The 72,089-nt window shown below is 37.2% G+C and overlaps 4 protein-coding genes across 4 annotated transcripts in view; 3 read left to right on the forward strand and 1 right to left on the reverse strand.

The window, feature by feature from the left end:
- LOC583141 (cyclic nucleotide-gated cation channel alpha-3) overlaps positions 1 to 2,410 on the forward strand; it is a 21,941-nt gene extending 19,531 nt beyond the window's left edge. Inside the window, exons 9-11 of the mRNA XM_011685909.2 lie at positions 750 to 886; positions 1,350 to 1,557; positions 2,261 to 2,410. Of these exons, the coding sequence (XP_011684211.2) occupies positions 750 to 886; positions 1,350 to 1,557; positions 2,261 to 2,404 (489 nt within the window). The 3' untranslated portion in view covers positions 2,405 to 2,410. The remainder of the gene's footprint in view (positions 1 to 749; positions 887 to 1,349; positions 1,558 to 2,260) is intronic.
- A 9,843-nt stretch (positions 2,411 to 12,253) lies between these two features.
- LOC115926412 (tyrosine-protein kinase receptor Tie-2-like) lies at positions 12,254 to 15,087 on the forward strand. Its single transcript, XM_030991100.1, has 5 exons — positions 12,254 to 12,263; positions 12,781 to 13,089; positions 13,591 to 13,866; positions 14,116 to 14,250; positions 15,059 to 15,087. Exons 1-5 carry the CDS (start codon positions 12,254 to 12,256, stop codon positions 15,085 to 15,087), a joined length of 759 nt encoding a protein of 252 aa, XP_030846960.1.
- Positions 15,088 to 22,120: 7,033 nt separating this feature from the next.
- On the forward strand, positions 22,121 to 40,848 carry LOC574993 (dCTP pyrophosphatase 1). The gene is made up of 5 exons (XM_775402.5): positions 22,121 to 22,293; positions 24,945 to 25,023; positions 32,574 to 32,605; positions 35,196 to 35,230; positions 40,502 to 40,848. The coding sequence occupies exons 1-5, from the start codon at positions 22,199 to 22,201 to the stop codon at positions 40,708 to 40,710; spliced, it is 450 nt and encodes a 149-aa protein (XP_780495.4). The 5' UTR covers positions 22,121 to 22,198; the 3' UTR covers positions 40,711 to 40,848.
- A 3,716-nt stretch (positions 40,849 to 44,564) lies between these two features.
- LOC585395 lies at positions 44,565 to 54,318 on the reverse strand. The gene is made up of 2 exons (XM_003728585.3): positions 53,470 to 54,318; positions 44,565 to 49,432 (listed from the first exon to the last, which is right to left on the reverse strand). The coding sequence occupies exon 2, from the start codon at positions 49,420 to 49,422 to the stop codon at positions 47,563 to 47,565; it is 1,860 nt and encodes a 619-aa protein (XP_003728633.2). The 5' UTR covers positions 49,423 to 49,432; positions 53,470 to 54,318; the 3' UTR covers positions 44,565 to 47,562.
- Between the last annotated feature and the right edge of the window lie 17,771 nt (positions 54,319 to 72,089).

Consider the following 72,089-nt stretch of genomic DNA (forward strand, 5'->3'; position numbering starts at 1 on the left):
ATTGGCTTTCCTGCACCTAATGTATACACATTCTCCACTCTCCAGAGAGCATGCCAGCCATAAGCCATTCTAACAGACGCCCACAATGCCTAGCCGAGTTCAATGACTTACGCACCCCCTCGAGTACCCATTTATTCTTAACTAAATGAGTACCCGGTTGGGCAAGATTGTTGAGACACCTCAGTGGAGATAATGATATAGAGATAATATATCATTTTCATGCCAGGGATCGAACCCAATGCCTTTACATCTCCCGCCAAGCCATCAAACCTCTCGACCACCACACCTCTAGGCTTTATATATTTACACAAGCAGAGACATGGTTATCCCCAATACAATATTAGAGGTGTCGAAGTCGAGTGGTTTAAGCACTTGACTTGAAATTCAAATTTCGTGGGTTCGATCCCCGACACACTGATATCTTTTAGGACGGCATTAATCTACATTTTGCCACTCCATACCCAGGAGAGAAATGGGGGACTTGATTGGGAATGTCTTTGTGTTAGTAATTGGCATATACCTGAACGGTGAACATATTGTAGGAATACTCTCCAGGGAGTGGAGATGGTGCACATTGTGTGTGAATGAATTCGAGGACCGGAGTAATAATAGATCTGTAAGGTGGTCGGAGATGGTATTTCGTATTGAGCGAGTTGTAAATCTAGATTATTATTATTACAAATAAAACAATCCTCTCCCTCATTATCTTTCATTCCCATTCCCATCTTTCATACCGTAATTGATGACAGACCGTGATCGAGAAAGAAGCAAGGAGAAGGCTCAAGACACAATCGATGAAGAAAGAACAATCAGACGACCACGACAACAAGAATGCCACGGATGTCGAGGAGGACATCGACCGTGTCAGTATCTCCTCAGAAATGAGGTAGGTCAATTTGATGTAGTTGTCATCCACTAGTTGGATAAATTGAGGGTATTCATCCTCCCCCTACTTCTATCTCTTTCTCTTTGTCTCTCTCTCTCTCTCTCTCTCTCTCTATCACACACACGCACATGCGCACACACGCCCACACACACCCATACACACCCCACACACACTATCTCGTTCCATTCTCTACTCTCTTATTCTCTCTCTCCGAGTCTCTTTTTCCATCGCTCTTTCCCCAGTATTATATCTTTTCTTGTTTTTCTTCTTCTGTCTAATGCAGTTATCAGAAACATGTTGATTTCTTTTGAGAGGCACACTTACGATAAACGCCTTTCATTATCCATGTTTTATTATCAAAAATCAAACGTTAACAATAAAATTTGTAAATGGATCACTTCAACAACTCACTGTCAACATTGCATTCTCCACCCCCACCCCTCACCTTGACCAATCCCTGCAGTAGTTTCAACTCTCCCATGGAAAACGGGAAGGACTCCACCAAGCAGGGATCTCAACAAGGTAACCAGACCAAGCGACACCGTGCGAGTATAATCTCGGCCCCCAACGTTCCGGTCAAGAAAAGGAAAGCGTCCATCCACTCGGGACCTCCCGATGTCGCCATGAAGGAGATAATGTCGATGGTTGAGAAAGTCGTGTCGGAGAAAATTGTAAGTTTTTACGATTTAACATTTTTGGGGGATGATATTTTTCATAAACAATTGACAATGCTCCATATTGCACTTAAGCATGTTAAGGACCACTCCATACTGAGAGCAATTGGTTGAAAACAGAAAAGAAACACACGACAGAAACAGTTTGGTAAAAAAAAATATTCTAAGAAAGTTACTGTGTTTAGAGTTCGAGAGCACTGTAACTATGAAAAAGAGGTTTGAATCAACGTATTGGTCATCTATTAAACTGTTAAGTAAAATTATTGATCACTACCCTTCCATATATAGTCAGTTGTACATGCTAACCAGTTATGGAGCTGCATTTTTAAAACATATAAACGCGTTTATTTATTAATTCAATATCAACGTTGATAATTATTATTATTATTGTTATAGTCCAATTAATTACTTTAGCGTCTCTATGCATGTATGTACCTGAGAAAAAGACAGAGTTTGTAATTTACCAAAGCACAGCTCTTTCAAATAAAGTTCATTTTTTTTGAAATAATTTAACTTAAAATACTATGACTAAATCAACCACATGAGATGGAATATAATAATCCAAAGTACATGGGCGGTGTGTGCAAAAGATCACGCTCCGTTACACTTCAATAAGAGGACATTGCAACAGGTAAAATTTCAAAAATATAAAATAAATAAAATGAATCCAATGTTGTGTATTTTTCTAAATTGTCCACAGAACTCTTTTGCCGAGAATGCTCGCCTGTTGAAAGAGACGAACGTGGATATTAGAGAGAGGTTCAGGCTACTCCAAAACGAGAACGAGAGCAAGACTGCAAAGATACAAGCTTTAGAAAAACGTATCAAAGAATTAGAGAACTAAAATGGTGTTTAAAGACCGTCACCACTACTGGGCAAGAAGGGATTAGACCTCACAGCGAGCCGTCGAGGTCACTGTGACAGGTTGCTATCTCATTAACTCAGCTCTCATTTAACATAAGAAAAAGAGGATCATGGGGGACCAACAGGCACCGATTGGGGAAGTTTTCTATATAGAGGGAGCAAGTAGCTACAAGTATGGCAGTGTGCCTTTAAGGTATGAGATTAAAATTACATACAGGTCTTTTACACCCTTTCGTGACAGTTGCCCACATTTGGTGAACATTTGGGTCAACATTTTTTCATTGAGAGTGCTACAAATCAGGCGCGGATCCAAAATTTCTTAGGGGAGGGGACCCAACTTTTTTTTTTTTTTTGCTCCCGAAAATTTTAAAATCGCGCCCCCCCCCTAACCTTGAGCGCCAGGGGGGGGGGGGGGGGCAACCTCCCAAAAATAAAAAAATCACGTGTTTTTACATGATTTTTTTTTCTCAAGGGGGGGGGGGCGGGCCCCCGACCCCCCCCCCCCCCCCCCTGGATCCGCCACTGCTACAAATTTCACAGAGTGTGTCCTTTTTAAAACTTATTTTGATGCCATGAATTTTAAAAAGAGAAGGTTTAAGATCCTAAATCTGGCACCATTTCGAGAGGTTTCGAAAAGATTTTTCGAAACAAGTCTTTAAAAAGTTACCCGACATCATTCGTGTCTATGAATTCTATCAGATACATGACTTTTCGAATAACATTAAAGCAATACAAAATACCAGTGTAGCCGATTTGAAAAATCAAATTTAATCAATTAAGCCATTAAATAATTTCTGTCATACGAAAGGGTCATCGAATAATGACGAGCGTAGCAGGGATGTCATAGGAGATGGAAACTAACGAAGGGGTGTGAGACTCGCACTCTAAGTACAAAAATGTGTTCGTAAAAAATTCCAAACTTGTCAGCAAATAGTTATGAAATCTGAGAATCTCTTAATCTCGGAAGATCTCGAGAACATTTTTTGGGGAAGTTAGGTCGCAGCTTTTTCAGATTCGTTTCAATAAGATATTTATCAACGATTAATGATTGATTACTATTTTGTATTTCTGTACTTAAATACCTCAAATTCATCATCTTATTCTTTGTGTTAAAATCAATCTCAGTCTAATGACATTCCAAGCATTTTGGAGCAAATTATCCTATGCCAGTCGCCAGTGAAACCATTTCAGCCTGGCGGACGTTGCCTTTCTTCCTCGCTCGAATTTATTTATTTTACAAACGGACGATGTCAAGTGTGAAAATGATCGAAGCGGTTTTCAGTTTGAAACTTTTTGATTTGGTACTTCGTTCAAATATAAATGTGTGTATATTTCAAAACCATAACGGGTATGTTATGTGTTAAAAACAATTACCAGTATGTGTTATGACTTTGGTACTTAACGGTACTTAATGGTAAGCGTGCCTTTCGAAAGTAACATTCTATGAACCGTGTATTTGGTCAAACTCATCTTTGGCTATTTCTGACAATAGAGTTTATATTTTCTGCATATGTACAATGTAATCATAGCAAAGTGACAAGAACATATATGTAAGTAATAGTTAACTTAAGACATGGGGTCTTTAGTTATAGTCTTACAACTAAATTGTTTGCGCCATGACATTCTGACTGTACACGTTTTTTTTCTTTTGGAAATATTTGACATCATCTCCTCATAATAAAAAAAACGTGGCATAGGCCTAATGCATATTGCCTAATAAAGATGTAATTGAACTTCTCAGCTCCTATGAAGTTTAAATCTCCGTGGTTTATATCTATTTGTAATATTTTCACCTATGAATGATTATGTATCAGTTGTATGTGTTTTTTAATTATTTTTCACAATCGTGTATTGTACAATCCTTCTATCAGCTGTATAAACAAATATGAGTGCAATATTTCTTTTTTTAAATAAATATATTAATGAATCCTAAATAAACCATTCCAATGTGTTTTTTTAGCAATTTACCTCCAGATAATGTATATTTCCAATTTTTAAGAGGTTAGACATAATGTAAAAGGGAAACTGCTGATAGGTCTGTTGCTTAAAAAGAGATTTATACTTAACAAGCGTGAATTTGAAGTTATTAAAATATGGATTCAGTTTACAAAGAATCACTACATATATTTTGTACACTGGGTTTTATTATGTTTGCAGTAGCTTATTTTAGGATGAATGCCCTTCACCTGTAATTTATAAATGATAATTTCGGAGCTTGTAAGCTACTTAATAATATAATAACAATACGAGATGCACAGGAAGCCCACTCCCCCACGGAATAGCGACGAGAATGAGAGAAAGAGAAAGAGAGGGGAGAAAGAGAGAGAACGTGATGAAAGAAAGAGAGAGAGAGAGAGAGAGAGAGATAGAGAGAATGAAAGAAAAGAAGAGGAGCGGGAATGAGAGAGAGGGGAAGAGAGGGAGAGAAGAGAGAAATAGAGATTGAGAGAGAAAAAGATGGGGAGAGCTAGAGGGGGAGAGATTATGAATGATGAGACAAGGGAGGAAGAGAGAGAGAGAGAGAGAGAGAACTAATGATAAGACAGGGGAAGAAGAAAGAGAGAGATAAAGAAAGAAGAGGAGACGAAGAGAGAGAGAGAGAGAGAGAGATTGATTTAACATGACTATCTTGATCATGGCTTTTGTAATGGTTATCCATATATTCAACACACGCGGTATGCCCTAATCTCTCTAACTCGTAATGGTGATCTAAACCATGGACCTACTTTTTAGTAGGCCATGTCCAAACACATGCAATGTTAGCAAAAGTTTCACACATCATGTAAAAGCATATACAAGCATTATAAATGTGGAAATTATATTGTGAATTTCATAACTTGTTGATAAACACATATCCACAAACTTGTAGCCCATTCTTCTTGTTTAGTTGACCCATAATTTACCCGTGGAATACCTATCCCGGTGCCAAAAATTGACCCAATAATTATTCTGCTCAATTGGTTGTACCAAATAGGCCATTTTCGTAATGTAACTAAATTTAATGCATATACCTCAATACAAAGTATTTCATTCACCTAATAAGATTAATAATATTTCAATAAGTGTTGCTAGGTAGGTCAAGCCATAACGTTTGTCCTACCTGACAACAAATAATTTGTATTGAAGCACTTCACATAGACTTATGCTTTAAATTTGGTTACATTACGAAAATGGCCTATTAGAAGGAAAACTGAAATGCCAAATACCTCCCGAAATGCAAATATTACTCAGGCAGCGAAGCGTCAAAATAAAAGAGAAACAGCACACTCTGCATAATACATTGCGCAAATTAGTAAGTCCACTGCTTTATTACAAGAAAACAAGTTTACACCTACTTTCTATGTGAATAAATGAGCAAGGTTTTGGCAACTTAAAGTGCCCGTTCGAAGAAAACCACAAATGGCAAATATCGTATCCCTAGAAACCGTTAAGCTAACAGATGGCCATTGTACAACTTTTAGGTCAACTACATATCGGGTGATTTATAAAAATACAAGTAAAACCTCCTCCACAGCATCGAGGATATACGAGAGATTCGCCAGAAAATAACGATGTTTTAATGACGTCACATTCTGAACCAATCCTGCCCAAGCGGGCGACATCCCATAAAGAGTGAATATAATTGTAATGCTATTATTTCTCAAATCATAATGAGTTTAGTGTATATAAATGTGATGGCATTTTACATCATTCAAAAAGGAATATGAAACCGATTCTGAATACTAAATTCTTTTGTTTTTATATACACAGGATAGGGGTTAATGAACAATTAAAAAGAAACCACCCTTTCATATTGAAACTTCCCCTCTTTAAACGCCGAACATATCCCGGTGTATACAGCCGAAAATACATTGGCTTCTTTATTTTGTTTACAAGCGACGGACTCCTTTATTTTGTTATCGCTGCATTTTTCATAAAACCAATACCATGCGCGGGGTTTATAGAGTGGGGCAATAGTTTAAACATTTATCCTGACGGTAGTGAAGTAAAAGAAATAGCTGAAGAGAAGATGACAAAACAGGCACTAAAAATGTGTGAGATGTTATGGGACATCGTCTGCTTGTGCATATCATATTCAACATGTGGCGTCACAAATCTCAGTAGCTTTCGGAGAGCTCTTCAGGTGCTATGTCGGAGCTGTATTTAAGCATTTTGTAATTTATAATAATCATTACTTCGAATGCTTCCAAGCATTGAATGTTGATAACCTTGTCTAATCAAAGTTTCACATTTGCAATAATGACAATAAAGTTAGTTTTTTAAATCAATGATCATTCTCTTTAATGGTCAATGCAATTTCTTTGAAATTAATTTCGTTAATTTCGATTTGATTGCCCTGCCATCAGCTTTATCGTGAGAGACTTGGAGAAAGACTAAAACCATGGATTCAGTTCCGGGTGCAAGAGGTACATAGAGTACCGAAGCTGTGACATCATCAATTTTTTTTTAGAATTTCTCAATTTTATTTATTTTCCGAAAGAGCATAAAAAATAATGTCCAAATGTCGAAAGCCAACTGAATATGTTAAGTATTGGCTGAGATATGCCCATCTGAATAAAAAGATTTCCTATAGGAGCTCAGTGTTGTATTGCTCAGTTATGAACCAGAGCAAAATAACACTGAAAATAGAAAATGAAATTCTAAACATAGATTGTTGATGACGTCACACTTCACCACTCTATACTGACGCCATCCGACCAGGTAGGTGTTTTCGGATATTGTTTGTTTGTTTGTTTGTTTGTTTTATTTATTTATTTAACCACGGTTAATCACACTTAATGTCGGGTGCGAGTCCAGTTTTACGGATGGCAGTTGACTGAGAATAAATATTTGTGGAAAATCGGATTGAGGGATGTGGATGTTGCGGAGAATAGTGGAGAAAATGGCAACATTAAAAGTGCTCAAACTGTGTTTATCATCTCTGTCTCTTTTCGTCTGTTTTCCGATGTTGGTACAAGGTAGGTTATTATAGTCAATTCAAATCCAGCTTGGTGTGTAATTGTTTGCGTACTGGGGTGATCCTGACTGAGTCGATTTTTTATGTCATCATGTATATATATATAAACATGATTCCTTTTTAAGGGGCGGTTTTCCTGAGAATTGTCAACAAAGTCAATTTTCCATTTTTTACGGCTATCCTCGTGCCGTTTGTATATACAGGTGACTAAAAAATAGAAACATAAGATTATGATTTTTTTTATACCTCTTATGTTTGCATGTAATTTGGGAATAGGAACAATGTTTTAGATATATAAATGTATTTATATAGTATATATATATATATATATCGCACCCGACTTATACTGGAAATAAGGGTTTTGACACTTTAAACCCTATGTAGTTTACATATTTATTGAACCTTACAAAAACTTCAGGTATAATAGCATAGAATAAGCAAATGTAAAATGAAATTGTGAAAAAATATTACGAATGAAGAACATATAAAACTGAATACGCTTAGCGTATCCTAAATACTGCCATTCGAATACAATGTATTAGCCTATATAGACTAAAGATAGTTAACAATGATGAATCTGCCTAATTGGCTTGAGCTTGCTTGTCCATTTGATGAACTAGACTGCTCAACCAGACTCTCCTGTACATCGAACGGAAGAACAGCTTCCAAGGATATCCTAATTGTGGCGTTGAAGTCTGTCTTTCCAGTCCTTACTCCACACTGAACACCCTGCTAATTCAATTGGGTAAATTAACTCTCATAAGAAAGTGGAACCTGACATTATATCAAACATTAGTTATGAACTGAATAATATGATATTTCAACAGTAGTAATCACATAAATGTCTCATTTGAACGTTAGTATCTGGCTTTATATTATGAACCCAGTAAAAATATGGAAATTGTATACAAAATCATATTTGTTCAATAAATATCATGACAATTTCGATACGCACTTTATATGGAACATCACAAACATTAACAAATATGATAGTCTTTCTTCCCGTACTAACTTACTAAATGTATAGACAAAATATAGAATTACAAGGTTAGACAATGCGTTTTGACTTAAAACTTTCCTTGGTGATGGATTGCTCAGCTAGTTGTCTTCTATAAACCTGTGCCCGCAACACCTCCGAGTTGTGAAAGAATACTCTTCTGAGTTTTAATGTGCAAAATAAGAATTATGTAGTGTTGCACCAATGCAATACCACTGGGCAAATTAGTAGGGTGGACCAACGTATCGACCCTATGTCGAGCCCCTTGAATCTTATGTGTCTTGAATCAGGAAAATGGCTGGTCTTAATTTATTTTCCCCCAAGACTCCCATTTGTGTTCATCCTTCATTACCAGTTCATGTCATGTAGCATATAAATTCATTTAGGACCAACATGCTTTCAGTCATATGATGTCACCTCTCCTGCAAAAATAGTTATTCTAATATAAATTACAGATTATCACCAACCGATGATATGTGCAAGAGTAGTAACCCTTGTAACATCTTGATCAGATATAGAAGCCTAACAGCAGACAGGACCGAAACGTCACCATCCCACCCATCTCCTATAGGGAATGTGTAAAATGCATGAAGGTTCAGATTTTTACGCTTTAAAAACTGGCTCTGTTAATTTTGCTGAAACTATGAACTTTGGCCACGAAGTGTTAGAAGTACTAAAAGCGCCCGATTTATATGTAATACCGTACAAACAAATATTTTTGAAGCAGAATATTTTTGTTTACAATTATTTTAGTTAAGATAAAGAATCTTAGGTCCCGCTCAACGAAGTCACGATTTTGGAAACATCACTCCTCGCTGCTCTATATCGAAATTTCAAAAAATATTTTGCTTAAAATGAAACACTGAGAAAATATTTTGGGTTGCTAAAACTTAGTTCAGTATTATCGCATTTAGATTTGCGTGTGAATATTATCTATCGCTCACATTCTCCAACTCAAGTACGCGGGATACATTATGAGCTGAGAAATCCTCCTTTTCAGAAATCGAAACGTACTATACCATGTATACTAGTCAGGGAATAATTATATTGATGATGATTAATAAGAACGCCGATATGCATAATAACGCCATTCTACCAATATGTACGGTGTACATGTACATTATAGTTGCCTATTATTCATACAAATTGACTCTGGTTTTGTTGAATGAATTGGAACGGTAAATGCAATAAAAAAAACTTCTACTATCATAAAAATTGGTGGACCACTAGCCTCTACAAAATGGTCAGGAAATCAGCAAATATATAAGTCAAAATAACAATGCAACTGTTTTTGTTATCACCTGAAAAAGCTCTGTGGTTTTCAAATATGCAATTGTGGTTCAAGGTTGTGGTCTACGTCAATTTTGTTTAGGGGACGTTACAGGATGTTTACTATTGTCCTTCAAAGAAAAAATTGTGTAATGCTTGAAGGGGCAGAATTTCAGTCCTTTTCAGTTTATGCGCAGTTAATTTCCTTTTCAGAAGTATCTCGATGACGAGAGAAATGCTTGTTACATGTGAGATGTCTGTTTGCTTGCTGCTTCCAGTGTCGGTGATTCGGGGCAGGCGCGTACGCGGGGGGGGGGGGGGGTTGAACCCCCCCCCTTTAACATTTTTTAACGTGTACGTTTTGGATGAACCCCCCCCCCTTTTTTTTGTGGTAATTGGTGACTCAAAAGAGCAGACCTTACCCCCCCCCCAAAAAAAAAAAAAATTCGGCAAAAAATTCAAAATATACTCTTACCCCCCCCCCCCCCCCCCCCCGCTTATTCAGCGGCCGGCTGAGTCGTTGCGATTTTGTCGTCCCCATTCTTATATTTTTGATCAGGGTGTTCATAGAAATGTTTAGACCGCCCCTAGGTGATCGCATTTTATATCAACATCTACCAACCAGACGCATGATAAACTTTACAAATCATAATATCCGCGACTATCACAGACTTGGTTTTGACCGTTGTATTACAATTTGGTAGAGATGTATTTTGAATATCCCAAAAGACTTACTACTGATGTAGGTTGGGCGATCAAAACGGGTAAATAAGGGACCACTTAAACAAAAATTGGTAGACCAGTAGCCCCTACAAACATGTCAGGAAATCAGTAATATATAAGTCAAAATAACAATTCAACTTTTGTTGTTAATACCTGAAAAAGCTCTGTAGTATTCAAATATACCAAATACAAATGTACATGTGGTTTTTAAGGGAAAGATCTTCATGATGTGTAGTCGCTAACCTCCTTAGCACTTTCTATCTGTCTAATAAGATATGCTTTTAATTGGTAGAATCGTATTTATATCGTTCCTTCCCGGACAGTGAGGAAGATGAAAGAGCTTGAAGGCAAACCCCATTGTGACCCTATAAGCTCAAAGTTTGCGTGGCCCACAAAACATTCAGACCTTTTTCTTTTTGATAAGAGCCACTTCCCCTTTCTTATTAAAGCTCCCTTTCACCTCGGTCCGATAAATGCCCCTTTTCTTTTAACAAATACACTTTTTTCTTTTAAACAAGTGCCCCTTTTTCATTCTCATAAGGGTTCCTTTTCATATCTGGTAAGTGCCCCATTTCATGTGCGATAAGTGCCCCTTTTCACCTCTGATAATTCCCTTTTAACAATAATATACGCCCCTTTTCCTTTCTACTAAGGGACCTATCCCCTATCCATAAATGCCCCCTGTTGCCTCTTATAAATGCCCAGATTAACATCTGATGGGTGCCCTTTTTCAGTCGACAAATGCCCATTTTCCATTTTCTTTTCTAAAAAGTGTCTTATCCCTTTCGATAAGTATTCCCTTTTCCTCTCATCATTAAACTCGCCCCTAATTAAAGCGACTGGGAGCAATTTCCCCCGATTTTGCTCGCTCTCATTTATATTTTTATAGATGATATAATTATGTTAGTTATCAAAGGTGTTTTCAGTTTTCCGTTATGAGAATTTGCTTATAACTCTAGCATGATTTTTTCTCACTTTATATGATGATTTTTTTTTGCACTGTGACCTTACAAATCTTACAAATTTTTACCCGCTCGCTTCGCTCGCTTGCAAATGAGTATTCAGACCATCACATCAAACTGCAAAGTAAGATGCTTAAGCATTATGCTGTATGATGAGAAAAAAATGTATTGAAATCATCCCTGATAATGTAACGACAACGTAGGGGTATATTACCAATGTATACAAATTTTAAATTGTATATTTTAGTTTTGAGATTTCCCTTTTTAGGTGCCCTTTTTTGTTGCCCCCCCCCCTCCTCCACTTAGTAAATCGCTCCACCGCCCTTGTACAGGCCTATGTACATATGCGTATATGGCAACTTATTTCGCTGGAGGGCTCAACGATGCTTGCACGAATATCAAATTTCCGTTGATAATTTGCAGTGAAATAGAATAGTTGAAAAGTTGTACAAAATAATCAAACTATATATGATATAAACTGATTGTCACTCTTCTCCCAAGAGTTAAATGGGTACCAGTAGAAAGGAATTTCTTGAAACCTGTGAGCACCGAACTCGGTAGCCAAGCTGGGGTATTCACGAGCTCTTGGAGCACTTAAATTGGCGTGGTGGATATGTGCAAATTTGACAATTTGAAATATTGTTATTCCAGTTTGTTATTGAAACGTTATAGTTTTCTAAAAAGGGGCTTAACCTCAGAGGTCATGCCTCTCAATCGGCTCATCAATAATTATTGATATAGGTCTTGATCATTCTACAGTAATTTGTTATTATTTAAGTGTCATTATGGTGTAGTCATGACATATAACTTACTTTATGGATTGAGGTCCAAAATGCATATGGAAAAAGAAACTGAGTATAGGCTTATACTGTAAAATAACATATTTAAAGGGACTTGGTAACATTGTAAAGATGAGAGAAAATGGTGCTAAGTTAGTGCCTTCAATGCTAGATGTACAATTAAAGAAAATCTGAAAGTTTGAGTGAAAACGGATCATTATTAACGACAAAAATTGGGAAAAGCTGATCTGATCGATATCTAAATTCTCCCAACTTTATCATTACAATAAAATTACATTTTACTTTTAGGTGGAAGTTAATCGTCATAAAGCAATTAATTGGCTCTATATACCATTCAAGACATTTAAGTGTCGAAAGATTTTAAAAGCCTATTTTTTGTCTAATTTTCATGGAAGAACGGTTGGGAAAATTCAAAAATGGTTAGGAAAAAAATTACTGTTAATCACTGTTAGAGGATGTTGACCAGTGTCGCCTTCTTAGAAAACCATTAATATCTTTGTAGTTTGAGAATTTTTCAGGATTTTTTGCATGTTACAGGGCTAGTACAGTAGAAGGAAGATAATAAGTAACATTTCATACTAAAATTACGCAATTTTTCAATCAACCTTCAACAATGTTACTGAGATACTTTAACTCTTGGCATTCCAGGTGAGGCTGTCCATATCACAGTGCTGACCTCTGTATACACCAATATAGATACATCTGGAGGTGCGCAGTATATATGTCACCTCAGTGTACCAGACGCTACACTATCATTTGGTCGATCAGCACCCATAACAACAGACAGATCACCACCAGCGGATGAGAGACACTCGGAACAACTTCCATTGGTCAGACGAGTTATATTCCGTACAGGAGATGGATGGGATAGAGATGGTTTCGGTCCTTTCTACTGTGAGGCTACTAAACCTGATCGAGATGTTACAAGGGTTACTACATTTTTCCAACGAAATGATGGTAAGATTATTATTCCATTCGTTATAATAATCATAAGATTTCTCATTTTTAAAGATTTATTATTCAGTGTGTACTAAAGCAGCTTCCTGTAGTAAGTAGTCAAAGTGAAGTTCTGACTTTTTGAGCATATTCCATGTGAGGTCAACATTACGTCAAACATGCCCATTTGTGTTGATATTGTTTACTTACATTAAAATCGTCAAACGAAAGTCCAAACAGATTTTAATTGCCTATTCTAATATTGAAAATGACCAAAACTTGTTATTGAAAAATATTAAGAGGAACAGATTTATTCCAATATGCAAGTGATTATTTTTTTAAATATATGTTTCAATGTACATGTACATGTTTGCAACAAGTTGCAAGCCTTATACAAATGAATGGTTTCCTGTAGTGAGTAAATGGCTACAGTGCACATGGCACGTAAATGTAGGTGCTACATAATGAATTTAATATGGTTAACATTCTTTTATTTGGTTAATTTATCACCCCTTTTGACAGCTAAATTCATATCAAGTGATGGATTGTTTACAAAGACAGTTAACGTGAATGACACTGGAGTGATGATCAGCATGACTAGCAGGTTTGGATCTGATGCAAGTGACAATGTGATTACTTGGATGAAAGATGGAAGTGAGGTTCTTACATCATTTGATGGACAGACTCAGATCAGCTTCCCAAACCCAATCCAGACATCAGACCAAGGAATCTATGAGATCTACTATGATAACGAGAGGAATCAAAGTAGAGGAGGATTGTACAGACTAATTGTCAGAGGTACATGTACAAGTGTATTCCTGCTTAATTCAGACTGGGCTTTTTGAGAGGGGTCATTAATTTCTCCAAGATAATATGGTTTGTTATGTTGCATGTAAAAAGTTTTGCTTCATATTTAGCCAAGAAATCTTTATTTTAGATTCGATTATGCAAGTTACATGTGGATGATGATCTTGACATATTCATTTATATTTCAATATTGATGAAAAAAAATTAATCTGAAAAATTACTCTCCCTATCTCATATCAGAATGCCCTGCTGGTAAGTGGGGTCCCCCTGAGTGTTATGGTATCTGCGATAAATGCTACAATGGTGGAGTCTGTGATGGCAAGTCTGGTCTATGTATATGTCCTAACAACTTCAACGGAACGAATTGTTTAGAAAGTAAGTACCGGTAGGCCTGTAGAATTGCATTTGGAATAATGATATAAAAAAAAAAAAAAAAATTATAGATGAATTGAGGAAGATATTTCTTGTCTTATTCCATGGGAAATGAACACAGTAATGAACATCTATTTTACATGTATCATTTCAAATATTTCTTTTTCCTTCTTGAAGAGGAGATAGATAAATCAGAATAATATTATACACCATGTCTTTCGAAATGTTTGTTTACATGTTACTCTTCACCATACAGGAATCGATTGCAAGAATAGTGTTGATTTATCATTTATCATTCTGTTTCTGACAAGCAGATTCGTGATCTTTCATAATGTATTATCTTTCATGAATTTAAACAGTCTGTTATTTAATGTAAAATGACTTTGTAAATACTTGGAAAGTAACCCTCTCTACCTGAGCTGCGGGTAATTTTACATATACATGTATATACACCGTAAACCAAGTTAATCACGAAAAAAATGAATGAAACATAATATACAGCTGGGAAAAGATTTGCTTTTTTAAAATTTTTTTATTCCTTAATAACGTATGAAATGTCAAAATAATTTATAAATGGATTTCTCAATAACATTAATTTTAATAAACGACGATCTTTGCTTTTTATTGTATAAGAGGGCTTTATTCAATTTCGTAAACCTTATTATTTTTAAAGAGCATTAGATACCATCGGTCATTTGCAAAGGAGAAGCAACCATATTTGAAATTTATCTTATCTTATGAAATCTTTATTTCTTATGCAAGTCTATAAGGTTTTTATTGAATAATGCAACTATTTCGTTCCAGTTTGTAGAACTGATGGTGGAAATCGGTTGGGATTGAACTGCGAGTTTCGATGTTCATACAGTAGCATTGATCCTGTCAGACAATGTCATGGGAGACTTTTTTGCCTACCTGATCCCTATGGATGTTCATGTGACGTCGGTGCCCATGGTCGTGCATGTAACACACGTAAGATTTCCGTTATACTATTAATTGTGCTCATCTAGTAGTGAAAATATATAGGCCTAAAAATAATCATCTCTCAGAATTCTGCGAAAATTCTAGTTTTTCTTGTAATATCAAATGCACATAATAATGTGGCTGGTTTCATAAGTGAGGTCAGGCGCATCTCAGGGGAGAAAAGAAGAAGAAGAAGAAGAAGAAGAAGAAGGAGGTGGAGAAAAAGATAAATGAATAAGAAGTTATTGTAACACAGTTACTCGTGAACAATATTTTTCTTTTCGACGAATGCATTGTATCTGTCCATCTTGATTTTTTTATTTTGAATTCCTTTACAGTATGTACTATAGGTACATATGGTCCAGGATGTTCACAGACATGTCACTGTGCAGTAGGTTCATCATGTAACATCTATAGTGGAATATGTACAGGTGGATGTCAGACTGGCTGGTCTGGAGACAACTGTCAAAGTAAGTCATAGTCAGCACAAAATCATAACAAATGATATGACAAAAATGCTTTCTAGTACTGAAAAGTAAGATAATTCAGAATTTTACTTGCACACTGTAGCTATGTAATTTTTGATATTTTTTCAATTTCTAACCCCATTGCTTACATGACCAGGGGCGCCTGTACTATACCCATTCGGAATAAGATAATTCACAATTATATAAACACTTGGTTATTATATTTTCTATTTTCGTAGACATACCCGCACCAAGTAGTGGTTTGTGGACAACTCCGTATGTATACTATTTTCATGTTTATTGACAGAGGAGACGAATGTTTTCTATGAATACGTGGATTTAACTAGTGAAGGCTCTGTTAAATTCAAGAATAGGCCTATATGTAATACATTTAAATCAATTTTGCATACAAAAGAAAGAAAAAAGAATCACTAGTGAAAATGAAAAAAAAAATTGCAAAGTTTGCAACAAAAAAAAAAAATTGCAATAGAAGCAATCTAATATTTGTGAAGTACATCTAATATTATTTACTAATAGTAATTGCTAAATTGTGATTTCTAAAATATTTCTTATCATCCCCAGTTCCAGATGAATGTGAAGGCGGTTACTATGGATCTCAATGCACTGATAAATGTCATTGCTTGAATGATGAACCATGTGATAAAGATACTGGAGAGTGCCCTGAGCAGAAGTGTACTCTAGGATACACAGTACACAGTGCCGGTGTCATATGTCAAGGTAAGATTCTATTTTTCAATAAAGGGTGTTGAATTTTCCATATCAATTCCTATTCCCTTTTCTCCTTTTTTTCCCTCAACATCCACCCCCTCCCCTTGAACAAAATTAGAAACAAAACAAAATATTTTTAATTTTTTTTTCCGTTGTCAGGATAGTCAACCTGTTCGAAACGTCGAGCCACTCCCGCCACTCATCCTCTTCTAGCGCTATATAGTTCTCCTTAGAACTATAAGCTAAGAAAGATAACCAACATTCTTTTCAAGACTACACAAACAGTCCTTGTCAGGACTAGACACCCTCAAGAAAGATTACCGAGAGTCCTTTTCAGGACTCCTCAATCCCCCCCCTCTCTCTCTCTCTCTCTCTCACACACACGTGGTACACCCGCAAGCATACTGTATATCCAGGGAGGTGAGACTTTAATCACATACCCTGGTATATCTACATCACCATGCAAACCGACACTTACAAGCAGCATCCAAGTACAAGTTTATTTGTGATAGTTTTTTTATTTATTTTTTTTTATCTTGCTTTGATCTTGATAGAGGTACTTATCCATTGAAGTGACTGGATTGCAATATTTTATTGCTGCAGACATGCAAATTTGTATTTAGTGTTTTCTATTTTTGCCTGGTTTGTGACAGGAACTTTAAAGTTATTAGTAATTGGTCATTATTTCTAATACTAGAAATGAATCCATTCTTTCAATTTTTAATATGATGATTGGTCAATGTTCTATATGGGATTAGTTTGCCATATGTACTGTAGGTTTAGCACATTAAGCAACACAATTCTGAATGGAATAAAACAAATTGGTCTATAGAGTCTGGTGTAACGTTGTATTTAATGTTTCATATCTTTACTTGGTTCTTGACAGGAATATCTAGATTAGTTTCAGTGAGAGTGAACCCATACCAACCTTCTACCTTCACATGTTATGTTGAGGGCATTCCACTTCCCGATGCATCCTCAGTTGATCTTTATCGACGCACCGGAGACATCAATAACAGGACAGGAATCACAAGGAGATCAAGCAATGTCTCAGGATCAGAACGGGCTGTTGTCTTTGATGTTGATAGTGTGTTTCCACAGGAATATGGGGAATACGTTTGCATTCTTTATGTTGAAGGTGTAGGCTATCCCAGTACGCCCATTACCAACGCAACCTATGGTGAGCAAACTGTGTGACATTGCTTCACTCTAATGTTCTTTGTGAGATAGTATCAATTCAATTTCTCTAAATGCAGAATAATTCTCAGTCACGCTGTCTGCATACAGGGTTACAGGGGATCGAATCAGTTATACGGTTAGTTTTTTGTGTGTTCTTGTGTACTTTGGTAAATGTTTTAACATATGGAATTGATTAGTATATAGGTGCAGTGGCGGATCCAGCCGGCGGGAAGAGGGAGGGGGGGGGGGGCCAATCCGTGAGAAAATATTAGTTGCGACTCAGTCATCGGTGAATTTTTTTTTGGACGTAATTCGTGAGATTTTTTGTTGTTGATTCTTGTTGTTGTTGTTGTCCCGTCAGCCCCCCCCCCCCCATGGATCCACACCTGCAGAGGATCCAGCCGGCGTCGAGGGGGAGGGGGCAGCAAAATCTTAATACAAAATTAAGTGCCGTCTCAGCCGGCAGGCGAATAAGCGGGGGGGGGGGGCGCTTTTGTTTTTTGTTTTATAAAGGTTAACTTTACGTTATTATCCAATTTTTTTTATCGTTTTGGGGGGCTGGGGGGGGGGGGGGCGGGCCGGAAAAATCGCTACGTGGATCCGCCCCTGTATAGGTGTGTCATTAATTTTAACGGTTATTTCAATCAATTGTATTAACTATTTATGTCTCTTTTCCTTTTTGTCAGTTCTGCCAGTCATTGAGAACGCACCAGTGATAGTGAGTACTACGTCAACTACGGTAGGTCTTCGATGGAATGCATGGTCTGAAGAAGATGACATAGGTGATCCTCCTCTGGTAGGATATGATGTCTTTGTACAGGAGGATGGTGACTGGGTAACGGATCAGAGAGTAGACCATCTCACAACATCAGCCATCGTTAGTAACCTGACACCCGACACAGATTACATGTTTCGTGTAGCAGCAGTGAGGGAAGGAACAGGTGGAACGGGACCTCTGTCTCCTAGGAACAACACAGTAACTCGCTCTGGAAGTAAGTTATCCTGAGAAGATAAATAAATAAATCTGCCAAGGGTTCGCCATGATTTCAGAGAGCAGAATACATTTATTGAAGATGCTCATTTTTCGATGTACATTATTTTGTCTACAAGAAAGTACATGTATTATACATTATAATAAATTAGTTGCCAATGTTCCTAATTTCACTATATACACACACACAATGAAGAAATACACGAATACAAATATATGCTAAATTCCCCGGTCATAGGCTGTAATACATGCAGGAGCCGCCGGATTTGTTGTATTTGATATAAGGTACATTGTATGAATCTTATTTCATTTATTGCAACACTATAGGTGGTTCTCTCAGTGGATCATCATTAATACCTGTAGTAGGGGGTGCCGTGGCTGCCCTCATTATTACCATCCTGGTCATTATTCTCGTCCTTGTCATCTTTAGAAGGTAAGTGACAGGAAAAAACGTTGTCAAAGGGTCATTAAAATAGTTGGAATACACTGTTAACAGACACAAAATAAACAAACACTGAAAACGATAACAAACTTCAATCCATTCTTTTGCATAAGTTGCAAATGATATGATATTCTTTTGTTTAAACTACAGAATGACTCAATACATATTTTGTGAAATAAATGAAATCAAAGATTACATATCAACCCTAGGAGTTTTCCTTTACAATGATGGGTGTTTGTGTTATGTACAGTACACCACTGTAGGTCACTGAGGAACTCCTTGCACAAAAAGTCTAATTTCTGCTGGATTGACAAGAAAAATCTTGGTCAATTGTTGATAGATAATATGATATTCAAATAGAAACTAAATAGGAATAAGTGTTAAACGAACATTAAATTTCATATTTAATTTTAACAAAGAAGGAGGAAATTAATGGGTTTTGTAATTGAATTTCACTTCCAGGATCAAACAAAGACGTTCAAAAGCTGACCCAGCCGCATCGCCCCCAAACAATGCACGTGAGATCTCCTCGAAGTATGAGAACCGTGTGTTTGATGACTCCAACCAAGACCCCCATACCTACGAAAACCCGAATGGTGACGCCCATGCCTACCAAGATCTCAATACAGATACCCCAAACTACCAGAATATTACCGACGCCCATACGTATCTAGATCCTAAGAAACCCAACACTGACGATACGTATCTAGATCCTAAGAAACCCAACACTGACGATACCTATCTAGAAGTCATAGCATCAGATCCGGGAGACACTTACGAAGAAATATAAAGGCAGCTCTAGCGAGGCAGAGGGTATATGGTGCCAGCATTGATACATGCTGGACCAATAATAATGAACAGGTTATGTAATACACAGAGTTGGCAATTATGTAACATGGTGCTCATACTACGGTAATACACTATTTCAATTGTTGCAAGAATTATAACGAAACTTAAACAGCTACTTTCAAAATGTTATTAGAACAATTAATATCTTATGTTTTATTTTATATTATTACTAGTTTGCAAATAAAGGGATGAAAGAGTGAATTTATGTCTAAACTCTTCAAAGTAACTGTTGTTTACAATGCAAAAATGCCACTTTTAACTTATTTAATACTTTAGTACATAAATCTTTTTTATCTGTTTTTCACTTGACGTGGTGTAACATTTCCCATCGTCAGGTCTTAGATATTGTTTATATAAAGACTGTCGCTCATAAAGTTGGAATATTTTTGTTTTACCCCAATTTATGGAATTATTTTAAAAATAATGTAAAAATAATAAATCTAGATAATAGTATACATTCTCAGATTTTATTGAATAATAATTTGATAATTTGTGTTTTGCGTGCCTGCTAAAGCATGTGTATGCTACTATAATTATCAACTAGAGGACCTACGCCCTTAAGTCATAAATGACAGTAATGAGGATTAATGCCCCACAAAAGGGCACTAATATAGCACATCAACACAGTTTTGATCCTGGGGCCTCACAGTTACGAGGCCATTGCTTTGTCACTGAACCATGACTGAACGCAGCGGGGGCTAGGGTAGGGGGTAGTTTCTATAAATAAAAATAAAAAAGAAAATGCAATAAATTTTCAATTATTTATTGCATTTTACCCCGGTCCCCAACATCAATAAATCCCCTGGACGGCCATGCATTATGGCTCGAGGCATTGTTGTATTCTTTTTCTTGTGAAGTCAATTCAAATGGATTGTAAAATTAAAAATGATTTGTTAGATTGCATTCTTTTTCATGTGATGTTAACTCCAATGAATTGTGATCATGTTTAAATAAATAAATGAATACAAATAAGATAAATTATCAATGATTTTATAGATCGTTGAAAAATACGAAAATTCCTCTCAGCCAGAATAGTGTTATCACCTTTTAAAACAATTCAAAGAAACATGTTTATTATATGCTAGCTAAATATTTTCTCCACATGTTGATGGTAATTAGAAGTTAATGTGACATTTTAGGCAACTGAACTATATAGGAGGAAAATGACAAATCAAAGTTATTAATTTTCCAGAAAAAAAAAGGGAAGAGAACACATTTTGTGTTAGATTCTCGTATGACATGTTAAATCTTATCAAGCCCTATCATTTGATATAAGAATCGTTTTAATTCCCCCAAAATTAAGAAAGATATGACGATTTCCATGTGTGACAATTTGCACTTGATAAATGTTAGAGGAAGAGAGAGAGAGAGAGAGAGAGAGAGAGCGCGAGAGGGGAGAATGTGAGAGAGTTTGTTTGTTTTATTTTATTTATTTACCACGTAAAATAATTTTCAACAGATAATAAAATTCAGTGGGGTTACATCAAAATATAAGATAAGATAACATAGCTGAAATTTATGAGGTTGAGATAGAACATATTGGCTTAAAATAAGACATTCTGTCGTTACCAAAATAAAAACAAAATACAAAATAATTGTAAGAATCGTATTTGAATAACAAGCAAAACAAAGGAATAAACATTAACCTCTTCTTGACAAAAAAGCTAGTGTACATCCAAAGTTTAGAGAGAAGGAGAGAGAATAGGGCGGCGAAAAAAACTCGGCTACAGTTAGCGATTCGCACGAATGTAGCAGGATTATGTTTGATGGAGGTATGTGAAATAATACAAAGAATGTTTTATTTGGCATCTTGTTTTGTATGACGTAGATCTACCGAATATTCAGATGATAAATGAGTTCAATTGTTGAGTTAGAATGCATAATACTGCATGGTAAGCGAGTATCAAAGGGTGCAAATAAAAGAGGTTATTCAAAGAGTGCATGTGGGAACGCAGTATACAAAGTGAGGGAGGGGAAAGAGCGCAAAAGAAAGGGGAGAAAAATAGAAGAGGACGAGAAAAGATAGAAATTTGAGGTTTTTCATTCTTATAGTAGAGCGCTATGATAAATTCAATATTTTAGATGATGACGACGACGATGATTATGATGGTGGTGATATTATAAGTTCGATCTCGCGACATAAAGGGAGACATATCCTTCTCTTCCGGTTCCCCTCCCCCACTCTTGCTTTCTCGCTCACTGCAGCTTCTCTTTTCTCCCCTCAACCTGCGCATAATTCAGTCGATCGCCATCTACGACTGATCATTGTACAGTAAACAAACTCTACACATGTGTACGTCTGATTTTTAATTTGTTTTGAATTATTTAGAAAATATGACCTCTCGAGGTGATGCGAATCCGGCAGCGAATCCAAGCGATGACGGGCATCCGGAATTCAAATTCAGCTCGCACACATCTTTTGAAGATTTGTAAGTATATCTGCTCCTGTTTACTGGTCACCGACCGACCAGAATTTAATATGTTGTCCCATAAATTGAAATTCGTGTTTGATATATTGACCATGTTACATGGCATGTTGACAAGGTCGTTTTTATAACGAAAGGATGTTGAATTCTGATCGAGAAGAAACTGAGGAAGAGGAGACGACGAAGAACAACAAGAAGAAGGAAAGCACAACAACAACCACAAGAAGGACATGATGAAGAAAAAGAAGGTGTAGGAGAATAAGAATAGATGGAGAAAAAAGAGAAGGAGAGAGAAATTAAAGAGAAAGGGAAAAATGGCTAGATCTACTCTTTTGTTTGTAATGGGAGTAGTGAGAAATAGCTTGAGAATTTCCAGGATTGTTTGTATATGAGAAATGATTAAATTAATATTTTGAATGCTTTCATATTGAAAACCCATTGTTAGCAAAATATATATTTGATAAGCCCCTGAATTGAGAGTATCCAGTATTGTAGTTCAATTCTGACTGCATGTCCTGTTATCTGTCATTCTTTCGAGATCATTACGTTCCTATATACTGTTGGTGCTTAAAAGTTAAGTGCTTTTCCATCACCTTTTGGACTACTAAGTATTTAGTATATCATATTTCAAAGAATTCAATTAGGGAGGGGGCATAGTTTTTTTTGTTTTTTGTAAGTGATGTATCGCGTATGCATGCAAAATGTGTTTGAAATGGTAAATAAGGGGGTAGGGGGCATAGGCTAGTTGCTTGCCCCCCTCCCAACGTTTCAACTTCTGGTGCTAGAAATGTATGCATGCAACTAATTTATCATAGAACAATATAATTCAATATAATTCAATACAATTGAATTACAAGATATTCATCATGAAATCTAAACAGTGATTTAATTGTTGTAAGTCATGAACATTTTCTCTTTTTAGAAATTTCAAGTCCATATTTATATACTAGCTGACACCATAACATCTTAAAAGTAGACTGCATTAGAAGTGAATGTAATTTATTGGGAAATGCATATACATGTTCAAATCGTTTATTTATAACCTGGTTTGCTATTTTTTGTTTGTTAAAGTTGTATTTTGTAATTTTCTATATTTATTTATATTTTGGTTGAAATGTATAAACTTTTTTGTGTCATGAAGGGCCTCAACGAAAACCAGTATTTATTTGCTGATTAGGCTACCCTTCTTTTAAAAGATGTGTAATAAATAAATAAATAAATAAATGTATAGGCAAGTCATTTCTTTAAAAGGCAAACAAAATATAAAACACTAAGACCATCCAAAGATTATCTGACAACATTCTAGTATGGCGCCCTCTATAGACAGAGTGAGTATTGTGTAATTGCCTGTGATATTCAAGGGTCATCTGAGGGTTGGGGAGGAACTTCATAAAAGTTACTTAAAGATAAACTTTAGTACTGGTAATGCGATTGCATTGTGAAAGAAAAGGTGTGGAAAGGATCAGAAACAGTTGATCATGTAGCATGTAAGTATTTCTGTGCACTGCAAGGTTCTGGAGTCATCAAAATCATAATAAATTTGGCCGAGTCTTGGTAAAGTAACAAGCACTCACATAGAAAGCTATATATGGGACAACACACATGATGTTGGGGCTAGTACTACTTTGATTTCCTTGTCTTTCTATGCTCATTACTCAGCCAGTATACATTTTCCTCCAAAATTGTTCGGCACATGTCATTTATTTGTAATCTTGAACATTCAGTGTAAGTTTCGTTTGATTCTGTGAGAATTTTTTTTTTTTTTTACCAGTACTGGAGTTTATCTTTAATTAGTTATTATTAGGGATCATAGGTTAAGGAAAAACTGTTGATCTGAATTTGATTGAAACCCAAATAATTTGTTCTACAACAACAACAACAACAAACAATAAAGAAAAAAAGAAAAGAAAATTTTGTAAGGGGGTGTGGATTACCGGTAAACATTTTAAAGTCTGTTTTGTTAGAATTTTGATGTGTTTGGGGTCCAGATACAACGGATTCAGGTTTTGAGCATTTCTACTGTGCCCTGTACTGTAATATTTTAGTGAAGTAATGTTATAGATGGTAGCAACTTGACAAAGGGATGGGTACTTGTAGAGGTCAACATTTTGTGACTATATTAATTTTAAAGGGGGAATCCACCCTGATATTAACTTGAAATTTTAATTAAAGTAGAAAATGAAAGAACAAATGAAAATGAAAGTGTGAGCAATATCTGATTATATATAGGAAATTGATAATTTTCAAACAGTTGTCATAAACTTTTTTAGTACAGGATAAATGGGAGGAAAGGCCACAAGATACTTCACAGATTTGCCCATTCATGTTTGATAGATTGCACCTTCAAAGATTCATAACTTTCTCATTTTTAATTGGTTTTTGTTAAAAAAGTTCACTGACCTGTTCCTCTAATTTTTCTGCTTCTATTAAAACCAAATAAATATTAGGGTAGATGTCCCCTATTAGATCAGGACACTGTGGAAATGGATTTATTTCTGCATCTTAACTACATTTAGAGTTGTACATGTACACACAAACCATTATATTCCAGCACATGAACTAAATATGAAATAGCATGATACTGTATATACAGTGTATAAGCATAGTTTGATAACATACAATTTTTAATGTCATTTTGACATATTCCTTTGCAGAAGAGCTAAGGTACACACATTTGCAGAGGAACGAGATTGGGATCAATATCACACGCCCAGGAATCTACTCCTAGCTATGGTAAGCTTACCCCCCCCCCCCCCCCTCTCCTTTAAACTAATGTCCAAGGGGATATAAAAATATGTACTTATTTGTAGGGAAATTGACCAGTCTATATTATGGTGCTTGTCTCACTGTGCTCACATATACTTTGTTAACTTCACGCGCAACCACTGTGTCCTTTTATGGAACTATTCAATATTTTTTGCTAAACTGTTCCAGTGCCCAGCAGTCAATAGTGAATTTCAACCTGGGCAGGGGAAGGGGTCACACCACCTCTCACCCCCTCCCCTCTCACCCCCTCCCCTCTATACTAGATCTCCCCCACCTGTATAGGAGATTGTTCACATAGGATTGATAAGAGCAAAATATTTCAATGTATGCTGGTGCAATTTTCTTGATGACATTTATACATGTGTTCTTTGCACTCTAATTTCCACTGGTTTCACTCTCCCAAGAATATCTTAATCAAGATTTAACAAATAATAGAGAATTTGTAAGTACATGAGTATTGGGATATGTACCAGGTACTGACTGATAGATGAGTAAAAAGTCTATTATCTCATAGATAATTACCATGTTCAAAGTTAGGGTAAAGTCAATATCGCGATAAAGTCAGTTTATGATTATAAGATATTATCTAATTTAATTATTAATGTTCATACTTAACCTTTCATATTATGTTAATTTATTCAAAGTTATAAGATAATTTTGTGGAGTTTGAAGAAGGGCAGTAGAGTTCAGACCATATCTGATTTTGTAGATCATTGTATACGTAATGTGATAATCAAAATTCAAAAATACGTATAACATATCATCTGTGTAGAGCCTTGAGAGCTTTAACTCCAATTTAAAGTGTATGAGTTAAAGGGTAAGACCACCCAGAAACTAATCAGGTTTTAATAGAAGCATGGCAATGAGAGACACAGGCCAGTGAAAGTTTGAGCAAAATCCGATTTAAAAATAAGACAGCTATGAATTTTTAAAGGCTTTTATTTTTTCCAAGCCAAAAGCAAAATGTTGCAAAATGCATTGTTATTGTCAACAGTGAATTTGTCATTTTATGGGGGATGGATTCATTTTGGATTGTGTTTCAAATGATTAACAATGCCTTTTAGTATTTTTTTTACAACATTTCACTTTTGACTTAGCCTCATATTCAGGTGTACTGCACATTTCATGATCTCAATCATAATCATTACAAATGATGCATCATTGTGCACAGGAATAAGCAGGCTTTTCAATGATACCAAAAATCCAAGTATATATGATGAAATAGCAAACAAGAGAGATATGAACGCTCAAACTTGAAATGCTGAACTTTTCTTGAGGAGTTTATCTCATAACATGAACTTGAAACATCTGAACACGCTTGAACAGAAATTGATTCATTACTGCAGCCTATCGGGTGGGAGCCCTCGGTTGACCTCGGTTGACCTAGGAAAGGCAAGATGACCTGACCTAGGTTCTAAACAAAACCACATTCTCATAAATTTTTGCAAGATGAAGGTGATATCACCTCACAAGAATGCATCGCAGGACTTGCTGTCACCGAAGAGGTGCATTCCTATTAGCCCAAACAAGTTAAAGGTATAGACCAGTTTTGGAAACGCCCCCTCTCAAAAAATGAAATGGAAGCTCTTATTACCAATCATGTGAAAGAATATGTTTGGACTAATATTGATGATACAAATTTTGCAGGGAAACCGCCTACTAATTGATATATTAGGTAAATTATCAGATCGATCTGGCCTGGATAGATATCGCAAATGCACTTCAACATTGAACATTTGGGCATATATTTGCAATCTAAACCTCTGAAGGCAATATTTCAACAGTATTGGATGGATATTATGCACTCAAAACCCTTGAACCGCAATTTTATCACTACCGGTTTTTTATCTTTAAGTGAGAAGGATGAGGGCTGGAAAGGTAATCTGATAATGTATGAATTAAAATATGGAAAATGATAAGTGAGCTTTCTCATTCTATTTATGTTAGTTTAGAAGTCAATAATAGCAATGTCGCCTGAAAAGGATTACTCTTCAAATGCCCTTGAATTTGAAATATATGTCAAGGAAAAGTTGAAGTGTGTACTGCTTGGTCCAAACAGTCATGCCACAAAAGTGTGTGTAGTCATATAAACACATTTCTGTGTACAGTACATGTCAATTTCTTATTATTTTGATGATTCCAAAACCTCACTGTACACATTAATTATTTTGAGCTGAACTTAGTTTGCCCGGGTCTAACTTTTGGGGCTTTTTTTTTAGACAAAGGCTAATGAGAACAAGTCTTCAAGAGTTATGTAGACCTACCAAGAGGGTTGCAGATTCCAGCCATCTGCCACTATTTTTGGTTCACGCAGACACAGAAATAATAAGACATCAACTTGACACAGAAGTAGTATTTTTTATGATGTTGTTTTTTTAGCGAAGCCTGAAGGGATATGAAAGGAATGCACAATTTGAAGTCAGAGCTATTTATGTGATATTGTTGTTTTATCTGTATAAAAGGTTATACATTTATTTCGTTTTCAAACATTCTTTGTCTTTCAAATGGAATCTATTTATTCTTTAAGTGTCTTATAGATCAGGACATTGAACTTGAAAAAAAATGAAAGAGTTTCATGTGTCAGTTTGTTAAGTATTGTATTGAATATGCAGTTTAAACCAGACCTGGTATTGATATGGTTTGATAAATTCAACAGTTCCTAAAAATACTTAAGATATGAGAAATTAAATGACAAAACACCTTGGAATTGTGCATAGCATGTAGGCCTTTATTATTGATTCAGAGGTTAAAATCTTAATTATTATCTTGAGATTAATGTTGAAATATGTATTACCCAAAGTGTTCACTTTGAGGGAGACATTCCCCTCACTGTAGAACTCTAAACTGAAGCATATCTGATGGCATTGACCCTGGCATTGCTTCCTTGTTTTGCCCTTCCACTGCTTTGAACTTTGACCCTGGCCTTTGACCTCATGACTCATAATTCCCATTCCATTGGACAGTCACAAGACAATCCCACTTGAGGAAAAGATGCAGCTGGCATTATCCGTCTTTCATTTCAAGGAGAGAGAATAGGATGGAGGCATGTTAAAGGTATAGACCAGTTTTGGAAATGCCCCCCTCTTTAAAAAAATGAAATGGGAGCTCTTATTACCAATCGTGTGAAAGAATATGTTTTGACTAATGTGTGATGATACAAATTTTACAGGGGAAACCGCCTACTAATTGCTATATTTGGTAAATTATCATATCTATCCGGCCTTGATAGATATTGCGTAGTCACATATACATCTTTCTGTGTACAGTACTTGTAACTTTACCAAGACTGGGTCAAATTTCTTATCATTTTGATGATTCCAGAACCTTGCAGTACACACCAATACTTATATGCTAGATGATCAACCTTTTCTGTTCGATTCCACACCTTTTCTTTCACAATGCAATCGCATTACCAGAACTCAACTTCATCTTTAATGATGTTTTTAGAAAGATTGGAATAGAAGTGGAGGGACTTATATGGAAAGGGTCAAATGGTGGCCTACATTGCGGTCACAAATTTGACCCACTCTGTACCAGTGTACATGCACCTACATAAAGTTTTGACTAGACAATAGATGATATAAAAGCTAGCATCTCCCCCCTCTCTCTCTCTCTCTCTCTCTTTCTCTTTCTCTCTCTTTCTCTCTATGCCATATATCCAAATACCTTATCAGTCATGTTCTCCCACAACTCTCTGTCAGTAATATTCTCCATTCCTCCTCTCTGTTTAATTCCATTTCTTCAAACTATTCATCGAAATAATCTTCCTCATATACTTCCCCATCTTTAGTGTCAGTGCCAGATTCTCTAAATCTCATTTGCAACATATCTATCAACATACACTATATCTTTTTTCAGGGTTCAACACTGAATTTGATGTGAAACTAGGGTTAAAATCGAAAGGGATCAAAATCATCTTGTTTTTCACATTTGATTACAGTAGTTGCATAGTTTGATGGAATTTCTTACGGTTATGTGCCCTGAACCACCAATAGTGACCAGCCTTGCATATATATACATCACTCCTCTCAAACATACTGCTGAATACAAAATGTAAGCGTCACTGCCAGGGTCTGCTAGTGCTACCATGGATGTATGGTAGGTCCATGGCGCTACATACAGAACACCAGAATCCCAGTCAGGATTAGCAGATTTAAAAAAAAATGTACCGGTATTTGTTATCCAAACTTTTGTAAAACACCAACATCAAACTCAAATCTTGAAATGTAAATCAAAGGTGTTGTTCTTCTTTGCTATCCTGTGTTCTACATGATTTCATCCTATGAGGGACCAAGTGCACTTTCAAGTGCACTGTGGACCCCAATTAAGGAAAGTGGTTATGAGCCCTGCTCGTTAAACTGCATCCTGAAGAGATGATACTCGTTTAAGCTCTTCAAGCTTTTGCTACAATGTGATGATTACCTTTTTTCTGTATACCATTTTTTTCAATGTCATACCGATATTGTGAAAAGTTCAGTAATTGTAAAAATGAAAATATGTGTCATTTTTAGAAGAATAAGAATTAAATCAAATAGATTATTGTATGCCCCCAAAATTGTTGCGCAAAGTCAAATGCACCTCCAATATACACTGACATGCAACTATGTTTCAGATTGTTTTCACTGTTCTTCTACCGGATCACAAGTATTTCCACCAAAGCCTCTCAAATGAGGAAAATAGGTCAGAAATCTGACATCAACTATATTTTGATCACAATCTGCTTTTGTACCGAGTGCCACTGACCATGGACCTACTTTGTAGTAAGTCCATGCACTGACCAACTGGAGAAAATATGTGTTTCTTATTGTGAGAATTCTCCTTGACACTTCCTATACTCTCTCTCTCTCTCTCTCTCTCTTACTCTCTCCCTCTCTCTATCTCTCTCTCCCTCTCTCTATCTCTCTCTCCCTCTCTCTCTCTCTCTCTCTCTCTCTCTCTCTTTCTCTTTCTCTATAGATCTCTCTGTCTCTTTCTCTCTCTATTAAAGATTTTGATTGAGGTCAAATTATTGCGTATTGTGTTTTGTATTGTTGAAATTTCCCTTATAACCTTCACTATTTTTTTCTCTTCTCTTCAGTATTTAGTAAAGTGTCATGAGGATGTGGTTGAATAACTTTCCTGTATTAGCCACGATTAAGCCCTATAAAATGACCCGGTGAGAATCCCATTCAGTGCTGTATTCAGCAGGGCTTTATACCTGATTCAAGGATGTCTTTTCACCTCCCTGCCTGATTTGCCTTTGAATTCACACCAACAATGGTTGGAATGTGAAATAGGACCTTAATACCCCCCCCCCCCCCCAATCATCATCTTCAATCAGGCAGGGAAATGAAAGGGGAAGGTATTTTGGGGAAAGCCTGTTGTTCAGAGCCAGAAGGGCATTGAATCTGAGTAAAAGTACATTGATCTACATATCGTCCTTGTTTTCACGAAGTGACGGTAGTGAAAAAAAATTGCATTCACTTTGCGTTACGATTTTCCTCACTACCGTCACTTCGTGAAAACAAGGACGATATGATCTACATATGAGTTTAATGTCCCTTCTAGCTCTCAAGAAACTGTTCTTCCTCATAAATGGCTAATAAGCATTATAAGCTTTTAGGATAAACATTTAGAAAGTACAATAAACAGAATTCTTGTTAAGAGAGTTTAAGAATAAGGATGCAAATCCCCTCCTTTGATTAGACTACTCAAAGAAGGTGAAGACTTTAGAAGGAGAGAGAGAGAGAGAGAAAGAGAGAGAGAGAGAGAGAGAGAGAGAGAGAGAAAGGGATGGGAGATACAGAGGAAGGAGAGGGAGAACAAAGAGAGAGGGGGGGGGTATAGAGTGAGAAAAGGGGTGTGGAGAGATCTTGGAGAGAGTGGTGGAGAGAGGAAGTAGAACATATGGATAGGTGGGTTGACAGAGAGAATGAAGAAAAAAGGAAAGAGAGAAGAGAGATAGAGAAGGGGTGGGGTTGTCTGATTAAAAAGGAAGTTCTGCCAAGGAAAATACAGCTTCTCATATGGTGAGACCATGGATAAACTAGTACAATGAATGTATAGCCTTGGTAAAACCACAGAGTTTTTTTTAAAGATTGAGACGACACTTGTTTTCACACTATGTTCATATTATGTTCATGCTTTATATCTTCTCACTATTTGCACAGTATTCACATTCCATCCACATTATTTTCACTACACTTTATACTGCATTCTTTCAAGAATGAAAGAGTTTGTTTTCTCACTTTTGTTTTGTTTTTGTGGTGAACAAAAAAAAACGATAGAGGGAGCTTCTGATTGATTCATCCAAAAATAACATCTGTCATTGTGAAATAGCATTCTTTTGGCATCCAGTCAAAGTCAACACACATGTAGGTTCAGCCACAATACGTATACCTTGGTGAACACATCATATGTATTCATATCGATACTATACATACATTATACCATATTTAAAGGTACAGACCAGTTCTGGTCATGCAATTGCATTGTGAAAGAAACGTTGTGGAATCGATAAGAAAAGGTTGATCATCTAGCATATAAGTATTGGTGTGTATTGCTAGGTTCTGGAATCATCAAAATGATAAGAAATTTGGCCCAGTCTTGGTAAAGTTACAAGCACTGTACACAGAAAGATGTATATGGGACTACGCGATATCTATCCAGGCCCGATAGATATGATAATTTACTGAATATATCAATTTGAGGTGGTTTCCCGACAAAATTTGTATCATTCGTATTAGTCAAAACATATTCGTTCACATAATTGCTATTAAATAAGAGCTTCCATTTTATTTTTTGAGAGGGGGGTGTTTCCAAAACTGGTCTGTACCTTTAACCCTGAAAGTACACTCAAGGGGGTCTCAGTAAACGTAATCTGACTTTTGCCAATTCACATTGAAGAGCCCTTGTCCCCATCAGCCATACAAACTAAATACCATGAAGACTAATGGTACAAAGAAGTTTTGCCTCTAGGTATCTCTCTGCACTTGGGGTATTGAAAACAGACCAATGGTGAATGGGAGGGGGATGGGGTATGCAGGGGGCACATTGCCTGTTCCTTATAATCGTTCATCCCCCCCACCACTCCCCCCACAAAAAACTCTTGTAATTTGAATAAGTGCATGAAGGTAGAATCGTTTGAAGTAAAGATATTCTGAAATGACTTATTGTATTCATATTTCCAAAATGATTTATTGTAATCCGAAATGACTCCTTGTTCGATGAAAACGTGTTCTCTTTATAAAACAAGATTGAGCACATAATTCATCACAGCGTATAATCACAAATGTATGCATGAATGCAAACTTGGCAAAAATGAGATTTGATGGAAAATTCATCTCAAACCACATGAGCTTAATCATCCATGGCAGCAATACTGCTGAGGCATAATAGATTTGCCTAACTCGGACGTTTTTATTTCCCATTTTAACTCCCAAAAGTGAATATACCTGTACATGAAGTAACATTAATGTCTATCTCTGCAGGAATACAGGAAATATAATTTATTTTCTTGTGATCTTTGACTTTTACAGGTTGGAGAAGTTGGTGAGCTTTCAGAAATCTTGTAAGTAAATAAAATAGTAATGTAATTTCTGTCAGATGATAACTCTCTATTTTTTCCTGACTCTTGCTTACTCTCCCCCCTCCTCCCCTATCTCCCCTTTCTCCACAGCTCCTTGTCCTTTCCATTTCTTATTTTCAACCAACCTGTATGTTTTTTTTTGAGGTTTTTCACTGGAGGAATTAAAGAAAAATTTGAGGAAATCTAGACCCACAAAAGTCATTTAGTCCAATTTCAACTTTTTTTTTAGCCTGCAGTGAATTAAAAAATGAAATGTTATTACCTGTAAGTAAATGTTTAAAAAAATTACTACTTGATTTTAGCCTGTAGTGAATTGAAAAATGAAAGTTTTATTAATGGATCGACCCATTGGATTTATGTGTGCTGGAAACATGTAAAAATGTAATAGACTAGCTTGGAATTTCTCCATTTTCAAAGTTCTAGACAAGAAACTAGAATTCAATTTTCTTTGGCCATATAAAACCTTTGTTGATGCAGTTGTTACAAGTCTGATTGATCTGTTGTATTACCATTTGAACAGAACTACTGTATGTGAATTTCTGAAACTCTATTTGCATTTCAGTATGTAAGCAAACCAGATAGATCCTTCCCGCCTATTTCATGTTTTTTTATTTTTTATGTCTGTCTGTCTGTCTCTTTCATTCTCGCTCTCTCTCTCTCTCTTCATTTATTTCTCTTCCTGTATTTCTCTCTCTCCTCTTCTCTCTCTCTCTTCTCTCTCTCTCTCTCTCTCTCTCTCTCGTTTTTCTATGGCTCTTTATTTATCTGCTTCTCTATATTATATTTCCTTTTCTCTCTGTCCCTTGCTCTCTCTCTCTCTCTTTCTCTCTCTCTCTTGCTCAATATCTCCATCTTGTCTCTCATTCTCTCTCTCTCTCTCTCTCTATCACATCTCCGTCTCTCTATCTCTTTTTCTACCTATTTTTCTATCTATTTCTTTCTTGCACTTTCTTGCACTTTCTTTCTCTATTTCTTCATGTTTTACTCTTCAATATCATTCGCTGCATTTATTTCTTCTTATTCCTTTTCTATGTTTATTCATTCGTTCAATTTTCTTCTTCCTCTCTCTCTCCCCTCCTCTTATTTTTTGTGTCCATTTCTCCTCCCTTTGCACCCCAGACCCATGACTCTGTCAAATCTCAATGTATCCATCTTGTCTTTCACAAAAACTTGTTTCCCTCCACAAAGATAATACCCAAGTTAAAAAACTGGAAGTTTACAAAGCATAACTAAATCAAATACAACCCCATTTCAGAGACCTTGCGGCGTGTCAATAATGAACCCATGTTCAAATACATCTTGGCATTCCTGCCGAATCTGCCCTTTGCCCCCCTCAATTTCTTCCATTTCTTTTATACCAATATACTCCTTTGAATTTCTGGCCCAGTATCTCTCGTTAGGCATTCTTTGGCAGTCCCACCCCCTTTTCACACTACCCAAGTACATGGTATGCCTGTACAAAGACTCTATACATCCAGCTATAAGAGGAGTAATTAATTTTTCTGATCTGAATGTTATATGTAGAATAACGTTTAACAAAACGCTGTTTGAGCATTTTTTGAACAGAAAGTTGACAAAAAGATCTCTAGTCTGAATGTCATATCATATTAAAAGAAACTGTATAACTAAGCAGGGCTTATGGCATGCACTGATATTTGGCCAGCTGTAATGTCAACCGACCTCTTTAAATGGCTATCCAACACTTGTAATAAGTTCATTTTTATGAAAGCGGAAAAAATATCTAATTATTAAAACAGAATGGCAAAAGTTTGAAATTAATCTGGCCAATAGTAAGGAAGTTATGAACATTTGAAATACGGGATCACTAAGTCCATGCGAATCTCAAATTAGCAGTTAGGTCAGTGGATATGATGTAGTAGGGGATAGATTTTCTGTTTGTACAAAAGGATCATTAATTCCTGTTTTTTTCCTAAGTGTCTTCTCTCTTGGGGCACTACCCAAAATGTATTATGAATAGCATATTATTATAGATTCTCTAGGGAGAAAAGAATCTCTTGTGTCATGAATACATTTTTGAAAAATTGAAATTTTAGTCATTGTATGTTGGAACAAATGGGAAAGTTGTCTACCACTACATCACAGAGACATTACTGGTCTAGCCAATTTGAAGAACCTATACGTATAGTGATTACAACTTTAACAATTCATAACTTCTCATTTTTTGTCCGATTTCATTCAAAATTTAACCAGTGTGCTTCTCCAATTTTTCTTCTTTCCTCTAGAGTAGTTTGCTATCAAGGTTGGATTTCTCTTTAAAACTAATTTCTGTTGTTATTCAGTGTGTACGCTCCCTTTATGGTAATTCTTTTCACAACGTTTCTTTACATGAGTTGCCGGTACGTATAATTTTGTTTTTGTCTGAACAGGCCCTAAAACCCTGCTCTCCATCGACATTCTCTGTTTGTCGAAGTGATAACCTCCCTTGGCAGTATACTTCCTCTCTGTTTACATATAATATCCAAAGTTTGACTTCTCTACCAGTTTTACTCGATTGTTTATTTAGAACTATCTCATTCTTGTCATGGCTCTATCTTTGTCTTTCATTACACAGTCAATGGAAAGGAGAAGTAAAGTCCGGAATTCCAGGTGAGCTTATACGCCCTCCGCCCCCCCCCCCCCCCCCCCCCCCCACGCTAATTTAAAGTGTAGTGGTCCAAAGGTAGAGTGGTGTTCTGGGAAGGGTGGTATTTTTGGCGGGTTCCTTTTTTTTTCATCACGTTTCCAGACTTTACAAAATTATATACGTGTATGATCATAGGAAAGCTATTAACAACTGTCAGTCTGTCACAGTAGAATGTTTTTGAAAATTTAAATTAGTGGGATGTGTATAATTATAAAGAACTAGGCTTTTGAGTAATTGAGTTGATAAATCATTGTTTTCTTTTCCTTTTTCTATGATCCCAGGCTTCCCAGCCTTGTAGAGACCTAATTTAGGCCTATTTCACAATCTTTATATTCTATTTGTGGACCCTTATCTCAAAGAGTATTATGTTAATTGTTTCTCGTTCAGATAGATAATGGCTGTCAAGTGGCTAAAATGGCCATACCGGGGTATCTGTAATCTTCACAACTAGATGCATGTTGATTTTGAAGTGCCTTGTGATGAAAACTATTTTCCACCTCTTAGGAGTTTTATTGTCTCTGTAGCCAGAATTCAGGTTCTTACTTGTAGCTAGTTTCCAAGTCTATTTTCTTGCCATTCTTATTTTCTCTCTTTCTCTAGCTTGTCATTTATAACACCAGCTGCAATCTCAATAGTATTAAATACAGCAATAATAGGTAGTGAGATATACAATTATTAAATGCCCCTTTTTCTTGACCCTTTTGAATGTACATGAGTTGAGTTTTTGAGTTTTTGAGTTTGAAGTTTATTATCCAAAACAAAAAGTACATCAATATATAAACAATCAAATGTGAATGATTAATTAACATTGAAAGGATAAATGGGACCAGAAAATAGCATTTAATGCTAATCGTGTCTAGTACCACTAACACACAAAAAGTATCACAGCAATAAATGAGAATGTAATGAATAAATATGAATAACTCTTGAATTCATACCTAAGCTACAAACTATTCTACATCTAGGGTAAATGTGTTCTGTGCTTATATAAAAAGCTTTGGTATTTTACACTAAATAAAAGATGAAGAATTATATAACAAAATATTTACAAAAAGGCAAGAGCCTTGGTTCTAAGTTATAAACAACTATTCTATTAACATTTGTGATATAAGAGTTCTACATGTATATTTGTTTGTATGTTTTTTGTATGTCAATGTACATGTTTTATCTTAATCGATCCTTAAAACAGTGTTTAAACACAGAATGAATTAAATAATAAATCATCTTGTTATCATGTAAGTGAAACTAGGGAACTGAGGGAACTTTTCAACCCAAAAGCTTCTGCTTTTTGTTGGTTCCCCTTTTTTTCCTTATCTGTTTTGTTACTGTACATGAATTTGATGTAAATTTGTTAATGATTTGGAAAAATAAAACAAATGAATTGAATTGAACTACAAATAGTATTGAAAGTCCCTTTAAGAATCCATCATTCCCCATGACAGGAATAATATCTGACATGAGCCGATGTAAGTTCAGATTAGCTTAACAGCATGTGGGTCTGTCTGCCTGGGGTAACATGATGTAATCCAAACCTCCCTTTCTGAACTAGGGTTCATTCTCACCAAGGAAGTCAAGGCTCATTCACTCTGGAGGAAAATTATTTGAAAATGATATAAAGACCCAATAAGTATTGCATAGCGGAAGGGGCATAAGCATGGAATAAATTGTTGTCTGCAGACCGCTGTCTAGAGCAAGAAGGTCATTAACTCTGGAACTCTGGGTTTAAGTGTTTGAAGTAATAATCCTCTAGCTCTGAGCGATTGTTATAGAAACAGTGATTAAAAGCATGCTCATGATTAAAAAGAACAATAAGCTTTGGAGAGATCAGTTCGCACTATGTTTAGTGTTCATTTACATCATGGGCTGATGGTGTCTATACCAGTATGCAATCACGATAATCCCCTCCAAGTTTGTAGAGCAGTCATTCAATATGATGTTATGACAAACGATGAACCCCGGTTCATTATCATGTTTTGAGGGTAGAAGCGATGCTGAAACTCCCGTTTTGCTGTACAATATTATTTTACGCAACTTTTCAGGGGAAAAGGCATTTCTTATCATTTCACCATAGGATAAATTCTGCTAATGTGAATGGATAAAGAGTTCGTTCTCACCGAGGAAGTTGAAAGCTCTCTGATTCTCACCAACTAGTCATTTGAGAAGCCTTTCAGTAATTGGGAGCTGAAAACAGTCAATTCAGGAGATTCAAAAACTCCCCTGAAACTTCCAAAAACTGTTTGGTCTCTTGTTATGGACAGGATACAGACTTGAAAAGCTCCGGAAAATGCAACCACATTCCTGAAATGATGTCTCTACCTTGGCTAGTATTAGGTGTTTTGTGTTTTTGTTTATCACCAAGTATAATGGAATAATACAATGCCGTTGAAATGAAGCATTTTCCTTGACATATGGTAGACTAAAATCTTTGATGTAGTCTGGAACATTTGTGACAAGTCACCTTTGAGTTGCCCTTATGTTTATGATAACACCATTAGAAAATTCCTCCTCACTTATTGGAGAAGATGCATATATATTTTGGGATGGAGCATTGTTTAAATATTGCCTTCAGATGTTTAGATGGCAATACTTCAACCTAAATTCGCAAAAAAGCAGAAATATATGCCCAAATGTTCAAATTTATCTATCAAGGCTGGATCAATATGATAATTTACCAAATATATCAATTAGTAGGCAGTTTTCCGGTAAAATTTGTATCATCACGTATTAGTCAAAACATATTCTGTCACATGCAGGGAAAAAATTAATATTTATTTTTCGGGGGCTACTTTTCAAGCTTGCCTGCATGAAATTAACACTCTAAAATTTGTTTTGCATTGAACTCTATGCGAATTTACAGGGGCTCTTTTCTGATTTTCGGGGGCTCTTTTGGGCATTTCGAGGGCTAATTCGCCCCGAGCCCCCGTGTATTTTTTTCACTGGTCACATGATTGGTAATAAGAGCTTCCATTTCATTTGTTGAGAGGGGGGGGGGGGCGTTTCCAAAACTGGTCTATACCTTGAAGAGTGTCAAGATTAATTTATATTCAAAAAGCATTTTTTTTTTTCCTCACTTGAATTGTCCAGTGACACGTCCACTCTGCCATGAAACTTTAAAACAAATGTAATTTCAGATTTCTTTTTTAAACACCTCCTGTATTTTTTTATAGGTTAATAATTTGTAAACAAAAGTTAAAACTCCACTATTTCAATTCAATCAAGTAGTGCTCAGTGAACCAAGTTAGTATCAATATTGATATATGGGTGATCTATTTGATAATAGAATAATAATATTCTGCTTTTATATAGTGCTTAATACATCTATGATGTCTCTAAGATAAACTATAATATGGTTTGTGCGGATTCTGACATTAAATTGTACTGGTTAATATACAAACTTAAGCATAACCCCGTAAAGAAATTGTAAAAGTTACCCCCTTCCCCCTCCCCCCCCCCCCCCCCAAAAAAAAAGAGAATAAAAGGGAAAATCAAACTAAAAGCATTCCAGATGAATGTCATGTTAATAATAAACAAAGTTTGTATCAAGTATAGCTATTATTTGATGGGATATAAAACATAAGTAAACATAATCCCCCTCTCCTTTGGAATAACAGAATGAAAAAGTTGACCCTCTCCCCCCCCCCCCCCTGAAAAAAAAAATAGTAGTAGTGAAATAACTCAATGTTTGGAATAATTTTTATTCCTAGATTTAGAAATTGAGGCATGAACAATAATGATGAGAACAAAAAACATTCCAATTGAACAACCTGTATTTATTTAATGACTAGAGTTTGTATCAATATTGATATTTAAAGTAGGCCTGTTGAATGATATGGATGTATGGTGTCTGACAACAGCTTATCCACCAATTGTTTACTGGTAAATAACAACACCTAACCATAACCTTGGGTGGTTTTTGCTGAAAAATATTTAGTCAGTAATGTCTGAATGGAAATCTAGTTTACCTCAATGAATGGATTGATATACTAAGTAATAAACAATTTAAATGCACTATAAAGTATTTATTTAGTGTTAATCAACTCTACTAACTACTCTACGTAGTACCAGAAAGATGGTAGTACAGTACCATCTTTCTGGTACTACGTAGAGTAGTTAGTAGAGTTGATTAACACTAAATAAATACTTTATAGTGCATTTCCAGCAAAATCACATATGTATTGCATGTTTATTGTTTGCCTAGAAATAAGGAAATATTGGGAGGAAATACTTTTCTGTGACTTATTTTAATAAGGTGAGAAATGTTGTTTGAAAGATGGTAGTACAGTACCATAGTATTAATACACAGCTCCAGATAGGCAGCTGTCATTGCTCAATGTAAACAGCATACCTACCTAAACTTTAGGGGAAATACAAATGAAATTAATCATCTAAATTAGAAAAACATATCTATGTTATTAGTATTGTATTTTTCTTCTTCTATGTATCAGGTTTTAAAAGTGGATGATCATGTATTTTTTTTAACTGTTTGTCTATTAATATGCAAACCTTTGGTAACAAATTTGTGAAATAATGATATTTTGTAGTCATGAGCATTCTCAAACCACTAGAATCGATTCATTACATTGATACAGTCAAACCTGCTCTAATGACCACATTTTTTGTTTCCCTTGAAAATGGTTTCTAATTGAAACATGTACTAAAGGAACCTGTCTACAAAGACCACGTTTTGTGTTTCCCATGGGCAGTCGCTGTAGACAGGTATGACTGTATTTAGAAAACGAAGTGTTACCACATTTAAAACAAGATTATGGACTGCATTCTGCTCAAATTATAAAATGAATTGTGAACATGGAATTATTTAGATAAAATCTCTCCGCAAGTATTAGTAATATACTGACAAAATCTTGTTCATGATAGCATATATCCACCTAATTGATGGCTACAGCCCAAGAACTGACAGCCGAGCTATCTGAGAGTTCATGAGACAGATGGCCCTCCAGACTGTCTTTCGGGTCATCTAACAGCTTTGTGAGGGCTCGGTGGCTGTTGCACTCTTGTTGATGCTCTTTCATGCAAATAGTGGTCTTCTTATCCTTATTGCTCTACAGTGATTTCCAATGAGTGACTATTAATTTTTTTATTTTTTTAAATTTTTTTTGTTGTTGGGGGGGGGGGGGGGTCTTAATGTTAGGCGGGTGTCATAAGAACAACACACAGCTACACCGATTTCAAGTCGACCTCCCTCGCTTTTTAATCTTCCTTTCTTTCGGTCTTAGACTGGTCTGAGAAGGACAAAGTCCACCTAGGACAAGAACTCAGCGATGTCCTCATCTACCTCATACGTCTTGCCCAGAAGTGCCACATTGACTTGCCAGCTGCGGCCCTAGATAAGATAGCCCTCAACGCGCTCAAGTACCCTGCAGACCGGGTCAAGGGTTCGAACAAGAAGTATTCCGAGTATGAGGGCGAGGAGGAGAAGAGGTGATAGAACGAGAAGGGGTGTTGCAGGGTGGGGGTACAATTTATACAAAACTTTCGTATATATTTTAGAGTATACCTGGGGGTGTTTCACAAAGATCCTAAGTTAAACTTATCTCTAAGTTGGACTAAACAATTATGGAAAGCCATTAGCATCTATGAAAATATTTTGTAAAAGTTATTCTAAAAGGCATAAAATATTGATTCAAATCATTCATATTTTCTATTATCAAGGAACTTTCACGTTCTTGATGTGAAATTTATAAAACGTGTAAAATACTTGAATTTTTGCTTTTGAATATATTTTATTTTGAGGCTACAAATGGCTCTCCCTAATATTTAAGTCCAACTTAGAGTTAAGTTTGACTTAGGATCTTTGTGAAACACCCCCCAGGTCAAGGGTTCTAACAAAAAGTATTCCGAGTACAGGTGAGTATGGCGAAGAGGGTGAGGAGGAGAAGATGTGATGGAATGAGAAGGGATGTTGCAGGGTGGGGTACAATCTATACAAAACTTTTGTATGTATTTTAGACTTGTTATATCTGATACAGTCAAACCTGTCTAGCTGGATGGGGTTCGACTTTGATGCCTCTTCTGTGTAAATTTTGAACTTTTTATCGTAAATCTATCAAGAAGTATTCTGAGTATGGCAAGGAGAGGTCGTGGAGGGGTGGGGTATGTTTAATACCCTTATAAATACTGTATTTTGGGGAAAATACAATAAGCATGTATCGAGTAATTGTGATATGTCATTCCAGTTATAAGTTAAATGTTAAGATACTGAACTTTAAAGGTACCAGACATGATTAGCATTTTATGCTATTTTCTGGTCCCTATTATTTATTCCAAATATTTGTTAAACATACATTTATAATCGTTTTTATTGTGATATTACTGTATTTAAACGTTTGGATAATAAGACCTCAACTCAACTCAAGTTGGAATATAAATATCTGTATTAATTGTATGGGCTAATCAGTATTAGTGTGGAGTCTTTCAAAGGCAGCCCATAACTCAGAATCATACCGGTGATTTGTTCATATATTCTTCTTAATTGTAGATGTCATTGTTGTTATCATGTAGGATGTATCTTTTAATACATAGTTGAAAGTAATTTTACCTGGCATTCTTTTACAGATTGTTTTCATAGATAAGGTCTATCATTTCTCCGAGTCCTTTGAAAATGTATATCTTACAGAAAATGACAATTCTGCTTTTAAATGATCAATGGTGTTTAGTTCTAGTAGTATAGACGAACATAAGAACTAGAAATCACTGCTCAAATTATAATGACACGGTAGTTTAACTTTGCTATGTCCTTTTTGTGAATTCTGGACCATTCCTAAATGTTTTAGAGACATATTTTCATTAAAATGTTATGATCTTTCAGTTGCACTTTTATATTGTTCCATGTTGTTATTTGTGCGGAGTTGAATGATATACTTTCAAAATGACCAGGGGAGTGTTTCTCAACAAAGACTTGAGATCGATTTTAAGTGGGTCATTCATACCAATGGTTGCTCTCACCATTGGTATCTCAATTTTGATCTTTAGATAATATTTTAAACTTCAATAATGAACTATCAAAATAGGTAAATTCTGTAGATTTGTGACCATGATTTGTACATCCCTTGGTAAACCAATGCCAGGAATGGTTAGAGGAACTAGCGGCATGAACCACCATAGTTTAGTCCTACTTAAAGTCGATCTTAGTCTTTAAACACTCCCCTGTATGTGTAATAATCCCATGATATTCTGGTATTCTTTACAAGTTCAAAATCAGGTACATGTGATTTGGGTTCATGAAATAGAGGAAGAGAGAATGGATGGAGACGATTTTGTGTTCGGATGTAAGAAAGAATGATGGTAGAGAGAATTGTAGAGATTTTGGATTGAAGAAGAGAGATTGGATGTAGGAGAGAGAGAGGGAGAGAGGTAGAGAATGAAAAATAATATGAAAGTGAGTGAAAGGAGAGAGAGGGAGAGAGAGAGAGAATGAGAAAGAACTTGAGAGAGGAAAGGGGGGGGGCTTTAATAATAATAATAATAATAATAATCAGGAAGGGGATACGTTTAGAATTTTAAAAAAGCAATGACATAGCCGTAGTCGTGTATTTTTGAGTGACGTGATAACTCGTTTTGAAAGTATATATGATAGGGTGATAAGATATTGATAGATAAGTTTGAAAGAGAGAGGAAAGGGAGCGAATCAAGGAGATGGAGAGATGTGGATGAAGAAGGGCGGGAGAGAAATAACGAAAATGAGAGAGAAGGGAAGAAGAGATCGAGAGACCCAGTAAAGACGAAAGAGAAATCAGCAATGAAAGATGTAGTCGGCAAGTAAAATAACTAGAAATCTAATGTTTACATGTACTAAAAAAAATATCAAATAGCTTCACAGAGGTCGAGTCAACTAGGTTATACATTTAATAGGTGGAAAAGAAAAAGAAAAGTAATTGTCAAAGAGAGAAATGTTGTTAATAATGAATATGGACAGGTAGAAGTCCATTCTACGTACTCTGCCTTATTATTCGAGGTTAGCTTTGATATTTGTTGAGATTGAGTATGTAATGATGAACATGTTGACTGGGGAGAATTCGTGATGTTCAAAGTTAATCTCTTCAAGTTTGGGTATCAATTCGCCTGAGGAAACGTCGGAACATGAAAATATGCAAGTTGACAGTCCTGTTCTAAGAAGATTGCCGACATGATAAATACAACTGTAGGACAGCTATCGTAGGACAAAATATATCCCCGGCAATTGGCACTGAGACAAGACCAGGGGGTGTTTCACAAAGATCCTATAAGTCGAACTTAATTCTAAGTTGGATTTAAAATTATCATGGGAGAGCCAAAAGTGAAAATCAAGTATTTTAGACTTTTTATAAATGCCACATCATGAACATGAAATCTCCTTGATAATAGAAAATATTCGCATAGATGCTAACGGCTTTCCATAATGGTTAAGTCCACCTTAGGATCTTTGTGAAACACCCCAGTTCTAAGAAGGTAGCCGACATGATAAATACGACTGTAGGAAAACTATCGTAGGACAAAATATATCCCCGGCAACTGACACTGAGATGACTACCATCCCAGGACGATTGCCTTCAGAACCGTTATCATCATCCTCGGATCAGGACCCCCATAATCACAATCTCACGCAGATGTAGTAATTATCACCAGCATCATAATCAGTCGCAACCACTTTTACCATCACCATCACATGCAGTCACTATACCACTATCATCATCATCACCAACACAAAAATCACAATTATTATACGTACAACCATTACCATCTTCATTGTTATCACCATCACCCATCGCAACCACAATCAACGTCATCATCATCATCATCACTATCATAATCACCATCTTCTTCACCACTTTCACCATTACAATTATCATCTTTATTCCCTTCATACCACAAACACTGTTATCATCATCATCATCACCAACACAACAATCACAATTATTATACGCACGACCATTACCATCATCATCGTTATCATCACCCATCGAAACCACAATCAACGTCATCACCATCATAATCATCATCTTCTTCACCATTACAATTATCATCTGCATTTCCTTCCTTGATCATCATCATCATCACATATCTCTCGGGATCAAACTATAAAAAACGCCCCTTTTTGCCCCTGTCTCACAAAAATTAGTCAGGGGACGTCGCATTAACCGACCGATAACCCATTAAAATCAATCTTGTCCATTATATTTTCGGTCTGGTGTTGGCCTCTTCGATGTGATTCTGATATAAAACATATAATAACCGCTCTTTCTCAGTCATCATTGGTCTGAAATCATTCATTAAAAATAAAGGGAACACTTCGAAAAGTCATGTCCGAAAGAACTCGTCACCATTTTATTAACCAATAAACATTACATAGTTGTAATCAGAATACGCATAGCCTACTTTGAATACAGATACAGTTAAAGAAAAATGTAAAATAAGCATTTTATTTCAAAAACATACAAACATATTTTATATACGGAATGTACCATCTTAGACGTGCTGTCTAAAGATATTATCCATAATGAAAGAACTAAAGATATCAAAATACAGTTAAAGTTGATTTATAGTACATATGCCACTATATAGATGGAGGCCTAGAGTTGACGTACAATGTGATTTTAACGCGCGAGCTTAATTTGTCAGACGCACTGGTTTTCACAAATGAGCTGCAGATTACAATATTTCGTGTGCGGCTTTCGAGATATTTTTTCTTAATCTTCAGCCTCTAGCCATTTTCAGTTGAGGTGCCTAATGTCATGAAAATGACCCGTGAATCATTTGAATATTGAAAATTTCAAAGGATTTCCACCAGGATTGCTCGCAACGGGAAAAACAAGTTTCCATTTTTCTATGCATTCGCCAACTGTGATTGATGTTTAAAAGGAAATGATAAAGTACTGGGTTGCACTATTCAAGTTTAGCGTCGCCTATTCCTTTCTAAGTAATAAGGACCCTTTTATCCGATTCACTTTGAAAACTGAACTTCGTACTCTTATCAATCTGCACGTATTAAGTTTTAGTGGCTATAGAATTCCCTGTGCCCCCCCCCCCCCCCCCTCCCCCAATGCACACACATAATGGACGTACAGAAGCGTGAACACAACTGAATGAATTGTTATTGACATGCCAAATAAAGAAGGCATTTTCTTGACGAATAAAGTAACCTTACAACCCGTATAGTATAGTTGTTGTTTGAAAACATGTAAAATGACACTCATTACACGTCCGCGTGCAATTGAACCGTACTACATTTACTCTTTCTTTCGTATACAGTGACACAAACAGATTGGAGAGCCCAGCAAGGGAATCATTCCTCAAGATGAAGTGAACGTAATTTCGCTATGCTACAAAATACGTGACATTTTAAGGTAGTAATTTTAACCAAAAGTCCAGGATATGTGTGAGAATATTGGATGAATACAAAGGGAGGTATTTTTCGGGGTAAAAAAGAAAGACGAACCATTATATCACCCAAATCTTGGAAAGAAAGAGAGTAAATACCTTCTCGTGCTGTTTATTGGTTCCTGAGATATTTGGTCCGTGCGAGCTACAATATAATGGCGTTATGACCTAATTAACGACGTCATGATCGACATATAATACAAAATAAAATGTGTCCATTTTACTCTCAACAAATATGTGTACGATACCGTCTATAACTCACTTGGGAAAAAATGCAGCACTTTTTTAATACAAAAATGTGAATTGTACATTGTTTGGCACAAAGATATATACCGCCATTATTACAATTATGACGTTGCGCGCGGGGCGTCATTTCGACTGCGATATTCCCTGCGCTAATCAACTCCGAGAAGACAATTAGACCATGCGCCATTAATTAAGTCAACGCATTGTGTGCATTGAAAATGTTACAATCATTTGTGTACGATGACATCCTCGTACGGCGTGTCAAAGACGCAGTCATCCGTCAGGCAAATGACACCTAGTATTATAATTCCACTGACTTAACAAGGCTCACAAACCTTCACCTCAGCGTTAAAGGGAAAGACATAATTAAGATAATACATTTGATTACATCTGTATATTGTATCTCTTAGACTTTACCCAAAAAAATATTTCAATATTTAATAAACGAGATAAGTCACATGACGAATATATTTTATACTATACAGGGAAGATTCAAATTTTAAAAATATATTCACATAAATATTATGCTGTTTGCTAATTTTTAATTATTTGTTTAAACAACTAAATTTACAGTCTACATAAATTATGTAGTTTTAAATCGATGCTAACACATCAGCGTAACATTTCAAATATACATTTGCCTTCATAAAAAGCATATACATGTATATGGATCATAAAACCAAACTATCAAAACAAAATGAACGAGAATTCTGATCAGGGACGTTAAAACATATTTTTAACGGAAATTATATACAAACAAATCCCCAAAATAAACAATTAAAAACTATAGAGTACGAACAAGTGAAGTATACGGGATTTCACAACAAACTGCATACATTAACATTTAAACAAAAAATGTTAGCTTTTACAAAATAACGATCAGTACTTATTTGCACTAATCTCGTAACAATGTCCTTCTCTTTTGCTACACTATCAAAATGTTAGTTGTCCATAAACATAACGATATACACAATAGCGTTTAGCCATAAATTTGGAAACTGTAGGTGCATTGATGAAACTGCCTTTAAGTTAAGGCACTTGAATTTGATGACTTACATCGTGCATATACAAATATAACAAATTAACGACACAAAAATGATAAATGGACCAATTTCGTTTGTAGGTAATTCCACCTCGGGTAACTAGTATTTGCAAATTATATACATGCACAAACGGGAATGGTACAGAACTTTCAGAGCGACAGAAGTGATGCACTCTTTCATCCATCAAGTTTTACAGACTAAGAACTCCCCTCAATTTATCTAGCTATTTCTAATGCGATTAAAATATATTATGACTGTATTGAGCGTTTAAATTGATTTAATTTGGCATATCACATCATAAAATACCGATTAGGCAAAACTTGAATCTAAGAGATAGGCCAATGGCGTAACTCGAGTTAAACTATTTGATAGGCATTGCTGGAAGGGGGCTCGGGTCTGACAAACCTGTTTGAAATGCTAGATAAAAGGATAATCAAGTGAGGAAAGGGTGTGGGAGGGGGTTGAATTATCTTCTATAAACGCTGCCTTTGCTTCACCACTTTCTTCCTTTTCCCCTCTCCCCTTCGCTTTTCGATTAGGAGGGGGCAACACCGCTGCCTCCCCTAGCTACGTCTATGGCTATAGAGATATTACAGAAGGGAGTTTACATAGAGGAATGATACTCAGCCGATCTACACATCTGCCGCTGTCAGAGCCTGTCTGAAGATGTACATCCGGTCTGGTGTGCAGAAGGCCATTGCGCCGTTGGTGTACTGCTGCAGGTGGTACCAGTGGCGCTTCTCAGGCTTCTCTATCTTGTAGTCTGCGATGAGCGTCTGGACATGCTTCAACTCGTTATTATACTGGTCGATGCTCACCAACCCCTCATCGTGCTTGACCCAAGCAATGATGATAGAATCATCCCCGCACACGGCAGGGTAACCGTAGAGGTTGTCGTAGAGGGTCACATCGTGCTTCATGACTCCCAGAGAATCGATCAGCCGTACTGAGTTGGAGTGGCTCTGTACCAAGAGCAACTTCTTGGTCTTGAGGGCGAGCACCTGACTGGGCTCGTAGCCATCGCAAGGAATCTCCCGGAAAGCTCTGCCACCGGAGGAACTGAAAACCTGGATGGCCTTTGCTTTCCTGTAACCAACATAGACATTTTCATCGCTGTCTAAGGCTAGGTCACCCATTCCAGCCTCGTCGTACCTCAGGGTCTCGAAGCGGGCGTGTGAAATAACCTCGCAGGATTTGCTATAGACGACGATGGTGTTAGTCTTGTCGCGGGTAATGAAGGAACCATTCTTGAAGAACTCGAGTTCGCGGACCTTGGCATTCTTCAGGACAGACCTGACGACACGTCCCTCGAAATCGAAGATGTCGACACCTCCTTGATTGCTGGCCAGAGCCATAGTACCATCGGGCATGGAAGCCATCGCAGAGATGCTGTTCCTCACTGGGAATTCCACATGCTTCGACGCCCAATCAGCCACCTGGACTCGACCAAGATCAAGCTCATTATTGACCTTGTTTCTCTCGAAGAGGATTTTCTCTCCTCGCTTAGCAGCGATGGATGGTTGCTTGTAGTCTGGGTTCTCCCGATCCAGGATCCTGGAAAGCTCCTCACAGAGTGTGTCGTGGGCTGTCAGAGACTCCTTCTCCAGAGGGGCGTTGAGGCCATGGGAGACCAGCTCCGTCGCGGCATCGACGTGGACAATCTGCTGGTGGCTGGATTCCAGCATGTCCTTCAATGAGATCTCCAGCTGGTCGATTCGGCGTTTCACCTCGCTCCTCAGCAATCCCTTCCTCTCCGTCAGTCGCTTAACCGAGTCCTCGTAGGCCTCGTCGATGCTCTCATTGATCTGGCTCAAGACGCTGTCCAAACGTTGCTGCTGCTCCTCCACAAACGCGATGTACTTGTTGATGGTGCTCTTCCTCATAGAAGCCCTGGATTTCAGATCTTGGATGTTCTCTCTCAGATCCCCCTCGTGCTCGTCGGCCTGCAGGATCGAATGGCTTTGTCTGGAATGCTCCAGCACTTCGCAAAAGCAGATGTACTTGCGGCACTCGATACAGAAGCAGGAGGCGTCATCAGTAGGATGCTTCTTACAGGTGGCCCGTTTCTTCAGGCTGATCTTGCCCGAGGAGAACTCACCCGTGCCCACCACCTGATGGCGGGAGAAGGTACCCCACTGGCTGTGAACCTTCTGACAATCGGCACACATGTACGTGCCACATTCCTGGCAGAAGGCAACGGCTGCAGGTGGCTTTTCCTTATCGCAGGAGGTGCAGTTGTGACGCTTGTTCTTCATGTCATCCACCACGGACTTCAGGGCTTGGTAGGTCTGCAGGTTGCCGACTTCCCCCTTGGGGACGGCGGATGTCTTCTTGCAGATGGGGCATGGTAGAACAGTACGGTTGACCTGAGCATCGGACAACCTCTCCAGACATGCCTTGCAGAAGGTGTGGGAGCAGGTAAGAAGCTTGGGTTCGTTGATGGTTTTGAGGCATATAGAGCACTCCAGGCTATGCAGATCCACGTTCTGCATCTTGGTAGATCTGAAAAATAAATTTGAAAAGGAGAGAGAAAGAGACGTTAAGTAAATTGACTAATACTAATCATGCCAAATGTTACTGGTATTTCAATTCATTAAATTATAGATTCACCCTCTCCTTCAGGTATGTTTATTAAGTAGAAAATGCCTAATACAGGAAAGAGGTTCATGCTGATGACTGGACCTGATATAGCCCTAAATGTGCAATGTACTTTAGTGTAAATATTCTCAGCGTACCCAACGCAAGTTCAATGCTTAACAGTAATCCTATGCCTTGTTCCATGTATTCAACTACCATGCTACTCTATAAGCATTTCTTATTTGAATGTTGTTTAACAGGTGAAAGAAAGCGACTGGAAAACAAGTTACCTTCAATTAAATCTCGTTCTTTCTCATTTCATCCTAATCATATATCAATCAAAGTTTAATTATTCAGCCGTCACATAAACATGATAAACTAGACAATCTCTGGACTATTAAATAATCTCGTGTGTTTTCTGACATTTCCAACTTCACATTATCTTTTACCTTCCGCTTCTTTATTCCACCCATCCGTCAACATGCCAACATAACCATTCTTGAATACTGTTTACCAGGACATGTGTTTCATAATTCATATTCACTGTCTACAAATGTATGCCTCATTTTTCAAAGGAAAAACAACTCCAAAGCCATAAACAACTGGCATAAATGGCATAACTGCCGATGGCATGTTACACATGAAAAACACGCATTGTGTACTACATGGGTGGGGGGGGGCTTAAGGGTTCAAGCCACAACAAAAGCTTCATTTGTAATAAATGTTAGCGGGGATACAGGTTTATAATGAATGCAAGAACCTCGAATCCACAAGACCCCTTAGTAACCACTAACCAGCCCTCCCCCTCCCCATAGAATTATCATTTTAGATCTGCCTCTGCACAATATGCCACGATTTCTTTTCAAATCAACATGAATTCATTTGGACGGCCGCAACCAAATACATTTTTCTGATAACCTTTGGTTCGACCTGTGTATTTCGTATTGTCTGACTTCGCATGTTGTCAGTAGGAGCAGCTGTGCTTCTTGGCATGTTATCTAATGATGTTGACATCGAAATTTGAAGGTGAGGCAGGGTACACTTTTCAAGCAAAAGTACATTTCCTGAAAATCTTATTTTTGAATTCTTTTAAAGTAACAGCACGCCATCTACATACATGTAGCTAAGAAATGACGCCATACTTCTTAATTTGGAATCGTAGTGAATCTACATACATGTACGTGCACATCACATAAACTCTTTTATTGTTGACTTCTTATTTACATTGGGCAGAATACATTATAGGCCTACAGTTGTACATCTACATGCATTAAAACGATCGCAAAAACTTTCGAAAAACCAACTTAATGCGAGATCAATAACCCAATGTGCGCCACCATTTGAAATGAGCCAACACAAAAATGACATAATCTAACCTTGATTTCAAAGTCAATAAACTAGGGTAGTGATTTTTTTTTCTTGAAAGTCTTTGCTGCGATGGTACATGACTTGTTACCTTTTTTTCCCCTTCAAAATTGTTAAAAAGTCATTCTTGTTGCACGATGTGATGGGTTATCAGGGTAGGCAGTTTGCGCTGTTTAAAACTTCAGAAAAACACCACCTGCTGAGTTCATATCAAAGTCAAATTAGCTCAACTGTGAGCTCTGACCGAGACATTTGTTGTTTGCTTATACCTGTAAGATCAGTCATTTGGAACCTCACAAATAGTTGTCAATCAATCAATTTATATCCTGGACCCTTGACAAAATTAAGAGAAGTGCACGGAATATAGCACAAATTGCACTGAGTGTACTCACAGTTTATTAAGCATTATGATTTAGACAGTCAAATATTTATCTCACTTTTGATTAGCATCTGCAAATATTACCTGTGTATCCCTTTATCTCTTTTCTTTCTATTTTGATACCATTTATGATGTTACATTTTGTATTAATGACCAAAGTTGTGATGTTATAGCTTTCACTGCCTTTTAGGACAGTTCCAAGAGAGGGGCAACGGCGTAAATTCAGTGTTATATACATTTAGCTGTTGTGATATGGAAATGGATAAGAGCTACATATGTTTTTTTAGTGAGACATTGGCCCATGCGGTTGCATGCATGACTCATATGTTTAAATTAGCAAGAAAAACATTACACTTACACATGCAGCATGAGTAATGTTTTTCTTGCTAATGTATGAATTAATGTAAAGGTAAAATCACTTGTATAAGGAAGGCCAAAGCATCAATAGAATTAGGGTAAATTAGTTACTAAGAGAATTTAATATAATTATCTTGTGTTTCAAATTACGAAAAAACACCCGAGTTCAACATTAAGTCATTGAAGGATTGCGTTCTCCTTTTTGCGACCTAGATTATTAATTTTGTTGCAAAATGATACCCCATTACATACGGTAAACCGGTGGAACATGTAGCTGTACAGCCTAGGTGAATGAGAGAATTCAGTGGCTATCGGGTGAAGCTAAGAGTAAGTCTTCAGAAAACCTGTATGAATTAAGTTTTGAGTTGCCAATTTAGACATGACTGTCATGAGGTAATTCATATACGTTGTGTGATGCATGGCCATAATGTCAATACAATAGCACGTCTGCTATTCGAAATATTGTGCTTGACCTACTTGTATTACAACCATGCACAACAATGTCAATGTTGTGTTTCAGGGTACATTATGCATATATATTGTGTTCCTAGGATTTTTTCAATTTATTTATCAAATGTACATCAAAGTTAGAGTTGGATTTTCACCACCTCACACAATTACAGTATTTACATGTACAATGTTTGAGCACAGTGAATACATACTAAAATTGGAGCAACTTTAGAATACCCCACCACAAAAATTGATCAAACGCTTCGTCAATGAAGCTAAATCTCGAGACTTAAGCTTTTTAAGTAACACTAAGCCTAAACTTAATCCTAACCCTAACCCTTACCCTAACCCTAGCCCTAAAATGATCATCTCAAACACTTAGTTTGGACATGTGACATGACTGTATGTTCTGATACCGGTACATGTTTTTGGTCAAGAGAACCATAATCTATTAAATTGGCTTCTGTTTGAATTAGTTTTCATCTTGTACATGCATCGCGATATACATGTAAGACTGTTTCATTGAATAGAACACCAATACACCATTGTTTACTTCTCTTCTGATTTCCACATTCTTTTAATATTATCAATAAGTTACTTAATACGTTTTATCCTATTTGAACTAATTTCCTTCAAAATAAAGAAGGAAAAACTAAATAACTCAACAGAGGTAAATACATTTTAGGCAATAATGCAACTGTCTAAAAGCATGTGGGAAATTGTTTGTAATACAGCCTGACCATAATGCTCTAAGGCCATGAAATGCAACGTTTTGAAGACTTTTCTCATCTTCACTACAATGGTAAGTTATTTGAATAAATTCCATGATATATATATATATGACGAGTTTAATGTATCGTAGTAATGATACTTTATATTGTAGTCAAACCTCTCTATAAAGACAATATGTCTTCAGTGGACATTCATTTTTGTGTCTCTCTCTCTCTCTTTCTCTTCGACAGAGAGAGAGAGAAATGTGTGTCGTACATATGTAGAACCTGTCTAGAGATGCCCCTTACCTGTCAACAGACAACAGTGACCCTTGTCTCCCTTGAGTGGAAATTGAATTGATTGTATAGTAATAATAAGCAAAGACGCCTTTGATTATACCAAAACAACAAAGTACCTTGTCAGAGCACATTGTAATTATAGACTTTATACTAATAATTATCTTGATTACATGTGTGGAGTACAGGTGCAAATTATGTTTTGGTTTAAACGGCAAGGCAAAGCCCTCCACCCCCCCCCCCCCCCTCCCCGCCCCTTTTTGTTAAGAAGAATGAAAACATGTTGAATTGACCTACATCAGTACATGTACATTGTACTTGTTTGAAAGAAGACACTGATTTGAATGATGCACACGCAAAATTAAAAGATTGAAACATGATAATAGAGTTTTATTTATATATACCTTTTCTGTTATCCTTTGTGCTGTAGAAGTAATATATCCTTTTCTAGTAAGATCTCTCTCTCTCTCTCTCCTTCAGTAAAGTATCCTTTCAGCAAAAGCGAAGTAGTATAATCCAGTTAGACGCGTCGAGTATAGGTGAGTGATCAAACAAAAAACGTGTCCAGTAGGCATACAGCGACAAATACACGTATCTCTCTAAATGCGTCTCGTATGCATGTGCGACTATGAACTTACAGAGCCGTATATATCTCGCAATTGGATATATTATGAAAATATGTCAGTCTGGTTTATTAAAAAATGGCGCCTGACGAAACAAAATATGCGTGCTCACAGAAGCTATTTGAATTGCTCAGCTGGAGTGTGCAGCTTCGATCCGTTTTTCTATCTATTCTCCCTCTATGGAATGCGGTGATGACTATTCAAATGATTCACACTCACAGTGGCGTTTATGCATATCACACAGTCCTGTATAGATAGCTGGCGCTTTAATATAGACCCTCTCAAATTCTACTCATTGGCAAGTGATCCGATACTTCAAATCCAGCTTCGCGTTACGCCGTCTTTATGCGGAATGCATGAGACAGCGATGTCGTAGAAACTTGATACGAAACACGAAGTAAAGAAGCGAGCCGTCGTCGTAACCTCGATAGCGATCGCATGCAGAAGACGAATTTCATCCGCACTCCTTTAGCTCGTAATACGCGTACAACCTGTGCACTCCGCTACAATCCGCAGGTTGGTTAATACTAGGCAATTTTGGCAAACTCATTGCGGAATTAGAATCTGCGGTTCGTGTGCAAAATCGAGAAGTAACTATATAGTTGTTGCCACACTTAATACATGCAGTTTGCATTCTGACTATTGCGAATCCTAGACAGGTGAATGAAATAATTTGTATTGAGGAACTTCACAAAGACGTATGTATTAAATTGATTACATTACGAAAATGGCCTATTCCCTTCCACGCAATACAGTACAGCTAGACGGGACGCGCATATTTTTTTTTACACAACTGTTAGCCACTTCAGTCAAATATACTGTGCAAACGACTAGAGACAAAGTCTAGCATTACCCTAAAGGCGTTGTGGCATGCGCCTGTAATCCAGCTAACAGTGGAAGTTACAAACTGATTCAGCCGAGGACGCAGGTTCGAAACTGAGTCACGTCTTTCGGATGGTGAGGTTTAAAGGTCGGTCCCCAGACGTAAATATTCATATCTGATTGATACACGTCTGTAAAAACCCAATACACACACACAAGTGTTACACAGTGTATACTCTTCTTCCATGTACACTGTGTAACACTACTCGTTATTTGTTTCGGGTTAAATCTATCCTCTCTTCTCTTTCTTTATGTATTTCTGTGTTCTCCTTCAATCTACCCTCTTCTCTTTTGTCATGTATTTCTTTGTTCTCCTTCAATCTATCCTTTTCTCTTTCGTCATCTATGTTTAAATCTGATAGATTTCCTTTCTCCTTCTTTATGTATTAGTCCCTGTTTTTCCTTAGTCTATGATCCTCTTAGCTCTTCAATTATGTATTTCTACGTTCTTCCTTTGACTCATCCTCTTCTCTTTCCTTATTTCCTTGTTTTTCCTTCTCCATATCCTCTCCACTATCCTTAATGTTTTTTCCCTTTTTATCAGTTTCCCTTCCCTGGGTGTTCGTGCTTGCATGGACCATTGCACATAGTGCGCTGACGACTTAGACTCTTTCACCAGAGCACTTCTTGGAACTTTTTCGCGAAAATGGCTAAACAGTTGTGTAAAAAAATATGCGCAGACGGGACTACACGACTAGCACAACTTGTCTCGACCAAGCCACAAAACGGCTTTTTATCAAATTTCAGCAATTTAACATCAAGTTTTAAAACAATTCATGTTGTATCCATATTCATGTTGTTATTGTTCAGAAACAATAATCGGAAGAAAAAAAACTCACCGAAGAGTCATTCGTGTCAGGGGCGGATCTAGGGGGGTTAGGAGGTTTAATTCCCCCTTGGGCTGGCTAAGGTGCTTTCTACCCCCCCCCCCCCGGAATATTAGTTGGCACTTTCCCTACCCCCCCCCCCCCCCACTAAGCGAAATATTGGTCGGCGCGATTTTTCAAATGTCAACCCCCCCCCCCCCCCCCCCGCCCACGCCATAGAGAAAAGCTATATTCGCCCATTAAAATTCGTCATCCTTCGATATTAGACGACGAAATTCTCATCACCATCTTTGGTACAAGCTCGCTGATTGGCTGTTTATTCACTTGGGGCGTCATTGAGAACGCCCGTAAATTTGGTCAAAACCTGTTCTGGATTTCAGTACCTCAGCGATCACCCTGCTGTTACTATAGCAGCTTCTCGATTTTGCACACGAACCGCAGATTTTCTGTCCGCAATGAGCTTGCGAAATACCCCTAATGTTTGTCGAACTTGCAACAACCAATGTATGCAGTTTGGATTCTGTCTATTGAAATACTATTATCCTTATCAGGTGAATGAAGTATTTTGTATCGAGGCACTTCACAAAGACGTATGCATTAAATTTGGTTACATTACGAAAATTGCCTATTAAAGGGCATTGCAAATGCAATACCTCCATAGAGATAGGTACGCATTCACCGAAAAGCGAAACCACGTAAACCACCGTAAGCCTGAGTGCTCTGCTACCGCGAAGGTCTGTAAGTTGCTGAGCGAAAACTGGCCACTAATAGCGATACTGCGGTGTATAGTAAACGGCGGCGGCAGGGGTGTATTACTCAACGGTATAGCGTTCTCTCTAATCCAACCCACTCCTTCGAATGCATGTAAAACGCCACAGTTACAGCCACGCCCCTACGGCATGTATTGTGTAGGGCCCGCATTCAGCTCCTGATGATAAAAGTTAGCGTCGGTTACGGCTTGGCGCCCCAGAAGTTCCTATGATTGGTCTCTCGGTTATCGCTCTTGAATAGAGTCAATAGGTCAGTGGTATTGTGAGGGAGCAAACAACACAGTATACAAACCATTCAGGGGATCGCCAGTCATTCACAATGCCAACGCTACCCCGATAGCGTCTCCGCGTGCCCCGCTTAGACTTTTTGTTACCCTCATTTTTTGTTGTTGGGTGTAGAACATTGTCAAATACCTCTTTTCATCTCGCCTTTTTGTGCTGTGCCGCGAGTAAATAGCATAATCGTGCACATCGCAATAGCTATTCGGGCTTTTCAATGAGACCGGTCTTGCCTGTAATTGAACAGTCGTTTACATGATTCACAATGGTAAAATAAGAGAGGCTATTTTCATTCAAATTTCCAAAGGTGAATCTCATTTTAGCGTTAACCGTTATTTCAACAGCACACAGTATACAACGAATGTCAAATCCATGGATTACTCTAGGGAGGAAATATTTAAGAGTAATAAACGGTAGTTCTATTAAAATTAAAAGACTGATCTCTAATTACCAAAATGGTTTCAAAGGGTGACAAGCAATTGACCCAGTTCTACTTACTTGTACTAGCAAGGTCAAAACATTTTGCCATTATGATTTGTTTACAAACGTTAACATGTATCAAGGAAATAAATGAACATAATTAACATCAAAATTCATCTTCCTTAAGTCTGAATCAGACAGTAGTATAGGCTAGGGTTATATCAGTCGTCAGTCAGGAACATTGATGTAGTTGGCATAAGGTATGGACAAAAATACTTTTGAGTTGGCATTTCTATAAATTTCATGTATACGTCTGTACATCCCAGGGAGGTGGGAGGGACCTCCAGTTGAACTTCGGCTCATGTTGTCAAGTATTGAATCAACCTGTATATGTTAAATTGGTCGTAAGTTGTAGAATAATGCTGCATTATTACCACGGTTGGTCAATCACCATGATCGTGGCTTTCCTGAATAACAAAATTTCTATTTTTCTCGGTCAAAGGTCAAATCAGCAGAAAATATTAACGATATTATTGTGTGATAAAGCCAGCACTGCCATTAATAAAAGAGGATTGAGAGTAATATTTATTCGAAAAAAAGAGTTATAATATAAAAATGTCAAATCAACAGACGAAACGTTTTAAGATTATTAAATTACTTGAGAGGAAGAAAAGTCATTGAATGTCATAAACAATGTTAAATATTTATACAAATCAAAATATCCATAAGCAATTTTTGTTATTTCATTTCCGCTCTCTACAAAATAAGGAAATGGAGTTTGGGCTTTTTCTCACGGGTTTTGGTTTTGTTTCCACAATTGTTTATCTTCTCTGAGAGCATAATTATCGGCATCGGGGTAAACATTAATTGAATATTTAGTTTGCGCACCTTTTTTGTATATTTTATATAATTATTATTTGTGGACAATAATTACTGAAACTAACCAACTGGAAAAAAGATAAACTGTAACTGTATTTACATTCCAGTCTTGGCTTTAACCAAAATTAATTTCAATTATTATTTTTATTCGAAGCACAACAGAGTATAGATTTATTTTTTCGAGGGGGAAGGGGGGGGGAAATACATACATGTATACATGCTTGAACCCCCACCCCATCATTTCCACATAGGATTCTACATGGGCACTGTTCTCTCCCCTTTCTCTCTCTATCTCTCTCTCTCTCATTCTCCCCGGTTTCCCCTCTACTCCGTTTTAGTTTTTAAAACGTATCACCTCTAGATACTCTGTTGACAGTGATAAATTGACAATCGCGTTGCTTGATCGTGCACCTGAATAATGTTTTTTTTGGGGGGGAAATCAAATCTTTCCACCGGTTCCTTTTCTTATTCTCGTATTCTCTTTTGAAGTTCTGTTGATGTGAGCCTGAAGTTGAACGATACATTGTGTGTTTTCAATGATGTTCTAACATCGGGAACAACATTAAGCCTCCATTTTTTTTTAAATCCATGCTCAGCATGCACAACACTCGAGGGACTGAAATGCCTCAATATAACAAGGGAAATGTCACATCTCACTGGAAGGGGGTACCGTTTACAACACAAAGCACCCTCCTGCTAGCGTGGGGTTCCATCTGAGAAAAATCCCAGAGAAAAATCCGAGATTACGAATGGGGACAATGGGGATTTGTGTAGTATAGAAATCACCCCAGCGGAATGGGGAAATGCGGGATCGGATAACCATTCTAGAGGAGCCTCGAGGAAATTCAAGGCATGCATGCGGTCGAGGAAAGATGAACGATGACATTATATTTTGACAGAATATTTTCGGGGCTCTGTACTTACTCGAGGGAAATTGACCTTGATTTTGTTATGGCCTGCGCGTTTTGAGGGGAGTTATATACACAGACGATTGGAAACGAAGAATGCACACACATTCCATTCTCTTGACTGGTTCTTTTTCCTCTTTCTCAAAAATATTTCTCCATTCAGTTCTGGCTGTACTTGACTTACAATCGAAACTTGGTAGAACACACATGGGACCGACTGGCTTTGCTCGTGTATTAATTTCTTCATGGACGTATAGCACATGTGTGAGGTTTCTAGCTTTTCAAACATGTGTTTCACAAGCAATGCAAAGAATGGGACAACAATGACCCCTCGATCCTTATTTTATAACTAGCTATTACAATGTCATGATAGCGAGGAGCTTCTTGATAAATTTCTCTTATAATATATTTATAAACATATATAAATATATATTTTTTTATTTTTTAGGATACAACTTTTTTCTTCTTTTGTTTCTTTTTAAGACACGTGTTCCTCACTACACAATATATATTTAATATTATATATAACAAATCATCTTGGACCCCCATGGAAGAACAGTCTTTTCTCCCTGGCGTGACTGAACTGGGTGTCCTTCCGACTTCATTATTGTCTTCTTCTTGTCTCTTTTTACATTGTATATTATGTTTGTTCTAAATGTCTTTTTACATTTTGTTGTAAATGTTCTGTATAAATATATATCATGTTTTCATTGTGAATTCCGAGAATAAATAAATGAAATCAAATATATACATGTATTCTACGGCCGTATTTCAAAAGACAAGTATATATAGCAAATATAAAATGTACAGTGTTTGCAGTGAATATAAAGCAGACTCGTGTATTTTATTTTCGATCGAAGGATAAGTGTGTGCTTATTTGGGTTTTTACAGACGTGTATCAATCAGATATGATTATTTACGTCTGGGGACCGACCTTTAACGTCACCATCCGAAAGACGTGACCCAGTTTCGAACCTGCGTCCTCGGCAGAATCAATTTGTAACTTCCAGTGTTAGCTGGATTACAGGCGCACGCCACAACGCCTATATGGAGATGAACACATATTATGTGTTAATTATCAATTAATAAATCAAAGAAAATGTCTCGGGTTCTCGTCACCTTGAATTGGACCGTTCAATATCAAGAAAACTTTTTTTCTTTCAATTTTAGTGTGTAGGAGTATACAAAAAACACGATGAGTAAGTAGGAATAATATTTTTCTTGTGTCATTGTGGTTATGGACTCATCAAACTTCAAAGTGATACATAACAAAAACAATGACATAGGGTACATCCCGAATTTGTCTTATCTGATGTGTCATTTGTTGGTCCAGGGAGGTGAGACCTCACTCTCTGGCCGGGGGCGTTTCACAAAACTTGTCATCAGTGACAAATTACAGTTTTGTTATAAGTTACTGAAATTCTTGCTTCTGATTGGTTATCAGCATATTTGTCACTGGGTTTTGTCATTTGTCATTGAAAAAAAGGCTTTGTGAAACGGGTCCCTGGTTGGTCACTGCTTATTCTTTGTGCTGTGTTCAAGAATTTCCATCACCCGAAATTGTTTCTCGGATGTGTCATTCAATTTGTCACTGCTTTTATTATTCTTTATATTGTATTCAAGATTTTCATTTATAGCGTGAATCTACAACAAAATGCGACAATGACAATCGAAAGACAAATATTGACGGAACAAGTCGTAAAATCAGACATCCCACTCATTTAGTCATAAGTAATTTGTTTGGTATTTCATCAATGAGGACAATTTTATCACAGATGACTCATGACACAACTTGGGTCGTGGGTACGTGTGTGTGTTTGTGTGTTTCGGTGGGGGGGGGGTGGGGAGGCGGTCAGCTAGTTGCATGGCTATTTTTTGTAATGATCGGAGGGGGAGGGGGAGGTTACGCAATTTTTACGAGGCATGATTTGGAGGAGGAGGAGGGGGGGTGGGGTAACCACTCGGTAACGTTCCTTCCAATCCCTACTCCTTCTCTTTTTTCCTCTCACTCAGATAGCCCTCTTTCGCTTCCGAATATAGTCCCTATCATTCCTATCGAATCGTTGCCGCAGATGGGGTACTGAGCAAAAATGAATTAGTTTTATTTGACCATGAAATGACTTCCATGAGCCCGCAAAATAATTATTCCTCGTATGCAAAATCTTTATGCCTAAATCCTTACATGATCGGGTGAGGTGGGGGTGCCTCATGGCTGATTGGAAACGGTCACAATGAACCCCCCTTTTCCTCCCACCCGATTATATTCAAACAAGCTCATCAAAACTGCTTTCAAATCAGGATGAAATTATTGCAGCACCCCTCCCCCTGCCACACACACAATTATCGCTAAGTTATGATATTCTTTAGCAATACATTTCTTAAAGTAGGACTTAAGTTGCGTTTGTGATAATGTGTTCATTTTTTAGAGAGTCAATTAAATCTAAATCTTAATTATGACAGTCCCCCACCTGCTTTAACATTCTAAAAGGCTCGATATATCATTTTAATAGACGAAAGAGGCAGTCGTGATGCCCCCCTCCATCAGACTTTGAAACTACTAATATTAGAACAACCATCACCCCATATTCGGATACCTCGATGTGGTCTCTTTGAACTTTGTCACTAGTGCCTCACGCAATGTCATGTTTTAATACTGGATTTGCCTAGGTCCTCTATGATGACGAGAGTTGCTGGTATTCATCTTACTCGCTTCAACCAGAGGCGGCTCTCCGGGGGGGGGGAGGGCAGGGGGTACAGTGTCCCCAATTTTTATTCTGATAAGTGCCCCTTTTAATCTACAGTTAATGACCCTTTTCCGGTACGAGAAGTTACTCCTTTTCACCGTAAGTGCCCCCTTCACCGCCAATAAATCTGAGATATGCTCGTTTCAATTTGACAAGTGCCCCTTCCCCTCCTGGTAAGTGCTCTTTTCATCTCTGATGAGTGCCCCTTTTTCCTTTCTAATACATGCTCTTTTTCCTTCTTATAATTGCCACTTCCCCCTTCTCATAATGACCCCTTTAGATTACTGATAAGTGCCCCGTTAATTTTAACATGTGCCTCTGGTTCTTTTTAATAAGAGCCACTTCCCCTTCCCATAAAAGTCCCCTTTCACCTCCGATAAATGCCCCTATAAAAATCTGATCGGTCCCTTGTTTTTTTCACGATCAATGCACATTTTCCTGTATTATAAGTGCCCCTTTTTCATTCTCATGAGTGCCAATTTTCACCTCTGATCATTTACCTTTTGAATGATACGTGCCCCTTTTCCTTTCTAATAAGGGACCTATACCCTTTTCACCTCTTATAAATGCCCCGATCAAAATCTGATGGGTGCTCCTTTTCCGTCAACAAATGCCCATTTCCAATTCTCATAATTGCCTTTTTCATCTCTGGTGAGTGCATCTTTTCAGGTGTAAGAAGTGCCTCATTCCCATTAAATGTGCCTCTAATCGAAATCGACAAAGAGCAATTTCCTCTTTATAAGAAGTAATTCTTCGCTATGAGACCTCACAAATCTTAAAAATTTCCCTCGCTCGCTTTGCTCGCTCGTAAATGAATATACAGGCCATCACACCCAACTTCGAAGTATGATGCTTATTAAGCAATATCTTGTATAATGTATAAAGAGAAACACAATATTTAAATCATCCCCAATAATGAAATTATAATGTATAGGAATACAATCATACCAATGTCTACACAAATAAAAAAATAAAAAATGTATATTTTCGCTTTGAGATTTCCCTTTGTATGTGCCTTTTTTGTTCTTCCAGAAAGTGCCCTTTTTTGTTGGTGCCCCCCCCCCCTCGCACTTTGGATTTCGCTCGGCCGCCCCTCGTTTCAACAATGCACCATCACCACAAAGCACCACCGCTTTAATGACTACTATCAGCATCATCATCACCAACATCATCACCACTGTCAAAAACATCATCCACATCTTTTCTTCTCCTCGTCATCAACACCGTCACCTTCATCATCATCTCCATCATCACCATCCCCATCACCTTCGTCACCATCATTGTGATCACTACCAGCCTCACCATCCCCATTATAATCATAATCACCATTACAATCGTTACCACCGTGATCATTATCAACGTTGTCTTGATCGTTAGTATCATTGTATTTATCGTGGTCTTCATCATCATTATTATCACCATAGTGATAATGTTAATGTTACACTGAAAAGTGAAATGTGAAACCACAAGCTTGTAAGTGTAAAACAATTATGATTATTCATTATTTTCTGCAAAACAATGTAACGCATATTTTGTAAATCACTGTGTTTTCTGACCAATAAAACTTATCAAGATTTAAAATTAAAAAAATTTAAAAAATGATCACCATAGTCAACATTTACTTTACTGCTTTAACACTTTTATTCACAATCTTCTTCACGATGTCGATAAATTCGACTATCAATATGCCTTTACATCGATAACAAAATTCATGTATTTAACTATGAGCGTATTTTATTACATCGTTTCCTGGTTAAATCGTTCAGAACAGTAGCCTAATGAAGGCAAAGTGTAGCTAAAAGTTGGAATTCAAATCTATTCTTAACACAACAATATGCACATACTCGCTCATCTTGTTATATCATAAACCAATATCTTTTTTTCTGATCGATAAATTGAAGACTTTAAAATAGAAGTACAGTAAATAAGATTTACATAACCAACAACACAAAATGGCATCTAGTCAGGTGACATAGTGAACATAAATTTAATAAAAACAATCGAAATGAACGTTTAAAACTATTAACGGAAGGTTGATTCTTTAGATGGTTTGGAATCGTGCTCCATAGATGAGGACCTTTATACAAAATAGTATTCTTTGAAATATTAGATGGTATTCTACAGCATTACGTGTATTATAATTATGTATCTTACTATTTAAAACTAATTTTGATGTAATTGGAAATGGTAATAAACCTCTAGAACACACAAACATAAAAATTGCAATATTCAATCTATTAACGTCAAAAACGTTAAGAAGATTTAACTGGGAAAAGATTGGCAAGGTGTGAGCATTATATGGTGAATTCGAAATTATTCTTATGGCAAAACAAATAGTTTAGTAATAAAGTAATCATGACTGTTTGACCAAGCAATATTGTGACAATAATTGACATGGGAGAAAATCAATGCATAATATAACATAAATAGATTATAATGAAACCAGGCAGACAATAGACCGAACGATTAATAACATAATACCCCAGTCACACTTACGAGACCGACACCAGACCGTCAATAAAGAGAACAAGAAATGAGATTACTTCCAATGACCATGAACCGATCGGTCTGGAGTCCATATCGAGTCGGTATGACTTTGACCCCTGTCACACCAACAAGGCCGACATCAGACCGACACCACACCAAACAAGAAATGAGATTAATCCCAATGAATACGAAAATACGATGAGTTGTGACTGGGGTATAACTTCAATTAGCATCATAATAACAAAGAGGAAGGGCTGTATCGAATACCAAAGCATGACATCATATTCGCTCGTCATCTAAGTTACTGGGGCCCGTTCCTAAAAACCGTCATAAGTCTAACTTCTTGACTAAATCAGCGTTCCAAACAACAGTGCCTGCGCATGAGGTTCATCGCGAAATCATTCAAGCAGCGGGCTGGAGCAGGGCAAATGCAGCGTTAAGGCTAACTACGTTGACAACTTGATCAGACTAACTGATTAACTGGTTAACCTTACGGCAACATCCTCAACTGGAACACACTTAAAGGCCATTACAAAGGGAACGCTGGAATTATTGACGCATTTAAAAACAAGACAAGCCATTGTAACTTATAAAGCTCTTGTTGAGAAGGGGCTTCCCATGCCTTTCTAGATGCAATGCATGCTGCTCTTCTGTGTAATATTCCTAACAGATACGCGTTGCAACAATATAGTTTGTTGTTTTTGTGTTCATGGGTTAGAACAAGTTTTAGATCTTCGCTGGGTGCTTACATTCTTAGATCAAGATGTTTACCCGCATTTGCCATTCTCGACCCAGGTGTAAGTGGGTACCTGGCAATTGCTAAAGCTATGGTCACAACTCAGAGGCATCAAAATACGCTCGGTCGCTGCCCAGGCACCGACCTAATCGAGCGTTTGCCGTCGAGCGATTTAGGTCAAAAATCGAAGCCGACCGACTTTGAATTCGGCGCCCAGTGACCGACTGATTTCCTTTAGCGGCGATCGGGCGGCGACCGGGCTGCGACCGCTCTGTAGCCTTTGACCTAGCTGCTTTGATTTTTGACCTAAATCGCTCGACGGCGAACGCTCGATTAGGTCAGTGCCCGGACAGTGACCGCCCGCGCACCGAGCGTATTTTGGGCGGCGAGTGAAAAGTGAGCAGGCGCCGCCGATTTTTAACTGCGCGCTAAATTTTAAGAGGCGGCCGAGCGATCCCCTAAAACACAATTAGTGCGCGGCCGGCCGCCGCTCGCTGCCCAGCCGAAATTGGCTAAAAAATCGCCGTCCGCTCGCCGAGTAGGCTACTTTTGGAGGTTGTGACCATAGCAGGTAAAATGGATGCAGGGCCCTTAGGATCAACAGCATTGATGCTGATGAGACCTCTCTTGTTAAACAAACTTATTGATATAACATTATCATTAGATTATGATCAAATAAACAATTCCTCTGCATCGGAATACCCGGAAGTAGTTGACATCCTTACAATTGACTCAATAATAAGCAGTTTCCCATTTTGGTGGACATGCCAATATGTAGAGTCTGTTTGAAGTACAGAAAGCAACTCCACCAGATGCGAACACCTGAAGGTAATACCAATTCATCTTAGACTTCTCAATCTTGAAGCCCGACAAGAGTGTCATTACCGGCTTCAATCTGTTGGTGAACTTTTCGATAGTGACCGACCCTTGATCATGATTGACCCATGCGATAAGAATGGAGTTGTCTTGAGTTATGGCACTGTATGGATAAGCGTTCGATTTCTTTACGCTGTGTTTCACAACGCCGTCTCGACCAATGAGTATCTTCGTTGAAGTGCCTTTGTTGATGATCAGGGAGTCATCGAGACAGGTAATCTGCTTAGGTTCGAAACCGTCGCACTTTATCTCCCTGATAGCAGTTCCACCTCCTGGGTGGAACACTTGGATCCTCTTTGCTTTGCGGTAGCCGACAAAGATCTGATCGATACTGCCTACAGCTAGGCTTCCGACCCCGCCTTCATTGAAACACAGTGTCGCAAACCTTGCATATGACTTCACGCACTTGGGTGAGTACGTGGTGATCTTGTTGCTCACATCAAGGACAACGTACCCGCCATCAGAGAGGAATTTTACTCCAAGAATCTTGACATCGTTTAAGACTGTCTCATGGACTTGCCCATTCTCAGATATGAACTCGATCCCTCCTCCACAATACCCTACTGCCATTCGACCATCGACCGAAGAAGCCAAGGAGCTCATTTGACCTGAAAATTTCACACTACGGACCTTTTCATTTTTTGCACAGAAATTCCCGATGTTCAGGGGGTTTTGTTGGTCTGGTCTGAAGGACAGCTCCTCTGCCCGATCAGCCATTTCAGTAACAAGCTGTCCATCCGGATCCTCCCGATCTATCAGATTTTGAAGCTCACCAGACAGTGAATCACGAATAGCAATGACATCTCCATTCAGAGGAGCCTTCAAGCTGTTATCGAACAACACCCTTGCACTTTCCAGACTAGCAACCAACCTTTCATGATCACCCTTCATTTTCTGCTGGCGTTGGCAAAGTAGCCCTTTCTGGGCATCAACCTGCTCGACTAATGCTAATTTACTCTCATTTAACTCCATGGCTGATTCTTGATACACATTGGCGATCTCATCACATATTCCGTCAATGTGATCAGTAACGCGCTTTATCTGTCTCTCAATAACAGCCAGATGGATCTTGGTGGTTGCGACTTTCGCCTCGGCTTCTGCTTGCAGTATTGGAATTTTCCTCCGGATAGATCTGTTGTATTCTCCGGCATCTTGAATGATGTGGCCTTTCGTCGCGTGAAACAGCATCCGGCATCTAATACAGATGAACTTCTTGCAAGTAAGGCAGACATCAGAGCAGATATTCTGCTGTCCGTCCGATTCGTCGTGCTCCTGGCAGTAGCTGACCTTCCTCCCGAAGACAACATTGCGGTCTTGTATATCTTTCACAAACACGACAGCATGCTTGAGGTGGGCTGGCCATTTGTTGTGATTCTCCAGACACTCGTTACACATGTTCTTCTCGCATTCCTTGCAGAAATGGACCGCCTTCGAACCCGTTTGACAAACCTCACAGTCAACGAGCTGCTGGCTGTTTCTGAGATCTTCAATCAGAGACTTCAGAGGAAAATTTGTATTTAAATTCATCACATTGCTGTCTTGGACATTTGTTACGCTTCGACATATTGGACACGTCAAAGAATCGACTGTTTCAGTTTGACAAGAGCATGTTAGCATGTTGTCTAGACAACCTTTACAAAACGTATGCGAACATGATAACTGTTTGGGATCACTGAGTAATTCTAAACAAATAGGACACTTCAAAGTGCGTGAAATGTTGTGTTCAAGCGACGCCATTACTGTCAAATTTCGGAACACGAGACAAAAATAAATCTCCCAAACAATCGTGTCTTAATCATAGTACATGTAAATAAAAAAAAGTTCACTTCACTTATCTCTTTAAAAAAAAGTATATTATACATCGAATGATCTGGCATTACAAATTATACAATAAAAATACGATTTGAGGAGGAAATGGGTTTGGGTGGAATTCACACCACTTATGTTCTAACATCGACCTCTACAATATCGTCTGTATGATATCTAGTTACTACAAGGAAACACTGAGAAGCGACGAGTTAAAGATAATCTCATTTCACTGTTCACCGCTCGTCCAAACAGGTAGTTGTATGCGTTAGATTGCTTACTATTAAAGAGAGAGAGAGAAAAAGAAAAAAGTATGGTTGTCAAATGGAGAAATCTTAGAAAGATACAGGTTTTCCAGGCCAACTTCATTTTTTTTTCATTCAATGTGATAAAACCTGCATTCACTAGACCGGTTTACTAACATATTAAATATTAAGCAAATATTTACCGTTGGTGAAGGTGATGGGACAAACTATCACTTCCGAGGCGATCTGGATGTAGCTATCTTTCCTCAACTTCGCTTCGGAAAGATAGTGTTTACATTCAGATCGCCGAGGTAGTGAGAGTTTGCCATCGCCTGAACCAACGTTAATTATATTTATATTTCCACATCGGAAACATTTAACTTCTTCCGTCATTTTAGAGCAACAAGTCATCAAGTAACAGCTAGCAAACGGTGTACGATACGCACAGTACATGCAGTACTTACGTACGTATAATATTAAAGTGCGTTGCACTGTGTAGAGAGTACTACTATCTACACAATGCAACGCACTTTCACTGAAAATAGTACTATCTACACAGTGTAACGAATTTTTCTTCTACCAACAATGATGGGCGAACTATCTTTAATCACGTGATTTACTTTGACCAATCGTAGAGCGAGATTCTTAGTATGTGGAATATAAAACAGAAGGAGGTTGACCCCCCACCACCCCCTTTAACTTTTTGTATGTGTGTGTTTTTGAGAACCCCCCCCCCCATTTTTTTTTTTTTTTTTTTTAAAAAAAAAAAAAAAAAACGGTAATGGGTGACCCAAAAAAGCTGACCTTACCCCCCCCCCCCCCCCCCCAAAAAAAAAAAAAAAAAAAAAAAACGAAACGAAATATCGATCGGCCAAATTTTCAAATTTTGGGGCACAAAAAAATGTGCCCCCCCCCCCCCCTCCCCCGGCTGGCTGAGTTGTTGCGAAATTTTCGGCGTGATTTTCAAATTTTAACCCCCCCCCCCCCCCCCCTCCCCTCGAAAAAAATCTTTCGTACGCGCCTGTATACATGTACAGTGTGAGTTTAAACCTAGAAAATTGCCTACTGTACTGTTATATATATATATATATATATATATGTTTCTTTTCTGGGGTCCTAGTGAAAGACTGACAAGAACTTTAATACGAAACATAATTGAATCAACTGTAAATGCTGGCGAGCATAGCGATTGAGCTTTGGACAAAAATAAAAGAAAAAGTTTTTCTTAGTCGCTTTAAAGGGATTGGGTATCTTTGCCTGAGATTCTTAAAAAAATCCTGGATTTTAGCTCATGTTGCAATCATTATTATAAACCTTTAGGTCAGTCAGGAATCCCATGAATTTAACAAGCCGATAGCCTGTCTGATTATCAAGATATTTATAATTGGAATATGACGTTTCAAAAACTGTTTTCCCAACGGTTTTTATTACACTATTGTCTATTGGGGGGGGGGGGGACAGAGTATGGTAAAAACCAGTCACTAAAAGATTTTTAATTTTTTAAAGCACTTCATAATTATTTTGAAGCGCAATTTTTTCAGGGCTTCAATATTATACCATATCACAGACACTGATAACACGTAGGCCATCCATCTCAAATTTGTAAAACTGGACACATTGTTAAGCAATGCCTTTATACTAGAGGCACATTTTATGGTGAAAGGAAAAGGGGCATTCATGCAAAGGAAAAACCAGACACTTACTAGAAAATAAAAGGAGCACGTCTCAAAGTAAAAAGTTCAATTATCAGAGGTGGAAATAGGGCACTTCTCGAACCTGGAAAGGGGAGATAAAAAAGTCACGTATAAGAATGGAAAAGGGGACTTATTACAAAGGAAAAGGAGCACCTGTCAGATAATAGGGGAATTTATCAAAGGTTAAAGAAAAGGGGCATTCATGGAAAGGGGAAGGCGCTTTTATTAAAAAGGAAAAAGACACTTATTACAAAGTTAAACGGGGGATCCTTTCAAATTTGAATAAGAGCACTCACTAGAGATAAAAAGGGGTACTTATAAGAATGAAAAGGGGGTTCACCAAGGAAAATAGGCACTTGTCAAACTAAAAGGGGCACCTCTCAGACTTGGAAAGGTGCAATTTTAAGAGGTGATTGATCACTTATCAGAGGTAGTAAGGGGCACTCATTTGAGATGAATATTGAATCGAATTGAATTGATAGTGGTTTTATTGAGAATAAAAGAATAAGAATGCATCGCAGTCTAAACGGCCGAATTGGGCGATATTTTACAAATGTAAAATACAATATATAAAGAAATTCATAGCAAATGACATCAAGATTAATGGACGGGACGTGAATGAGTAAATTGTTGTTTAAAATAATATTTAACTTTAAAATTCTGATTTCTTAATTGAGCTCCATAACTCATTTTTATATATAAAGGAGTAAAGAAAAACGAAGAATATGATGATGGTGTAGAGTAAAGAAAGAAAAGAATAGAGGATGATGGGATGGTAAGATCAAGAAGAAAATGAAGAGGATTAAGAAGAGGAACAAGTAGAAGGGAATGAGAAAGAAGGTTCAAGTGGTGATATTAAGATGAGACGGAGGGTATGTGCGAATAGTTACAGTATCATAAGTTATCAATATCCAACCATTACACATTATACCAACTACAAATGATAGATGAGAAATTATGTAAAAAAAATACTAACATGACAAAGTGTACAGATGAAAAATATACTCTAGGTAATAGTAGGAGACCAGCCTGTAGGTCCCGTGACCAATCACTGGGAACAAAGGTTTGAAAGTGTTTTTGTGTTCCCTGATGAATACCGGACAATTTTGACTTGGGCTTCCCCCTTGAAAATCCCGGGCATTTTCGTGAGGGGTCAACAAAGGTCAAACAGGGGTAGAAATTCAAATATATTCCAATCGTTTCGGTATGCATATCAAAGTACTCGTCTGGTTATGATGATTCCAAAAATGTATAGTTTGCTATACCTCTGACCTTAAATGAGGGCGCTACGGTCAAAAACGTGGAAAGGTCACTTTTGACTGGTGGTCAAATTTACTAACACAGTTAACCTTATCACATTGCATATCAAATTACTCGTCTGGTCATGAGGATTCCAAAAGTGGATAATTTGTTATACCTCCGACCTTAAATGAGGGCGCTATGGTAATAAAAAGGTCAATGCAATTTAGACTGGTGGTCAAATTCACCAACACAGTTAACATCGTCCGATTCTAATGATTTTAGTGTCTAAAAGTTCTCTTACTATAATAGATACTCCAAGTAAAAGGTTATACTGGTTTATCCAGACTATTAAAAGGGGAATTATTAGAAAAAGTAAAAGTAGAAAAGGAAGAAAGAGGGAAAAGAGGATTTTTAGGAAACGAATGAGAAGGAAGGAGAAGGGCGAGATGAAGAAGGAGGTGGAAAAGTAGAGGAAGAGGAGACAACTGTGACATTGGCAATGGAAGATAGTTTCAGTCATTTAAATAATTAAAACAAAATTGTTAACACAGATTAGTGGCACGTATGAAAACGGATAGGGGCAATTAATAAACTGACGCTCATAAAGTTGGAATATTTTTTTTTTACCCCAATTTATGGAATTATTTTGACAATGATTTATTCCTAATAGATCTAGATAATATAGGATTTCTCGGTCAATTTCGTAAGTTTTTCTTTCGTTTTGATACAAAGTTCATTCAAATTCGCGAAATAAAACTGCCGGGGTGTAAATTTCATTCAAAATAACACTTTTTTCATTTTATTTACTTATTCGGTCAATGGATTTAGCACTTGTTTCACAACCGCTTACAAATGCGCAGTTTGCATTCATTTTCGTCAACAATGGCAAATCGGACGTCCGTACCATTCAATTTCACTTTGGGTCATTCTAAATAACAAAGTTTTTATTCATATTCGCCTATCTTTACAAACCTATGGTATACATGGTATATTATGCACATTTTTCTCATCTGAATTGAGTTATATAACATGTATAGTCATTCTTGATCAATATCCGGTGATTGTAATTGAGATGGTGATTACGATTGTGACTGAGATGGTAATTGTAACTCTGATCACGATCGTGATAGGGATTCGTGTGATGGTGATTCAGATTTAGAAGTGATTATGATTGTGATTGAACTTATACTCATTGATTGTTCTTAACATGTTCAATACAGACTAAATATAATTTACACAAATATAAATGGCTTCAAAGAGATTACGAACATTGAATGAATTATCAAAAACAAAACAAAACAAACCATAAAAAATAAATCAATGTATAGAGTATTGATACCCCCCCCCCCCCCCCCCCCCCCACCATTATGGTACGCCACTCCAATAAATACAACTGTAATTTGTAAACGCACACTTTGCATGTACTTATATCATTGCATATTCATAAAAAGACACTCTTGCTTAAATAGTTCCGCGAAGGAAGCGGCGAGGCGATTTTTGTGGCTATTTTGAACCCCTTGTGGAGCATCGTCAACGAGCCGCATAGCGGCTAGGCGATATTTTTGGGGCTATTCTGAAGTGATGTTTTCCTGGCATCTGCTCACAC

Source organism: Strongylocentrotus purpuratus, unplaced genomic scaffold (genome assembly GCF_000002235.5).
Source record: "Strongylocentrotus purpuratus isolate Spur 01 unplaced genomic scaffold, Spur_5.0 spur5_scaffold_2, whole genome shotgun sequence".
Taxonomy (NCBI): Eukaryota; Metazoa; Echinodermata; class Echinoidea; order Camarodonta; family Strongylocentrotidae; genus Strongylocentrotus; species Strongylocentrotus purpuratus.

Bases quoted from the DNA above. Each gene is read 5' to 3' on its own strand.
- LOC115926412 (XM_030991100.1), top strand. The intron at 13,090-13,590 runs GTAAGATTATTA...CCCTTTTGACAG, and splicing joins ATTTTTCCAACGAAATGATG to CTAAATTCATATCAAGTGAT. The intron at 13,867-14,115 runs GTACATGTACAA...ATCTCATATCAG, and splicing joins GTACAGACTAATTGTCAGAG to AATGCCCTGCTGGTAAGTGG.
- LOC574993 (XM_775402.5), top strand. From the start codon at position 22,199: ATGACCTCTCGAGGTGATGCGAATCCGGCAGCGAATCCAAGCGATGAC. The intron at 22,294-24,944 runs GTAAGTATATCT...ATTCCTTTGCAG, and splicing joins CACACATCTTTTGAAGATTT to AAGAGCTAAGGTACACACAT. The intron at 35,231-40,501 runs GTGAGCTTATAC...TTTCGGTCTTAG, and splicing joins AGTAAAGTCCGGAATTCCAG to ACTGGTCTGAGAAGGACAAA.
- LOC585395 (XM_003728585.3), bottom strand. From the start codon at position 49,422: ATGCAGAACGTGGATCTGCATAGCCTGGAGTGCTCTATATGCCTCAAA.